The sequence below is a fragment of the Neolamprologus brichardi genome, unplaced genomic scaffold (genome assembly GCF_056152115.1).
Source record: "Neolamprologus brichardi isolate AB-2024 unplaced genomic scaffold, ASM5615211v1 NODE_ptg000031l+_length_7269946_cov_1, whole genome shotgun sequence".
NCBI classification, from domain to species: Eukaryota; Metazoa; Chordata; class Actinopteri; order Cichliformes; family Cichlidae; genus Neolamprologus; species Neolamprologus brichardi.
Window position 1 is genome coordinate 1,656,898 of NW_028270136.1, and position 60,948 is coordinate 1,717,845.

The following is a 60,948-nucleotide window of genomic DNA, read 5'->3' on the forward strand; positions in this document are numbered from 1 at the left end:
TGACCAGTTCTGCTCCCCGATGAACTTGGGAGAATTGCTCAATAGATTTTGGCACCTTAACAGTAAAACCGTTGAACTGCACTTGTATTATAAATGGTGCCAGATAAGTAAAGCGTAGATAGGACTCTCATTAATAAATATGACTGTGTGCTCTCTTACAGCTTGGTTCACAGAGGGCGCCACTTATTGCCATGTTGAAGATCGTTCCGTACTGGTTGGTTAACTTTCTCATTCGGACTGGCCTATTACATTGGATATCTTCAGTGTTTCGTCTTGCAACAACCAGCCATTCAGAATTAATATCCCACCTCACACAGAGCAAGGACTTGCAGGCACTTTCTGCATACCTGTTCTACGGTGCTGGACACACACAAAGGCATATTGCCACTCAGATCAGACGGTACATTCTCTTCATGGTTCTGTTTCATCTTCTTCTCTTGAAGGCGTCCCTCCTAAAGACTCCAGCTTTCTCATTAATGCCCTCCTCCTTCACCACTACAAGCGTGGTGCATACTATCCACGTGGGGGCGCAAGTGAATTTGCCTTTCACATCATCCCAGTCATTCAGCAAGCAGGTGGTGCAGTCCTAGTCAGGGCTCCAGTGCAACGCATCCTCCTCAACGAACAGGGGAAGGCGTATGGTGAGTGGGACAGGGGGAGAGAAAATAACTTCATATTTCATGTTTAATTTATTGACAAATTCTCTGAGGACAGTCTGATGGCTTGTTGTGGGTCTAGCCGAGTGTCCAAACGGACACAGCCTGAATTACTAACTTTTATGACTGCACAATGTACTCAAAGTATACTAAGTTTGCTGAATGTTTTCTGTTGCAAACTACAGCAGATCTTTTGCAATATTAAATGTCAACCTGTCAGTATATGCTTTACACATTAAACCCACAGCAGCTTACCTATGGAAACTCAAGCCATGAAGCTCCTGAAGCACAGTTTCTGAGTTGATTGTAATGCCAGAAGAACTTTGCAGTGACTAATTCAGCAGAGTTTTATGCATTATTATACATCTCAGTGACCATACTCTGCAATTTATATGGTCAATTCATAGCTGAGTTACTGTAGTTCCAAAACTCCTCCACTTTGCAAAAATCCCAAGTACAGTTGATTGTGGAATATCTAGGAGGAAATAAATTTCATGAAATGGCTTGGCATCCCATTACAGTACCATGCTCTAATTCACTGAGCTCGTCAGAACAACACATTCTTAATCCTACTGTACAAAACCGCAACCAGTGAGACAAACTTATTTGTCAGACCAGATTATTAAAAGTAAGGCAGTTATCTCTGTTTACTTAGTAGTTACAGATAGTAAAATGAGGTGGCAATTAGTGGCAAATGTTTTGCTGGTAGAATTTTAGTCACCTTAGGTCATTGGTAGTAAATTTGTAATGTCATGATGGTTTTAGACTGGATAACTTTATTGATAAATTTCTGTCTTGAAATTAATGTCTCAGGTTATCTGAAGTTTGGATTTACTGTTTTTCCAAAGCAACTCTACATTATCTGAGAAACAGGAGCAAGTGTTATCCAATGTCCAAAAACGATATCTCCACCAAGTAATAATATCAGGATAACACTGTGTATCTTTCAGGTGTGGTGGTTCTTAAAGGACAAGAAGAGATAGAGGTTCTTGCCCCTGCTGTAATTTCAAATGCTGGAATCTTCAACACCTTCCAGAAGTTTCTACCTCACAATATACAAGAAAAACCAGGTAACAGTCGATGTGTTGCACTTGTTTTTGATTTTAATTCGATATGAGTGTCATGCATTTCCTGAAGTGTCTTTTGCCCTTTAAAGATTCTATATGTTTTCTGTTGTATAGAGATCCAGTCATTGTTGAGTATGGTACATCATGGCATGGGTTCCTTTTTGGTCTTTGTTGGTCTGGATGGAACCAAAGAGGAGCTAGGCATTGTTTCCAATAACTTCTGGATGTATAAAGACAATGACTTGGACTCACTGTAGGTTTTCCTCTCTTCTTTCATTCCTTCATCTCTTTGTAGTTTATCTTTATTTCTACTTCTAACTTCTATCCGATTTCTTCTAAAATCTAGTCAAAAATTGTATCTCGGTTGATACTTTTTTTGTCATTCTAGTGTTCCATCTAAATATTTCCATGTTTATGTGTTTTATAATAATAATAATTGTAATAATAATAATAATAATAATTCAACCCTATCTTATCGCCATTGCAGTGTAAATTTTCTTTTGTGTCTTTGTACAAAACATTGTGTGAGAAGCATGGAGCAGTATTCATCTCTAAGCAGAGAGCAGGTTTTGGGAAACATTCCCATGATGTTTATCACTTTTCCGTCTGCTAAAGATCCAACAGCCAGCATCAGACATCCAGGTAATGCACATTTGCATGGACAAAATTCACCTGTGCATCTTTGATGCACCACTCTGACTGTTTGACAGTATTACAGTACCCTTTATTCTTCTTCCTATCTCTTCACAGGTAAGTCCTGTATGACTTTGTTAACCATGGCACGCTATGAATGGTTTGAGGAATGGGAGGGGACCAAGCTTGGGAAACGGGGACAGGACTACGTGGATCTGAAGAACAGTATGGCCCAAGAGCTGCTGGAATGGGCACTCACCATCTTCCCTCATCTGCGAGACAAGGTGTGTGTAGATATTTGTGAATGTGTTCATTGTCTGCACAGACAATGTATTCTGATTGATTCATTAATGATCTAAATTTGATTTATCACATTTAGTCAAATTATGCAATTAACTTAATCTGTTTGCAAACTAAGCTAACGTGCATTACTCAACAGTTGATGTTTTCTGTTCAAAAGTTGCTTTTTAGTCAGGGTTAGTTTTTTTTTAACTGTTTAGGATTAAAAATGGATTTGTAGAGGTGCTGAAAATCACTGAAAAGGCTTGAATTTTAACCCTGTGACATCTAACCCCTCATGGGAGAATGCTCATATATGCTTTGAAGAAATTTAAAGAAAAAAAAAGACTTTGTCATTGTTAGCTCCATGTTCTCAGCTCGTTGTCATTCCTTTCAATCTGGAAAGTGCAAAAATGTTCCAGCTTCCATCCCTTGTCATATGTATGCTTTTGTCGTTTTACAACAGAACTGCTGTTTTTTAATGTCCACAATTTAACTGTCAAAAAGCAACACTAACATCTCTGTATATTTCATTATCTGCTCAACTTGTACAACAACTAGTTGGCATTTCACAGTCCCAAACTCTATTGATAAATCCTCTATTAATTTACACATGTATGTTTTTCAGGTAGTAATGGTAGATGCTGCAACCCCTCTAACAAACGTCCACTATTTGGGTGCTCCAAGAGGTGAGATGTATGGAGCTGAACACAACTTGGAGCGCTTCAAACCAGAAGTGATTGCTAAGACACGACCACAGACTCCCATCAGCGGTCTCTATTTAACAGGTGATTCTCATTCCCCCAGCCATATCTACACTTACTAAGATTCTCACTCACACAGTGACAATAATTCATCTTTGTCACAGCCTTTTAAGAAACAAAAGAAAAATACTCCAAGAAAAGGCCATGGGTGGTAACCGGTAGTTTGTTTCTGAATGCACTTCCTTGATTCTTTGAAAAACATATGTTGTTTATTTCTTATATAAATATGAACCAAAAATCAGCCAAATAATTTCTTACAACTTAGATGTAAATGAAAGTTTATTATAATTAACTATATATAATTATTATAATTATTATAATTATAATTAACTTTGAATATATATAATTATTTAATATAATTCCACAAGTTCAAAAAGTGTTTTAAAAAAAGGCCGTTTAAAACCCTCCTGTCGTCTTACTGGACCTTTGATAAACAAAATAGATTTCCACCGCACCCCACCTTGTTCTCTTAAGCTCTTAATTAATGGGAGGGTCCAAAAGTTACCACAGTAATGAAAAATTTTCCAAAATTAAAAATGTAATTACAGATTTAAAAAGCAAACTAGCTTAAGTATATTCTTACTATAACAATAATGGATAAAAAAGTATGATTCCCAAGAATTTAACAAAAATGGCCCCAACAATCTTACTCTACAAACTCAACTACAAACTAGTTCTTTAAGTATATGCAAACTCTGAGTGCAATAATTTCCTGATGTTTCTGTGTGTGTTCAGGTCAGGACGTATTTTGCAATGGCATGGCTGGAGCTCTTCACGGTGGACTGCTTTGTGCGTCAGCTGTCCTCAATCAGATCCTCTACATTGACCTTCTAGCCCTGAAGACCCGCCTCAAACGCAAACAGAGTAGTCACAAATGAACCTGGTAGCTGTGGTGTAGTCTGTGGTCTTCTCCAGTACATAAAATTTCACGTCTCTGAGATAAGATTTAATGCTTTTTATGATATATATCTTTGGATAGTTTCCAGTCATGCTGTAAGGTTAGCTGAATTAAATGTGTAAACAAATGTGTGAGTGATGAATACAAATCTGCACTTCCACCACCATAACTGCTTCTGCTGTAGCTGCTCTTAGATTCTTTAAAAGTGATAAAGACATTTTAAACCTGCTGCCAAATGTCACCTTCATTCACTTTTCATTGAGCTTTAATTTAAAGAAAACCTCACCAGTTGCACGTGAGATGTCTGCAATAAACCATTACAGTGATACCTTTAATAAACAATTAAGATATTCGTTCACAAGTCTTTTTATTGACATTCTGCAGCTTCCCAGGAATCACCAGATTCTTCCGACCGCTCCCTTTAGGGGTCACCAAAGTTGATCTATTCTAACATCCTCTTCTGAAACACTAATCTTCTGCATGTCCTCCTTTACTACAGCCATGAATCTTCTCTGTGGTCTTTACCTGAAAACTTTACATTCAGAATCTGTTGTTCAGACTATCTCAACCTCTCCTCTCCAACTTTATCTCCAAACCACAAAACTAGAGCTGCTCCTTCGATACTCGTTTTTTATCCATCCTGGTCACTCATCATATTATCCTCCTGTGACAAATCTAATCTACAGCACTATAAGTTTATGTACTTGAATTGGAAGGGGTAAAAAACACAATAAGGTTGATGGCAATAAGAACATTATTACCACGGAGCCATTAATCAAGTTATTAGCACCACATGTTATTAGAACCACCTTTTAATGGTGCCACATGCCCCCATGTGGCACCATTAAAATGATATTGAATTAATTATTAGCAATTCAGGTTTGTAATGTACCTCAATTATCAATGTCAGAGTGTAGAAAACCCTAAAACATCCTGGGATCCTGAGGGGATTGCTGTTGGAGCTATATAAAAGTGAATTGATTTAAACTGAAAGAGCTTGCAGTCATATTACATATATCTACTAATATTTGTAAAATACAACAAGCACATTAACCGATAATTTTCTATAATAAGGGCACAGCTGTTAATACATCTACATGACAATGCGTAAAGGATACAAACAAACACAGAGAGAGAGATGCATAAATTGCTTTTTTTTTACCAATTTATTTAACATTTTACAGATCTGTGTTCAGTGCAGGTTTTCCAAGAAGCCAGAGAAGCATCATTCAAAGCAAATATCAGTGATTAACCACATGAAGCTGAACAATCAAACTAGCTTAGACAACTAGCACAAAATCACTCTCTGAAAAAGTAGATTTACCACTGGAAGGTTATTTGCAGTTTTCCTTTACTTGCACCTTAATTGAAGCTGTGATGCCTTTTGACATTGTGGCCATGATGGTAACACTTTCACTTTTGTATGTGAGATAGGGACTAGGGATGGGTATCGTTTAGGTTTTATCCGATACCGGTGCCAAACCGGTACTTTTGAAACGGTGCCGGTGCTTAAACGGTGCTCAAACCAGTGCTCAAACCGGTGCTTAAAGAATGGAGAACACAAAATTGGTCCAAAAGCCTCTTATGTTCAGCTGTTTTTTTGTAAAAAGATAACAATGTTAGCCTTTTCTGCAGCTATGGGGCATATATGGTATCACTCTTGGCTGGAAGCAGTGCTTAAACAATAGAAAAAACACAAACTTTGTCTAAAAACCTCTCATGTTTAACTGTTTTCCACTTTTTCTTTGGTCATTTTAGCCTTTTTGGCCAGGGTGAAGGGAGTATCTGCCATCAAACAAGAAGACAGCCGCATGTAGCTATGATGATGTTTGCTAGTTCACCTTACGTGTGTATAGGAATTTCTTTCACTTAGGTATTAATCACGTTATTGTAATGCCTTGGTGCCACTGGATTTTAACATGTCTGACACTCATACTTAAGACAAATGGTAGGGGGTGTAGTAAGGATGTTGGGGGAAACAGGAACTCCAGAGGACCAGTCTTTTGTCTCTTCGAGGACTCTGGGAAGTAGCAGGGGAGTGTGACCCTTAAGGTGTGAAACAGCTGTGTACTGCCTTTTGTTCCTGAAGAAGGTATTTAACTGAGAGCCATGCTAGGCTCAGAGAGACTCTGCTGACCGTCTGTCCCGCGGTCATGCAGGGACTTCATCAAGCTTGGTTGTCTGTTCTTCGTGTGCGTTGATTAAAGAATGTAAGCTACTGCTCACCGCTCGTCTGCAGGCTTTATTTAAGTGGAAAAACTTCCGCAACACTGTCAAACTCTGAGGGTGAACAGAGAGCAGAAAGTAAGGACGAAGCAGTAGGAATATTTTACCCCAGCAGAGCTAAACTGATCCTGGCCCTGTTTTATTACCTGCATTTTTGGTGGTCACATACATCATCTTCTTCTTCTTTCCTCCAACACCAGTACACAGATTTCCTGTTGCATTGTTGGAGCACAGCATTAGTGTAGGCAGACAACTGAAGTCAAACTTCAAACTAAAGTAATTTATGAGCATCAGTCATGTTTCACAACTAACTTGTACTCATTTGCCCACAAGCTGGCTTGTAATGATCAGCCATGTTCATGCAGGTGTCTCTGCCAGATATTATGTCTCATACACATTAAATTTTTCCTCTTTAAGTTCTAATATTCATGTTTGTGCTTCTAAAAGGGGGAATTAGATCTACTGGATCTACTGATAAGAGCTCCCTTACAGAACAAAACCCTTTCTGTGAACTCTAACTGAATTAGCAGTTGTTCGAATGCTTATGCAAATCTCACAGAAGTGTAAAAAGTGACACATCATTGACTGGTAACGTTTAGCAAAGAAAACCTTTTTTCTTTTAAAAAGGTTGGACATCTGCTGGCTGCTTATCGGGGCCTGGAGCCTGGGGCTTGCTCGGGCCACTTCGGGGGTGGGGTGCCCTCGGCCTCTCGGCCTGGGGCTCGGTGACTCTGGCGCAGCTGGCTGCCGGCGGAGCTCACGGGCACGTCACTGCAACCCCCCCTGGCTTCTGCTCCGCGGCTGCTGAGTGATCCTTCATCTGGGACTCTCCTCAGTTCTTTCTGGGATAGTGGCGCAGCTGCCCCTCTGTTGGTCTTCCTTGGTCTCTTGTGTTCTGAGGGCCTCTGAATGTCTGGAGTCTTGATCTCCTCCATACCTGCTTCATGCCCTGGAGGACGGGGCTGTGGCCCCCTACACCCTCTAGCAGACATGAAGGAACCTTTTAAAAAACAAGCGCGCTCATGCTCACAGGTGTACACACGGGTGCTCACACACACAAACTACACCCTTTTTGGCTCCTACCTCAAAGCACACTGTCCGCTGTCGATCTTACGTGCTGCACAATAATGTTTAATATTTAGTATTTACTGTTATATTCCCATAGATCATCGTGATGTTGTTTATTGTATTGCTTTCGTTTTCTTCTGCTTGTTTTCTTTTTTCTTTCTCAACAGGTGATCCAGGTGATCGATATATGTATTTTTTTTTTGTCTGCTTATTTAGTTGGTTTTTGTTTTTTTGCCCTTTATCCCCGTCCCTCTTCTCCGCTGTTTTTACCCCCTCTTCCTTTCTCCCTTTTCTTTTCCTCATTCAAGTCTGTCCCGTATCTAGCAAGTGAAGATAAAATAAATTAATTAATTAATTAAATAAACAATAATATATAATGCTCAATGTTATATTAAAAATCTTTCTTATAAAAAGTTAAATGGTAAATGGCCTGTATTTGTATAGCGCTTTACTAGTCCCTGAGGACCCCAAAGCGCTTTACACATCCAGTCATCCACCCATTCACACACACATCCACACACTGCTGATTGCAAGCTACATTGTAGCCACAGCCACCCTTGGGCGCACTGACAGAGGCGAGGCTGCCGGACACTGGCGCCACCGGGCCCTCTGACCACCACCAGTAGGCAACAGGTGAAGTGTCTTGCCCAAGGACACAACGACCAAGACTGTCCAAGCCGGGGCTCAAACCGGCAACCTTCTGATCACAAGGCGAAGTTAAGTCTAACGATTCTTAAAACATTGTAGACCAGTGCACTGGCACATTGTGAAATTTAAACATCTGACCAAACTTCATGAACCTGACGTGTTTGTGCAGACCTGAATTTCCACCACCACATGGCAGTGACAAATAATCAATAAACCATGGGCTGCAGCAACACACTCCAGACATGTGAACATAATGCCCTTCCTTAATGAACACCTACTTAATACTTAACACTCTTTCAGAAGTCTTTTTTTTTTGCTGCCATATGTTTACTAACGATTTATATTTCTGTTTACAGTATGATATGCTAATATAGTTCAATACAAATGGGTCATATTCTGTTGTGTTCATGAAACATTTTTGGCTTTTACCCCAAAGCTGTAAAAGGCTGATGGAGCACTGTCGTCACCCTGCAGGGCAGCAGCTTGGACACTCACGTTTGTGAATGCTATAACTCAAAAATGTGCCAATGTGGGATTTTGAAATGTTTTGGATTTTGAAGGTGCAGCTACTAAAAATTTCAGATGAGTTTGAATCTCAGCGACACTGACCTCAAGGTTTCTTCAAGTTTCCTGAAAATCTTGTGATGCAATAATTTACGGAGGAAGTCACCTATGATTATCTAACTGATACCATCCACTAGGAGGCTGCACAGCAACACTGGCAGCCACCAGTATTTTAATAATATTTTACATCCATAGTGAGATGATTTCATTAAGGCCCAAAACACTCACTGCGTCCATGCTTTGATTAGAATCCAGGCCCTCTGTTAAAATAAAGTTACCATCATCACAACCTTATTCGTTCTTTCATATTACCTGCAGGTGCCAGCTCCACATCTCTCTTGACAAAAGCTTTCCTTTTTTCCTCAAGCATCTGACTAGGGATTAACCCAGCACTCCCACCTTCCACATGACGTGCCTGCACAACAAATGAAGAAAAAATTAGCAAAGCAATCCAAAGATATGAAAATGTGCACACAGGAAGCTATAACATTTTCACATAAATACTATTCTGTCACCTGCCACCAGTTGACATCATCCTGATTGACTATTTGCAGGATATCCCCGGTCTCAAACCTTAACCCCGCCTCCTTGCAAGGAATCAGGTTGTCGTTGGCTGGGTCATAATCATAGTGACACTTAAAGAATACCTGGAGAAATACATAGAGAGCTCCCTTGGTGGCGCTGTCACTTGGTGTTCGCTCGCTCGCTCTGTGGTATAGTATCACTTCCTGTTCCTGCTCAAACACAGTGGTGTTTCTGAGTAGCTTATTTGCTTAGCAGTTTAATTAACAACTTTTAAATACATTTTTTTTTCAGAGTATAATCTTCACGTGCTTCATCCGAAGCACACTTTCTGTGTACTCACTACCTAATTTATAGCCAAAGTATTCACTCACTGTCTCTGTACTGTTTCGCTAGCTTAGCTCGTAGCCGACTCGTTAGCACCATGGCTACTTCACCTGTCCCTCCTGCACTTTCTTGCTCATTGTGTCAGATGTTTAGTTACTCCTCGGCCTCCTTTAGCAGTAATGATATCTGTAACAAATGTAGCATATTTGCAGCTCTGGAGGCCAGGATTACTGAATTGGAGACTCGGCTTCGCACCCTGCACTCACCCTTAGCTAGCCAGGCCCCTGTAGCTGGTGCAGCCGAAGATAGCGTAAGCCCCGCTAGCTGTTCCCCGGCAGATCCCAAGCAGCTGTGGAAAGAGGGCTGGGTGACGGTGAGGAGGAAGCATAGTCCTAAACAGAAGCCCCAGGTACACCACCAACCCGTTCATGTGTCTAACCGTTTTTCCCCACTCGGTGACACACCCGCTGGGGGTCAAACTCTGGTAATTGGTGATTCTGTTCTCAGACATGTGAAGCTAGAGACACCGGCAACCATAGTCAATTGTCTTCCAGGGGCCAGAGCAGGCGACATTGAAGGAAATTTAAAACTGCTGGCTAAGGGTAAACGTAAATTCAGTAAAATCATAATTCATGTCTGCAGTAATGACACCCGGTTACGCCAATCGGAGGTCACTAAAATCAATATTGAATCGGTGTGCAACTTTGCCAAAACAATGTCGGACTCTGTAGTTTTCTCTGGTCCCCTCCCCAATCAGACCAGGAGTGACATGTTTAGCCGCATGTTCTCCTTAAATTGCTGGCTGTCTGAGTGGTGTCCCAGAAACGATGTGGGCTTCATAGATAATTGGCAAACCTTCTGGAGGAAACCTGGTCTTGTTAGGAGAGATGGCATCCATCCCACTTTGGATGGAGCAGCTCTCATTTCTAGAAATATGGACAAATTTATTAAACCCCTCAAAATATGACTATCCAGAGTTGCAGTCTTACACGCCTCTCTGCAGCTTCTCTCCTGCTACTACTCCCCCAAAAACCCATCTCCATAGACACTGTGTCAGCTTCCAAAAAGACAAAAAACAAACTAAAAACCAGCAACAAACAACTTAAACATAAACAATTACAAAGAAAGAACAATGCAGTATCCACATCTGAACCAAAGAGTAAAACAGTGAAATGTGGACTATTAAATATTAGGTCTCTCTCCTCCAAGTCTCTGTTAGTACATGACTTAATATTTGATCAACAAATTGATTTACTCTGCCTTACAGAAACCTGGTTGCAGCAGGATGATTATGTTAGTTTAAATGAATCAACACCCCCGAGTCATTCTAACTACCAGAAATCTCGAAGCACAGGTCGAGGGGGCGGTGTGGCAGCAATTTTTCACACCAGTCTATTAATTAATGAAAGACCAAGACAGACTTTTAATTCATTTGAAAGCTTGATGCTTAACATTGTCCACCCCAGCTGTGAAACTCAGAAACCAGTCTTACTTGTTATCATCTATCGTCCACCTGGGCCTTACACAGAGTTTCTGTCTGATTTCTCAGACTTTATATCTAATTTAGTTCTGAGCTCAGATAAAATAATTATTGTGGGTGATTTTAACATCCATGTAGATGCTAAAAATGACAGCCTCAACATGGCATTTAATCTGTTATTAGACTCAATTGGTTTCTCTCAAAATGTAAAAGAACCCACCCACCACTTTAATCACACTCTAGATCTTGTTTTAACATATGGCATAGAAACTGAACATTTAACAGTTTCTCCTGAAAACCCTCTCCTGTCTGATAATTTCTTGATAACATTTACATTTACAATAATTGATTATGCAGCAGTGGAGAGTGGACTTTATCAAAGTAGATGTCTTTCTGAAAGCGCTGTAACTAAGTTTAAGAATATAATCCAGCCACTGTTATCATCGTCAATGCCCTGTACCAACACAGAGCAGAGCAGCTATCTGAACGCTACCCCAACAGAGGTCGATTATCTTGTTAATAATTTCACCTCCTCACTACGTACGACTCTGGATACTGTAGCTCCAGTGAAAACTAAGGTCTCTAATCAGAAGTACCTGACTCCGTGGTATAATTCTCAAACACGTACCCTAAAGCAGATGACTCGTAATCTGGAGAGGAAATGGCGTGTCACAAATTTAGAGGATCATCATTTAGCCTGGAGAAATAGCTTGTTGCTTTATAAGAAAGCCCTCCGCAAAGCCAGAACAGCTTACTACTCATCACTGATTGAAGAAAATAAGAACAACCCCAGGTTTCTCTTCAGCACTGTAGCCAGGCTGACAAAAAGTCAGAGCTCTTTTGAGCCAACCATCCCTTTAACGTTAACTAGTAATGACTTCATGAACTTCTTCACAAATAAAATTTTTATCATTAGAGAAAAAATTACCAATAATCATCCCACAGATGTAATATTATTCAATTCAATTCAATTCAATTTTATTTATATAGCGCCAAATCACAACAAATGTCGCCTCAAGGCGCTTCATAGATACAGAGAAAAGCCCAACAATCATATGACCCCCTATGAGCAAGCACTTTGGCGACAATGGGAAGGAAAAACTCCCTTTTAACAGGAAGAAACCTCCGGCAGAACCAGGCTCAGGGAGGGGCGGCCATCTGCTGCGACCGGTTGGGGTGAGAGAAGGAAGACAGGATAAAAGACATGCTGTGGAAGAGAGACAGAGATTAATAACAGATATGATTCAATACAGAGAGGTCTATTAACACATAGTGAGTGAGAAAGGTGACTGGAAAGGAAAAACTCAATGCATCATGGGAATCCCCCGGCAGCCTACATCTATTGCAGCATAACTAAGGGAGGATTCAGGGTCACCTGGTCCAGCCCTAACTATATGCTTTAGCAAAAAGGAAAGTTTTAAGCCTAATCTTAAAAGTAGAGATAGTGTCTGTCTCCCGAATCCAAACTGGAAGCTGGTTCCACAGAAGAGGGGCCTGAAAACTGAAGGCTCTCCCTCCCATTCTACTTTTAAATACTCTAGGAACAACAAGTAGGCCTGCAGACTGGGAGCGAAGTGCTCTAATATGGTAATATGGTACTACAAGGTCATTAAGATAAGATGGGGCCTGATTATTTAAGACCTTGTATGTGAGGAGCAGGATTTTGAATTCAATTCTGGATTTAACAGGAAGCCAATGAAGGGAAGCCAAAACAGGAGAAATATGCTCTCTCTTTCTAGTCCCTGTCAGTACTCTTGCTGCAGCATTTTGGATTAACTGAAGGCTTTTCAGTGAGTTTTTTGGACATCCTGATAATAATGAATTGCAGTAGTCCAGCCTGGAAGTAATAAATGCATGAACTAGTTTTTCAGCGTCACTCTGAGACAAGGATATTTCTAATTTTAGAGATGTTGCGCAAATGGAAGAACGCAGTCTTACATATTTGTTTAATATGTGCGTTGAAGGACATATCCTGGTCAAAAATGACTCCAAGGTTCCTCACAGTGTTACTGGAGGCCAATGTAATGCCATCCAGAGTAAGACTCTGGTTAGATACCATATTTCTAAGCTTTTCAGCGCCGAGTACAATGACCTCAGTTTTATCTGAGTTAAGAAGCAGAAAGTTGGTGGCCATCCAAGTCTTTATCTCTTTAAGACATTCCTGCAGTTTAACTAATTGGTGTGTGTTATCTGGCTTTATGGACAGATAGAGCTGGGTGTCATCTGCATAGCAGTGAAAATGTATGCTATGTCTTCTAATGATGCTGCCTAGGGGAAGCATGTATAATGTAAACAGAATTGGTCCTAGCACTGAACCCTGTGGAACTCCATAATTAACCTCAGTGTGTGAAGAGGACTCTCCATTTACATGCACAAATTGGAGTCTATTAGATAGATATGATACAAACCACTGCAGTGCAATACCTGTAATACCTACAGCATGTTCTAATCGCTCTAACAGGATATTATGGTCAACAGTATCGAATGCTGCACTAAGGTCAAGAAGGACAAGCACAGAGATGAGTCCACTGTCAGAGGCCATAAGAAGATCTTTTGTAACCTTCACTAAAGCTGTTTCTGTGCTGTGATGAACTCTGAAACCTGACTGAAACTCTTCAAATAAACCATTCCTCTGCAGATGATCTGTTAGCTGTTTGACAACTACTCTTTCAAGGATTTTTGATATGAAAGGAAGGTTGGAGATTGGCCTATAATTAGCTAAGACTGCTGGGTCTAGAGATGGCTTTTTGAGTAAAGGTTTAACTGCAGCCACCTTGAAGGCCTGTGGTACATAGCCGATTATTAGAGATAGGTTGATCATATATAAGATCGAAGAATTAATCAATGGCAGGACTTCTTTGAGCAGTTTTGTAGGAATGGGGTCTAAAAGACACGTTGATGGTTTGGAGGAAGTAATTATTGAAGTTAACTCAGAAAGATCGATTGGAGAAAAAGAGTCTAACTTAACATCAATGGAACTAAGAGTAGCTGTAGATAATATTACATCTGTGGGATGATTATTGGTAATTTTTTCTCTAATGATAAAAATTTTATTTGTAAAGAAGTTCATGAAGTCATCACTAGTTAACGTTAAAGGGATGGTTGGCTCAAAAGAGCTCTGACTTTTTGTCAGCCTGGCTACAGTGCTGAAGAGAAACTTGGGGTTGTTCTTATTTTCTTCAATCAGTGATGAGTAGTAAGCTGTTCTGGCTTTGCGGAGGGCTTTCTTATAAAACAACAAACTATTTCTCCAGGCTAAATGATGATCCTCTAAATTTGTGACACGCCATTTCCTCTCCAGATTACGAGTCATCTGCTTTAGGGTACGTGTTTGAGAATTATACCACGGGGTCAGGTACTTCTGATTAGAGACCTTAGTTTTCACTGGAGCTACAGTATCCAGAGTCATACGTAGTGAGGAGGTGAAATTATTAACAAGATAATCGACCTCTTTTGGGGTAGCGTTCAGATAGCTGCTCTGCTCTGTGTTGGTACAGGGCATTGACGATGATAACAGTGGCTGGATTATATTCTTAAACTTAGTTACAGCGCTTTCAGAAAGACACCTACTTTGATAAAGTCCACTCTCCACTGCTGCGTAATCAATTATTGTAAATGTAAATGTTATCAAGAAATGATCAGACAGGAGAGGGTTTTCAGGAAACACTGTTAAATGTTCAGTTTCTATGCCATATGTTAAAACAAGATCTAGAGTGTGATTAAAGTGGTGGGTGGGTTCTTTTACATTTTGAGAGAAACCAATTGAGTCTAACAACAGATTAAATGCCATGTTGAGGCTGTCATTTTTAGCATCAACATGGATGTTAAAATCACCCACAATAATTATTTTATCTGAGCTCAGAACTAAATTAGATATAAAGTCTGAGAAATCAGACAGAAACTCTGTGTAAGGCCCAGGTGGACGATAGATGATAACAAGTAAGACTGGTTTCTGAGTTTCACAGCTGGGGTGGACAATGTTAAGCATCAGGCTTTCAAATGAATTAAAAGTCTGTCTTGGTCTTTCATTAATTAATAGACTGGTGTGAAAAATTGTTGCCACACCGCCCCCTCGACCTGTGCTTCGCGATTTCTGGTAATTAGAATGACTCGGGGGTGTTGATTCATTTAAACTAACATAATCATCCTGCTGCAACCAGGTTTCTGTAAGGCAGAGTAAATCAATTTGTTGATCAAATATTAAGTCATGTACTAACAGAGACTTGGAGGAGAGAGACCTAATATTTAATAATCCACATTTCACTGTTTTACTCTTTGGTTCAGATGTGGATACTGTATTGTTCTTTCTTTGTAAATGTTTAAGTTGTTTGTTGCTGGTTTTTAGTTTGTTTTTTGTCTTTTTGGAAGCAGACACAGTCTCTATGGAGATGGGTTTTTGGGGGGGTAGCAGGAGGAGAGAAGCTGCAGAGAGGCGTGTAAGACTGCAACTCTGCTTCCTGGTCCCAACTCTGGATAGTCATGTTTTGAGGGGTTTAATAAATTTGTCGATATTTCTAGAAATGAGAGCTGCTCCATCCAAAGTGGGATGGATGCCATCTCTCCTAACAAGACCAGGTTTCCTCCAGAAGGTTTGCCAATTATCTATGAAGCCCACATCATTTCTGGGACACCACTCAGACAGCCAGCAATTTAAGGAGAACATGCGGCTAAACATGTCACTCCTGGTCTGATTGGGGAGGGGACCAGAGAAAACTACAGAGTCCGACATTGTTTTGGCAAAGTTACACACCGATTCAATATTGATTTTAGTGACCTCCGATTGGCGTAACCGGGTGTCATTACTGCCGACGTGAATTATGATTTTACTGAATTTACGTTTACCCTTAGCCAGCAGTTTTAAATTTCCTTCAATGTCGCCTGCTCTGGCCCCTGGAAGACAATTGACTATGGTTGCCGGTGTCTCTAGCTTCACATATCTGAGAACAGAATCACCAATTACCAGAGTTCATTATTATCAGGATGTCCAAAAAACTCACTGAAAAGCCTTCAGCTAATCCAAAATGCTGCAGCAAGAGTACTGACAGGGACTAGAAAGAGAGAGCATATTTCTCCTGTTTTGGCTTCCCTTCATTGGCTTCCTGTTAAATCCAGAATTGAATTCAAAATCCTGCTCCTCACATACAAGGTCTTAAATAATCAGGCCCCATCTTATCTTAATGACCTTGTAGTACCATATCACCCTATTAGAGCACTTCGCTCCCGCTCTGCAGGCCTACTTGTTGTTCCTAGAGTATTTAAAAGTAGAATGGGAGGGAGAGCCTTCAGTTTTCAGGCCCCTCTTCTGTGGAACCAGCTTCCAGTTTGGATTCGGGAGACAGACACTATCTCTACTTTTAAGATTAGGCTTAAAACTTTCCTTTTTGCTAAAGCATATAGTTAGGGCTGGACCAGGTGACCCTGAATCCTCCCTTAGTTATGCTGCAATAGATGTAGGCTGCCGGGGGATCCCCATGATGCATTGAGTTTTTCCTTTCCAGTCACCTTTCTCGCTCACTATGTATTAACAGACCTCTCTGTATTGAATCATATCTGTTATTAACCTCTGTCTCTCTTCCACAGCATGTCTTTTATCCTGTCTTCCTTCTTTCACCCCAACCGGTCGCAGCAGATGGCCGCCCCTCCCTGAGCCTGGTTCTGCCGGAGGTTTCTTCCTGTTAAAAGGGAGTTTTTCCTTCCCACTGTCGCCAAAGTGCTTGCTCATATGGGGTCATATGATTGTTGGGTTTTTCTCTGTATCTATGAAGCGCCTTGAGGCGACTTTTGTTGTGATTTGGCGCTATATAAATAAAATTGAATTGAATTGAATTGAATTGAATTGAATTGAATTGAATTGAATTGAATTGATTTGAATTGAATTGAATTGAATTGAATTGAATTGAATTGAATTGAATTGAGGTACACATCTTTATTTCAGTGGTGCAACCCAAGTTAAAATCCCTTTAAGACTAGAACTGCCAGGAGGGGTTCATGTTACCACAGGTGCCATTACTGAGGTGCTGCTTGCAGTAATGGCAAAGATGCCATTTTTTAAGTTCACTTAAGTTGTTTATTTCATCAGATTTTTCTAATTCAGATTCAGCCAGTCAGATTTGGCAAAACAAGGATTTAAAAGCTGGCTTACAAAATTTAACTTTGCTTTTACAACCCTCTACCAGCCAGTTTTGCATGTTGATGTATCCATATAGTCAAATACATCCATGCCTCAGTGACAGGCAAAACATGTGCTACATCATGTCATTCAGGATCAGTGACCTTTGATGAAAAATATTTTCATTTGAGTTTGTTTGTGAGATAATTACATAAATAAATAAGATTTATTTAATAAATAATTAAGCTAATAAATAAGAAGGTTATTCCGCCAAGTAAAAACTGGAAATTTAGTACATCATTTTAGATTTTATTAAATATTTTTTTAAAGAGTGGGCTTTATATTTAGACTGTAATGACCATCCTGGAACGTCAGCACCTGTTCTCAGGGAAGGAGGAAAAGCTGTGATGAGAGGTAAAATAACTATATTCTCACCAAAAAAGCCAGAACAAATGTATTCAGAAATTAGAAGGAACCATCAAAACCCTAGAAGCAGCCAACCAGCTAGCTGGAAATACTATTCCGAATTTCTGCTTCTACCCCACTGTAATATGGAAATATTAAATATTTAGGCATTAATGTTTGTCCTAGGCTTCCAGATCTAATTTAATTAAACCACATCCCACTTTTAAAGAAAGTAGAAGATGATCTGGCTAGATGGAAGTCTCCATCCATATCACTCATGTCGCTTCAGTAAAATTGATGGTTTTACCAAGAATCAATTATTTATTCTCAATGATCCCGAGTAAAATATCACCGGACTGGTTTACGCTCCTAGGACCTGGTGTCCACATATGTGGACATCACATTTTGGGTTATGTCTTTCCAGAATTCCTTTACCAAACCTATCTCCAATTTCTTAGCAAGGGAGTCTGCCCTCATTGTATCTTTATTCATTTTAATAAAACATAGCACATACTTAAATTTAGCATTTTTGCATTTCTTGTGGTTAAATTTGAGGGCCAGAACATTGCCACCCTGACTCCATCCAAACTTTAGAGGACCTTACCTCAGCATGAAGCTCCTCACATCATAACTTGTATTATAATAATTTTTAGTGATTTTATCACTGAACTGTTTTCAGTTTGTCATTTATGGCATATTTGGTTTTGTTACTGAAATATAAGGAAAACAAATAGTAGTGATGACAGCTTAAACAAAAAGGTTTATCAGGTTAGGAAAGCAGAATCAGTAGGAGCTTTTACCTTTTAAAAGCTGGCTTACAAAATTTAACTTTGCATTTACAACCCTCTACCAGCCAGTTTTGCATGTTGATGTATCCATATAGTCAAATACATCCATGCCTCAGTGACAGGCAAAACATGTGCTACATCATGTCATTCAGGATCAGTGACCTTTGATGAAAATATTTTCATTTGAGTTTTTTTGTGAGATAATTACATAAATAAATAAGATTTATTTAATAAATAATTAAGCTAATAAATAAGAAGGTTATTCCACCAAGTAAAAACTGGAAATTTAGTACATCATTTTAGATTTTATTAAATATTTTTTTAAAGAGTGGGCTTTATATTTAGACTGTAATGACCATCCTGGAACGTCAGCACCTGTTCTCAGGAAAGGAGGAAAAGCTGTGATGAGAGGTAAAATAACTATATTCTCACCAAAAAAGCCAGAACAAATGTATTCAGAAATTAGAAGGAACCATCAAAACCCTAGAAGCAGCCGACCAGCTAGCTGGAAATACTATTCCGAATTTCTGCTTCTACCCCAGTGTAATATGGAAATATTAAATATTTAGGCATTAATGTTTGTCCTAGGCTTCTAGATTTAATTTAATTAAACCACATCCCACTTTTAAAGAAAGTAGAAGATGATCTGGCTAGATGGAAGTCTCCATCCATATCACTCATGTCGCTTCAGTAAAATTGATGGTTTTACCAAGACTCAATTATTTATTCTCAATGATCCCGAGTAAAATATCACCTTGACTGGTTTATGCTCCTAGGACCTGGTGTCCACATATGTGGACATCACATTTTGGGTTATCTAGACCAAAATACTAAATTTTGTTCTACAAGGGCCTGATACCCACTTACGAGGACATTATACTGCCACTGTTCTATCAAAATTTAAAGCGAATGTCCTAAACAGAATCGAAAATGGAATCAGAATCGTGAAAATCTTATCAATTCCCATCGCTATGCATGCCATAAAAGAGTTTGGTTCTTAAGAGGTTAAATCTCTGGAGTCCACCATTTCTAAAGAAAACCGAACGCATATTAGCTTAAAAATGTTGCAAAGGACCAAAGATGGAGGAGGACTAGATCTGCCTTTCAACTTTCAACACTACTTCTTAGCCAACAAACTACAATACATCTCAGGATGGTTAAAACATACCCTCTAAGATGAGCCCTGGCTAGACGCAGAACAGACACTATGTAATAATACTTTGGACCTACCATTCATTAGTATAAGCATCAAATAACATGTATGCTTTAAAAAGCAGTATGGATTTAGTGTGGATTTTACGTCATCCAACACCTCACAATGTGAAGGCAATAGAGATTGAAAATGTGACGTCATTCAAGGGTAAAACCGCAAAGAATTCTGGGAACTCGTGGCAAGAGGTACTAGCGCACGCAGGCTTTCAATTGAAATCAGTTACACAGCGATAAAAAGAAACACAAAAAAATGGCAAGAAGCTGTTGTATTATTAACTGCATTAACCTAGACAGCCACGGGAAGCCGACGGGTAAAGAGATCGCTTGTTATCGGATTACGTCGTTGAAGAGAAATTGTTCGAGCCATGTTTCCGAAGTAACAAACAGGCGACGGATGGCCTGGATTGCAGCCATTCAAAGACCAAATATAACGTCCCAGAACACTCTAGCTCACATGTTAGTCTGCTTCAAGCATTTCCACAAAGGTCAGTCTTCTGTTGTAGTTAATAAGTCATTTTTCATAACATAATTGGTGATATAGGTTACAAGTCTGGTGCTGAACAGAAATTGTCGCGCTATGCTCCTTTGTTTATTGTGCATAAATAGTGAATTGTCCTGACACAACATTACGTTTCGCTTCTGTTATTACCATGGTACATTGACAAAAACATATACTTTTATTCACAGGATGAAACAGGTTTTTTGTATCACTAATTGCCCAGTACATTACAGCATACAATATTATTGTCACTGCTACATTTCTGTAATGCAAACCAGAAATTATTTCCACTACTAATTAATTACCGTTGAGCTTAAATGTCCTATTAATAAACGGTTAACGAATGTGTATTTATGAAGACGATTTGTGAGACTAGTAAACTTATGATACGTACGATGGTCTTTCGTTCTACACGGTGCATTTCAAGGTCCTGTACCCATCCGTCGGTAAACTGTACCTGGGCTTGTTGCAGTGACCTGAAGTTACTAAACTTCATGAGTGTATGCACTCACTCCAAGAACTGTATAATTATAAATATGAGCGTGGCGAAAGTTGGGCAGCACGCTAACGTCTTTTGTCCACTCTGTGTGCTCGTAAGGGTCTAACCCTTTCACTCCTTTGATTTTTTTCCTCCTTTTCTTTGACTTTTCATCAAGTCTGTCTTTGTACGGACCGGCATTGTTCTCCTTCGTTTTGTACATAACTTTTTTGGGCGACAAATAAAAAGCAAGAAGGTATTGGAACCGGAGAATGAATGTTTTGCGGTGCTGCAAATGCTTGCATTTGATGCGGTACTTGGATTGTTTTGCCACGAGTTCCCGGCATGCAATGCGCGAAAGTCACGTGGTCTGTCAATCTCTATACACCAGCCAATTACAACCACACTCTTTGGTCCACCTGCTCCGAGGTTTTGGTGTTGCATATGGGAAGTCTTATCAAAGTGTCTGGAATGTAACAGCCAGCTTTCCCTTTAGTTTGCTTCTTGAGTGACCTAGACGAGGTCACTAAAGAGATGAGATTGCTAAGACGACTCTCCTTATGATCTGGAAAAATAAAAAGAACCTTAATATTAACCAATATAGAGACCATTTGTTGGACCACATAAGCCTTGATACAGCCTCTGCTGCCACAACAGATCAATCTCTCTGGGCTCCTTTGATCAGCTCCATCACCTAGTTGGGGTGGGGGTTGTCGCGGTTTTCTTCTGCTTGTTCATTGTTGTTGATGAGTGTTTTTTTTTTTTCTGTTGGTTGTTGCTGTGGTTACTCTGCTGTGTTATTGTTTTTTTCAGCAGTGTTTGAAGCAGATTTTCAGTGGGTTTTTTTTTCTCTCCCTTTCTGTATCCATCTCCTTCTGTTAACTTTCTCCCCAACTTCTGTTTCTTTCTTCTTTTTCTTTTCCGTCCCCCGGTCTCGTCCACTGTGATTGTAATGACTCAGAATAAAAGAAATTCTTATAAAGTTCTAAATATGACTATCAAGTGGGGAAAGTAAATTTGTTGGGGATTAAATCTATGACAATTACCAGGAAATCACATACCAGCAATAACAACTTTTCAATATATTGTATTATTTAATTGTGTTTAGCTGCTGCAGGTGGAGAAAACCAATGAAAGAGCGAAGAGAGTATAATAAGATTTGACAGGTTGGTTGGAACTTAGCAGAAAAGAGTGTTCTATAAACATAAATGTTTTTATAAATCCTTACATTATAGAGATGCAAAACGATTATTTCTCAAAGGATTGAGAGCAAAAAGAGAAGTAGAAAGGACGAAGATCCCCAACACAAAACCACATTTGAATGCTGCTTAGCATCTTTATAGAAATTCAGAAAGATTTAAATTAAATTGAGGATAGAAAGCCAGAGCTATTCAAATGCTTCGAACAAAGGCGGAATCTATGCTAAAGAAAAGCTTTGACAAGTATCACAGTCCATGAGTATCTCACAGATTTAAAAAAAAGCATCATCAGGAGACCCTGAGCTTCAAAGGTTCCCCATTATCTGCTGCCAAGGTGAGTACTGCTGTAGAAACTGATACACAGTGTAATGAATGGTTTAACCTGCTGAGAGTATATCACCTATGTATGCCCCCACTTCACTAGAAAAGACTGTTCAAGTTGTTAACCAATTTCTTTTTTTTTTCTTTAAGTTAAACGTTTACAAGATTTACAAAGTTTACTGTTTTAGTTATTTGTACCATACATGATTAAGGCATGTGAAAGTCTCGTAGGATGACATCAAACAAGTACATTAGGTAAAATATTGAGTTGATTAAGTAATATTACTGAGACTAAATGTCAGTTACATTTATACAGTTCTTGTTTAATCCAAGACTCATCCACATTTCCTAACATCATCATCTGTCCTACATTGTCATTGCTCAGAGAGACTTGACTACTTCATCAGTGAAACATGGCTGCGCAAAAAAACTGCAATCTTCTTCTCTGTGACCCTTTTCCTTTTCATTACAGTGTCAATGCATCCTAAGGAAGATGTGCCTTCTCATCCCTCTGCTGCTTTTTATTTCTCCTGTCTGTGGGAATCTGTTAAACTTTAAACTTTACTCTGGGTCTCACATGACAACTTGGACAAATGCCCAGACCTTCTGCAGGAAGCACCACACTGACCTGATCACAATCAGAAATGAACAAGAGAACACATTTTTCAAATCTGGAGGCTGGATCGGGTTATATCGAGCTAATGCAAGTACATGGAAATGGTCCCGAGGAGACGAGATAGCTAGCTTCATCAAGTGGGGTCATTCTCGTAAGTAACATGTTTTAAAGCTCGAGTATTAATCTTAGAATAACACCTGTTTAGGTGTGAGAGCAAATTATTGATTCTTATTAGATTGTGCAAGATCACATTTGTTGATATTAACATTAGTGTGTTATTTGCAGTTGGGAACAGTAAATAACAGTGTTTCTTTGCTCCTTCTTTCAGATGCAGATCGATATGGAGACTGTGTATATAAGCTTAATGGTGTATGGTGGACTCGTGGTTGTCATTACAGTCATTCTTTCATGTGTTATGATGAGAAACTGGTTTTGGTGAAAGAGAATAAGACGTGGGAGGAGGCATTAAACCACTGCAGGTCTCTGGGTGCAGTGGACACAAATGATCCCAACTCTCCCTACAGGAACCATCGCTATGACCTGGTCACACTGATCACTACTGATGACCACACCTATGCACAGGAGAGAGCACAACAAGCTACCACTGATGAGGTTGGACAGTTTTCTACAGCTTATTTCTGTTGCTGAGAAACTCATACACCATGTTTACAATTGTCTCTCTGTTTATTGTTGGCAGGTGTGGACGGGCCTGTGTAACCTGGCTTCTGTGGCGTCCTCGAGAAGAGTGGTACTGCATCCTATGGCATAAGAAACTGTCAGCAGAGAAGGAACTTCTTCTGTTACATAAAGCCATAAAGCCACTTACTCAAGTTCTGTATGTTTGTATATAAGGATTTTCTTTGCAATGGCTCTTACTTAAGTTTGACTACTTGTTTAAAGATATTTCTAAATTACTTCAAACTTTTGATCACTATTATATGCACTATTTTACTGGGAATGTTATACTAGTTACTGCAAGATGTGTGTTTATTATGTCATTACAATTTATTAAAAAGTTTAGCCAACCAGCATTTCATCTGTAAACCTAATACATGTTGTGTAAACAATAAATTGTGTAAAAGTCTTGTGATTCTAATTAACTGTATTGAGCTTATGACAGGTGATGGATAAATGGTGGACTACAAAAAATATATATCAGTTGTTTAGCGTGTCTGTACTTAGGAAGGTAAAGCTAGTGATCTTTTAATTGGAAGGTTGGTAGTACAGTGGACTGGTTCTAGACAGGCATATGTGAGGTGGCAGACAGAAATGTAATGTGGCAGATGGACAAAGGATTTTCTACTCACTGCCAAATACAGGTGATACTTTCACCTCTGCTGTTACTGCCCTAGTATGGGCTCAAATTGTGGTCATAAATATTTTGTACTTGTAAATCAGGATATGTATGTGTAAAAAAGATTTGTGTGTGGACTTAGCCAAAAAATAGGTGTGAAACTCAAGTTTTAAGTTACAAGTACAAATTCTGACCCTATTTTTCTTCCTTTCATCTGATTGGCCAATGTCATGTCAATCACATATTTAACTATCCAATCAGAGAACAGACTATGGTTATACATAGTTCTGCTATACGTCACACACACAGTTTACTTAGTTCCGCTTTTTTTGTTTGGTTTCCTGTGTTTTATTAATATGCCTATGCAGCTCTGCACTAACTTCCTGTTCTCTGCACAAGACATGCAGTCTCCTACTACTCTGTGACGTTTGGCACACATTCTAACTCACAAGGGCGATTTTCTACACTGGCCTCTATAAAACAATATAACCAGAAAATAAGGATTAATTAATTATATATATATTTATCTTGTAACAATCCTTTAACCAAATGCCCTACTCTAAACTTTTTCACTGGGCCGACAGCACACAATTACATTAAACACAGCACATCAACTTTAAAATTCCCCCAACCCTAACAGGAATAAACTTTTATCAAATATTCCCCAGACTTTACTTTTTATTTGTCACAAATTACCCAAAATCACCATGGACATGTCACCAGAAATCTACTTAACAGATTTTCACCACTACTGAGCCAATTTAACGGTCAAGATCATTAACTCGACGAACAGATAATTTAGAATTCATCCAATCTGCACAATTTGCTTTTTTGAACAGGCTGTGTCTACCTTTAAATCTTTTTAGACTGGTCTCCTGTCCACCTCATTTCAGATCCGACCTTCGGCCACATTTGTCCTCTCAGCCGCAAAAGAATCGGGGTTCATGGCACCAATTATCAAAAAATAAATAAATAACATATATCTATCTATCTATCTACCTATATATACATATATATATATATATATATATATATATATATATATATATATATTTATATTTGAGGGGAAAAACTATGAATAGGATTAGGGACCTATGGATTCTTCGATACTCAACATCCACAATGACGGCGAAACAACTAGTAGCTCAGTGTTCCAACATTCGAAAGAAGGGACTGCTTTCACAGCTAGAGATTGACGAGGTACAACATAAATGCTACGGCAAGGAGGAGTCAGGACACCAGGTCAGGGGGGAGATATCATCACCCCCACCCGAGATTGGGTACATAGCCCCAAGTGCGACAGGAGAAGGATCGTTGAGTGTGAGAGGAACTGACCTGAAATATAGGATCATGGCCAAGCTTGAAACCTGGATCCCCCGAAGCCGGTTACCAAGACTACGTGAAGTACCCTCAGAAGGTCTGCTAGAGAATGTTAATGCAGCACTACGGACAATACCTACAACCACGATTACCGAGACTAACAAGCTGATCTACAATACGGCAGCAGTGATCAGTGAGATGCTTGGCTACAAGTTGAACAGCCACAAGGGGCAGTACCCTCCATGGAGAAGGAGGCTAGAGGGTAAGATCAAAGTAGCACGGAGGGAGGTTAGCCAACTAACGGAGTTGCAGAAAGGTACGACAAAGAAGGTGCATAAGAAATACAGCAAGCTGTCCATACCTGAGGCCTTGAAAACTGCCAAGCAAAGACTCACAGCCTTGGCCAGCCGCTTGAGGAGGTACACCAGAGAAATAGAAGGCAGGAGAATAAACCAGCTGTTCTCCACAGAACCAGCAAAGGTGTACTCTCAGTGGCAAGGGAACAATAATAAGAGAACAGCACCACCAAGGCTGGAGACGGAGCAATACTGGAAGAGCATATGGGAGAAGGACGCAACCCATAACGGCAATGCTCAGTGGCTAGTGGATCTGAGGGCAGACCATAGCGACCTCCCTGAACAGGGTCCAGTAACCATCACAGTGGCAGATATCCAAGAAAGAGTCTCCAGTATGAAGAGCCCTGATATGGTTCACGCCTACTGGCTGAAGAAGCTGACTGCACTCCACGAGCGTCTGGCAGCACAAATGAACCAGCTGCTAGTTAACGAGGGACACCCGAAATGGCTAACCGAAGGTCGGACGGTCCTGATCCCCAAGGACCCCAAGAAGGGACCAGTCCCCTCCAACTACCGACCAATAACCTGCCTCAGTACTACATGGAAGCTCCTGTCAGGCATCATATCGGCTAAGATGAACAGGCACATGGGTCAATACATGAGCGGGACACAGAAAGGAATTGGCAAGAATACCAGAGGTGCGAAACACCAGCTACTGGTAGACAGAACAGTCAGCCGAGACTGCAAGACCAGACTGACCAACCTGTGCACTGCCTGGATTGATTACATGACCTATGACTCAATGCCCCACAGCTGGATACTGGAATGCCTAGAATTGTACAAGATCAATGGGACCCTAAGAGCCTTCATCGGGAACTCAATGGGGATGTGGCGTACAACACTAGAGGCCAACTCCAAGCCCATAGCACAAGTCACCATCAAGTGCGGGATCTACCAAGGAGATGCTCTGTCCCCACTGCTGTTCTGCATAGGCCTGAACCCCCTCAGTGAGATCATTAACAAGACTGGCTACGGATACCGACTACGGAACGGAGCAGTTGTCAGCCACCTCCTGTACATGGATGACATCAAGCTGTATGCCAAGAGTGAACGAGACATCGATTCACTGATCCACACTACCAGGCTATACAGCAATGACATTGGAATGTCGTTCGGGCTGGAGAAGTGTAGTCAGATGGTAACAAAGAGAGGGAAGGTAGTCAGAACTGAGGGGACTGAACTACCAGAAGGCAACATTGCAGACATAGAGGACAGTTACAAGTACCTGGGGATCCCGCAGACGAATGGGAACCATGAAGAGGCCGCTAGGAAAGCTGCAACCACCAAGTACCTGCAGAGGGTCAGGCAAGTCCTGAGGAGTCAGTTGAACGGTAAGAACAAGATCCGGGCCATCAACACGTACGCCCTGCCCGTGATCAGGTACCCTGCTGGGGTAATAGGCTGGCCAAAGGAGGAGATAGAAGCCACTGACATAAAGACAAGAAAGCTCCTTACCATGCATGGAGGGTTTCACCCCAAGTCCAGCACCCTGAGGCTGTACGCTAAGCGGAAGGAAGGGGGCCGGGGACTGGTGAGTGTCAGCACCACAGTCCAGGATGAGACAACGAACATCCAAGAATACATCACGAAGATGGCCCCAACTGACAGCGTGCTCAGTGAATACCTCAGGCAGCAGAAACCCAAGAAAGAGGAGGGAGACGAGGAACCATCATGGAAGGACAGGCCCCTGCACGGTATGTACCACCGGCAGATAGAGGAGGTGGCTGATATCCAGAAATCCTACCAGTGGCTGGACAAAGCTGGACTGAAAGATAGCACAGAGGCACTAATCATGGCAGCACAAGAACAAGCTCTGAGTACAAGATCCATAGAGGCTGGGGTCTATCACACCAGGCAAGACCCCAGGTGCAGGCTGTGTAAAGATGCCCCAGAGACAATCCAGCACATAACAGCAGGGTGCAAGATGCTAGCAGGCAAGGCATACATGGAACGCCATAACCAAGTGGCCGGCATAGTGTACAGGAACATCTGTGCTGAGTATAACCTGGAAGTCCCGAGGTCAAAATGGGAAATGCCCCCAAGGGTGGTGGAGAATGACCGAGCTAAGATCCCGTGGGACTTCCAGATACAGACGGACAAAATGGTGGTGGCTAACCAACCGGACATAGTGGTGGTAGACAAACAGAAGAAGACGGCCGTAGTGATCGATGTAGCGGTTCCGAATGACAGCAATATCAGGAAGAAGGAACACGAGAAGCTGGAGAAATACCAAAGTTCTTCTCTACACCTCTGGAAGTAAATGGTAAATGGACTGGTTCTTATATAGCACTTTTCTACTCTTCTAAGCACTCAAAGTGCTTTACACAACTTGTGCATTCACCCATTCACACCCATTTGCACAAGCACATTTTTCTAGGTGCTTTCTAAGTAATATTCACACACACTCATCTTATGGATGCATTGGAGAGCAATTTGGGGTTAGTATCTTGCCCACGGATATTTGGCATGCAGCCTAGGGGAAACCAGAAATCGAACCACCAACCTTCCGATCAGTAGATGACCTGCTCTACCGCCTGAGCGGTAACTCAGGCGGAAGTCCAATATCATCTCTTTTGTCTTTGTGACATTGAGGGTGAGATGGTTCTCTTGGCCCCAGTGTGAATGGGCGCTGACCTCCTCCCTGTAAGCCATCTCATCACCTTTGGAGATAAGACCCACCTCTGTTGTGTCATCCGTCCATTTTGGAAAAGTTTTGACTTCTGTTTTGATCATATTTGTTATCCCAGCATCATTAAGGAGGTTATGTCTTTGGTCATGTCATTCTCCCTCTAAACACGATAGCTTGAAAAGTTGTTAATGAATTTTGATAGAAGATTGTTGGGGTGTAAAGTGGGTTCATGCTAATGAGCCATTACACTCTGGCTTACATCCAGCAAGGTATTCAAGGTAAAATAGTGATTTATTTGAAAATTGACAAAAAGCTATATAACATAGAAACTATGATTCTTGGTGTGGTGAGCAATGTTCCCTCTAATTTTTCATGTGTCTGAGCGAACACACAAACACCCTGAGCGGTATCTTGGACCACTGTGAGCAACAGCAGACGTGTGCACTGTGGTCACGCCAGCATCGAATCCATCCAAGTTACATGGTTTATTAAAATAATCAAATTACAGCATTTATGTTAGACTACTTTTAATTAACTGCTTTAGCCCACTTACAATAAAAATTAATAAATAAATCTTGTTCATGACCTGTGTAGTATGTTGACACCATTGGAAGTAAAAATAACTTGAACTCCAATTTTGAAAACACAACTTTCTCTTTTTTATTTTTATTTTTTATAAAGCTCTGACTTGTATTATGAGTCTGTGGTCTGGGAGAGAGTCCTGTAACTCTCTGTCTGCAAAATACAGTATATAATGACCAATGTTGGGCAATTAATTATATAGTTACTTCTTCAAAAAAAGAGTTATGCAAAAAAAGTTTTTTGCAGCTGTTTACCTAAAAATGCGGCCAAGGCGGGTTTTTTTTTTTTTTTTTTTTTTAAATAAACATTTCAAACTATTTACAGAACAATCAGCTGTTCTGCATCAAATTTGATGCCACACAAATTACTTGTGCCACTCCAAAAAATAATTTCTGTCCACTATGAGATAAAGGAGAACAACAGCCTGATACCTGCAGGCCTGACAACAGGAGATGTATCACTGCTGTAACACCTGTAACATTCAGCAGTCGCCTCATTGTTCCGACACACACAACAACACTATTGACTACACTACACACTAACTACACAAGATTTGCGCTAAATGTTGCAAATGTCTCACATCTCAAAACACCGCCGTCACTCCAAAACTTCCCCTTTCCTAAACCACTAAATGCCATGTTGCCATATCTTTTTTTGATTGGTCGACATGGTACATTTTTCCACCAATAGGAAAGGGTGGGGGTTTTTTGGTTTTGTTTTTGCTCACAGGCGGAGAGCGTTTTCCTTATAAAATGCCGTTTTTACCGTTTCTTCCCGCAGTAAATATAAACAACGATAGTATTCAGGAAGAAAACCAAACATTGCAGATATTTTTATCATAACTCTGGTTTTACGTGGCCGATCAACACAATTTAAAAACTGGTATAAAGTCCAAACTTTTTCCGTCAGTTGTTCCGTCTGTCCTGCTCACATCTCCAATGGTTGTACACGTTGTCATTAACATGGCTTCACTCCACATCAGCCACGCCGCTTTGCTAGCTAAAACATCTGTCACAGAGTGTCGACGTTGATTAGCTGCGTATATACGCATGTGAATCGCATTATTGGCTGGAATATGGGATAAGGTGGCATCGTTCTAATTCCATACGGGAGCAGCCAGTCACTTACTGACTAACACTGCAAAAGAGAATTGTCGGAGTATTAATTTTAATTTCAATTCAGGTTAGATTTTTTTTGTGCGCAATGCAGATTTTCTGTGCGCAGAGACCGTGCCAGCAGTGCGCAATTGCGCACACACGCAGCTTAGAGGGAACATTGGTGGTGGGTATTGTATTGAAAGAACCATATAAAGATTTAAAATATGTCACATTTGACCTTTGACCTCTCCTTCAAGCCAACATCAAACTGCAGGTTAAAGTGACATTAACATTATATTAAGGTATCGAAAACCACCTTTCTTTTCTTCTTTTGGAACACAAAATAAACTTGTTTATTAATTATTAATAAACGTTTTTCACTTGATATTTATTAGTAAACATTTAAACACATTTGTACAAAAGATTGAAATGATCTCCAGTAATCTGGTTTGTGTTTCAGGAAAGGTTAATTCAACTCTTTCTACATGTACACAGCAATTTTGGGAAAGCATAGGTTCACTGTGCAATTTGGTTTTCCAGAAGTTTTAGATCACCAAATTGAGTTTTTGAAAAATGCTTTTCCTGGTTGAATGTTTTCAGAATGTCTGTGGAAAATAAAAATAAACACTGGCTTGCAGTGTCAAAGGTCGGTGCCATTATCCCCTTTATGATGTCAGACTGTGCAATAAATTGCTGGTAGGCTTCTAGTTGGCCAACATTTCTACATGGTTAGGGTTGACTTGGCGTGCTCTTGACAGTGCTGGACATTGTTTTTATGTTTTCATCTCTATGTGGAGGAAATGAGGAGCCAGAGAGACAAAAAAAAAAGTAATGGTTTACACAAGTTACATTAATTACAATACCATTGGCTGGTTCCTGTTTAACTGTTTGCATTCAGCGTTTGTTATTTTTGAGGGAAAAATGCCTTGCATCCATCATGCCACTCCAAAGTGTCTTTTATAATACTTAACTTATAAAATATAAAATTATTAAATATAAAAGTGCACATGAATAATTGAGGCTTTAAGCACCTAAAAACATGCAGAAAGAAGAAAAATAATCACAAATAATTATAATTGAATCATTTATTCTGTAGAGGCAGAAGCATCGCTAATAGCAGCCTTACAAAATAATTCCAAGGTTCAACACTGATTCACCGTCTATTTCACCGCATGACTGCAAAGATTTTGTTGTTTTGCCTTCAGGAAAGTCTATTATCGCAAGATCATCAAATCTTTCTGTGATTTGATGATCGTTACAGTGACAAAAATCGAATATTGCATTCGTGACATTTCATTGAAAAAAAGGACACAGTGAGGTTTTGGAATGTCCTCAAGAGTAATGATGGTTTTATTCCAGCATATTCAGACGTCACATGTATAGCTGCCAGGCAAGAATCTGCTTTTCTGAAGCCATCTTTAAAAACTAGAGCATAAATATAAATGTTATTTACAAAGACTGACTAAAAACTGCTCCCCTAACACAGCCTAAAGAACCAGACTCTGTTCACTGTTAAACACCAAATTTTCTTATATCGCTGAGCGATTGTGCATCAAAATACTGAGTAGCTGCCACAAAAAATACATGAAATTAAAAAATTAAATACAAAGATTTGTTTTACTTCAGTTGGCACTGTGGAAACTGTGACAAGTACGGTGGCCTGAGAGTGACACTACAACTGAAGGGCAAAAACAAAGACAGACAAAAGACAACACACTGTGTTGACATTCAAATGGTGAAAATACTGTTTTACATTTATTTTGATGTAGGTCAGCTGCTGTGGTCTTCACTCTCAGGCTACCACTGACATGTCTCATACTGTAAATACGAGGGGGGAGCATCATTCCTTCTATATGATTGTGTATCTACATTCTATCTACAAACTTTTTACAGCTCACGCAAGAAATACAAAAAAAATAAATAAAAATCACAGACACATCAAAATTAAAAGTGCTAACTGAGAATGACAGGATGAGTGAAACAGAATAACTCATTCTGGTGAAAGAAAGCTTTGTACAATGACTTCAATGTACTGTTTCACAGCTTGTGTTTGTTTGATTTCTTCCTGATGTGTGCACTTTTATTCCATATTCTTGACACTCTGTATGTTTAGTTGGTCCAAACTGAACTCTAGGTCTAGATCCACCTATAACAGCCTGCAGAGGCTGTGTGCTGCTGTGCAGCCACACACCTTTGCAAACATATTTGGTCGTAGACGTTATCAGCATAAATGATGCACAGTTAAATATCAGTCATTCAGGACACAAGCATATCACTACATGTTCACTATATGTTGTACTGTGTATGTGACAAATAAAATTTGTATTTGTTTATCTCATTGACCAATAATTTCTATCATAGTTTTCCTAAAACATGATGAGAACTAAATAAAAAAGAATGCTCGAGGAGAAAAACTATGACAAAGTGTATTGACACTGTTGTCATCGAATATATATTGGGCAGAAAGGAGGCGATTCAATCAGAAATAATCTCTCTCTTTTTCGGTCAGGTTAGTTGTGCGTATTTCATCTGCCGCTGACTAACAGGGTAAGTTGGAGGGAAACTCCCTGTTTGTCATGAAAACAAAACAAAATGTCAACACTTGAGTAGAAGAGAAGATAAGACAAAGACATAAAGTGGATATTGAGGAAAATAAGATGCTCTGTAACCGTTTGGAGCAACTCTTACTGGTAAAATACAACATACTTATATTTAAGTGAAGTCACTCAACTTCAGGATTAGCCTACTGTACTCTTATGATACTTAGTCGACTAAAACTACACTAAAATTAAAAGAGGGTAGAAGCTTAAAATACATCTACAACTACATGGTGTTGTAGTTAAAAGACTGAAACTCAAAATTAGCTGTCAAAATGTTACTGGGTGGGTTGACTGAATTCTTACAGGAATTTTAAGTGTCTGAATTTTAATTATTAAATTTGGAATATGATGAGAAACCTTTACAGAAATCAAATAGAAAATCATCAAGTAAATGGTTATGTTTTAAATCAGGCCTGTAGGGGTTTAGATAACACCCTGGGTCAACACACCTGAATCAAATGATTAGTTCATTATCAGGCCTCTGGAGAACTTCAAGACATGTTGATTTAAAGAATTAAATTGAATTAAAGAGGGTTCAGGTTTCGTAACAGAACCATGAGAAGCATTATGAGTAAATCATGATTTAAGAAAAACAGTTAACAGTTCACTGAATGCAGAGCTCCAGATTTCTCATTTATTTCTTTGTCCTATTTTTTTCAGCACCTGCTCCATAGGATGAAGAGGATATTTGTTGATTCTTTTTTGTTCTCTAAATCATAGTTTAATCCATGTGACCCACCCAGTATGCTACTTATTGAAAAACTGTTAAAGAAGCGACTGTGCGGCACACTGAAACAAAGTTAAAATAAGATTATAGTGAAATGTGACGAGCTGGTTTTTTATGATAGGTGAATCTAGAAAAAATGTTTCTTTCTGTTTAAACCTGACTGAGAGGTTTCATGCTAGGTTTTGATCGAGATCAGGTCTCAAACTCTAGTCCTTGAGGACTGAGGTGGCTATTCAGCCATTTGATTCACGTTACAGCAGCTCATGAGTGAATGAACATGGTGCAATAAAAGTACTTTTAGAAGTACATTTTTCCAAACACTTACATTACTCAAATTTAGTAGGGTTAGGGGTTGCATGCAGTTAAGTTCTATACTCGAGTGCTGTACTCTTGCTAATGACCTACTAATTGTATTCAGTTGTGTTGCAACAGGTATACATGGAAAAGTTTCAGGACACCGGCCCTCGAGGACTGGAGTTTGAGACCTCTGGTCTGGATGTGATGTTAACTTTGACTTTTCAAACAAATTTAATCAATTATTGCCACTGATGGTCATGTACCATTTAGATGCTATTGCTCAGTGATTAGTGTCTCTAACCAATAAAAGTTTAAATCAAATCTTTTTAAAAGCCTGAAAGAGATGTCCTTTCACTTTTCAACCAACTCCAGAACAAGAGACATATTTTAAAGATTAGGACGGCCTCACCAGACTTAACCTAAAAAAAGCTTTGCCCATGGGTGTGAGGGGATTGATAGGAAACCTTATACAACTTAACCTTTATGCAAAACATCCACATTTACTGTAGAAGGCAGTGGGATACTATTTTTGATTTCATGATGAGAAACTGTACACTTACAAAAGTGAAAGATGGAGCTTGCTTGTTCCTAATGGCACCGAGTTGCACTGAGATGGCACTGATTAAATGCAAAAAATGTAAACAATGACAATGTCTGATGATAATCATCAGTAATGGCACAAGTCTTTGCTCTGAAGTCTCTATGTAAACAGGAACACACATGCATATGCACACTTTTTGAAATGAAGGGTTTTTTTCCACCTCCTCGTTCATCTCTTTCCTTCTTCAATTCCACGCTTTCTTTGCAGCATTGAAAATATATCCTGTTTAAATTATGGAAATGTGAGAAGTTATCCTGTAAAGTTATTACCCATCATTTATACTCAGTGGAATATTTTCAGTGCCTGCTTCCTTTCTTGTTCCCTCCCTCCTCAGTCCAGCACATGTCTCTTTCTAGAACACCCAGGTGACCGGGACCCACTGGGGGTTTTTGGAAACTGTTTCCAGCGCTGCTTTGACGGTGCGGTATGTCTCGTCGAGGTTGTCGTTGACAATGCTGAGGTCAAAGTAGTGACCATAAGCTGTCTGGATTTTAGCACTCTCATCGCACGTCCTCTGCAGCTCTTCATCCTGTGAAGGAAAACAGATAGCAGGGCTGTTAATCACAGGACTTCTGCTTTGACTGATTTCTCATTATTTGCTGCTTCCTGAGTTATTCATCTTCTTTATGTGCATATGGTTGTACTGTGAGCAATTCCTACCATCAGCGTCTTGGTGACGACCCCTGCCTCTGCAGCTGACTGATTTATGGCCTTGAGCACCTCGAACTCTGGAGCTTGAAGGAACACGATGTAGGGCAAGAACTCAGAGGTCCGCAGAACTTTGAGAGACTAAAATTAAGACACGCAAGCAAAATCAACACAAGTACATTATGAAGCGCCTTGAGGCGACTTTTGTTGTGATTTGGCGCTATATAAATAAAATTGAATTGAATTGAATAGACTGAAAGAGTCTCTTGCAGGCTCTAAACTTTTTGACCCACTGGGCTAATCCACCACAAGTTACCGACTGACGACAGTGAAAGACTTTTTCTCTATCAGTGCTTTTAATAAGATGCCCTTGAGTGAGGCACATGACTCTATGCTGACTGAATGGGACTGACTGTGTCAAACAGATTTAAGATAAAGTAGAGAAGTTGTCATGGGATGTGAGGAATGTGGAGGGTTTTATTTTGTGGACCCAAATGGATGCAGGAGATCAAAGTCTCTCTCCCACCCCATGCAGGAGACTCTGACAGCACTGAGCAGCTCCTTCAGTGGCTGCAGCACCCACGATGTGGGACAGAGAGATTTCACAGGTCTTTCCTTCCAACTGCTGTCAGATTCTACAACATGGTCTCTTCAGATGACACACACACACACACACACACACACACACACACACACACACACATCCAATACACTGTGTTAACCTTCGCCCAGTCTCCCTTGTATGCAATATTATGCACAATACTTATGTGCAATATCAAGTCCAAATTTTTCTACTTTAAGGCCATGTACTGGTTAGTGATCACCATGTTTTATGTGGACGGAGCGGTCTTGACTTGATGGTCGGATCAGAAAAGCAGAGAAGATGAAGAAGAAGCGAAAAGCAAAGTCACAGAAAAAGATGAAAACTATCTAAAGTTTGGGACCATTTCAAACAAAGGAAAAACAAAAATGCTGTACAGTGTGTTCATGGTAAAAACTGAATCAGCTTACCACAATAGCACAACGACATTGATTCAGCATCTCAACAGAAAGCACCCAGTCTATGACTCCACTAGCACAACGTAAGTTAGAGCATTTCACTTTAATAAACTGGCAATAGAAACTATTAGAAGCATGTGTGTAATGTATACAGGATTCTGTCAAAGTAGCCCTTAATTTTCACACAACAACAGTAAAGATGCTGCTGCTTATGATTACTGCTAAAACAGAAAAGTCTTGAGCAAGAGTATGTATGTGCACACCTGAGGGTTGGCGTCCAGTATGCAGACCCGCCCTGCCTCCACCACCTCATGTATGGAGTCGATCTTCAAGCCGTACAGGTTGCCCTCATACTCTCCATGTTCTAGATAGCGCCCGTTCTTGATGTCTGTTTCCATTTTGCTGCGGGTAGTGAAAGCAAACATCCGACTCTCTCGCTCTCCCTTTTTGGGTTTTCTGGAGGTGTCTGCGCAAATACAAGGAAGTTACTATGATCAGTTTATTAGCTCAAGCCAGCTAACACAGCTCTCCAACCCAAAATGTAAAAATGTTTAGATGGATGGTGGACATTTTAGTCAGTTTGTCTGCCACATTTGGTAGCAGACCCCACTCTGAAAAGTTGGTTTAATAAAATCTTCTGCTATTAAAGTCTAAACTGTGGCCATTCCTTTTTCAACCCTTTGAGAAACATTAAAGGTGAGTGTTAATCTATATTAGCTCTAATAGGTTGCTCTAGCCTTTCCCAGTAATATCTTCCCTTGGGGCCTATTGTACAGGCCTCTGAAACCATCCCAGGATAACAAGTGCCACAACAGGTGTAATCAAAAAGGTTTGACCTGCAAAGCTAGTCAGCTTTTTTCCTATCAGGGGAAGCAGGGAAGACATCTGGACATGAAGGCAGTCAGGTTGAGCGAGTCCCCTCTGCACCATCTACTGGCTGAGACTCAGATGATGCAGAGGGGACTGATCAGAGGATCAGGGATCAAGATTTCTTTTAATCAGAGAGCCGAAATCAACTTCCTGCATAGGAGTTTGTGGGCCTACCACACTCAATATAACAAAAAACAATTCTAGCTACTTTAGCAATAAGAAGCAATAAGGCAATGGAATATATCAGACTTCATACATGGAATTATGGTCCCAAAGAGCTGTGGATCCCTCAGTAGAAGCTTATTCTTTAGTCTCCGCCTCCCCACACCTTGAGCACCTATCAGAATCAGAGTTTTCCTCTTGAAAGGTGGGACCTTGGCCACCTCCTCATAGAGCAGTATCTCATGTCTGTCAAACTCTGAGGGTGAACAGAGAGCAGAAAGTAAGGATGAAGCAGTAGGAATATTTTACCCCAGCAGAGCTAAACTGATCCTGGCCCTGTTTTATTACCTGCATTTTTGGTGGTCACATACATCATCTTCTTCTTCTTCTTTCCTCCAACACCAGTACACAGATTTCCTGTTGCATTGTTGGAGCACAGCATTAGTGTAGGCAGACAACTGAAGTCAAACTTCAAACTAAAGTAATTTATGAGCATCAGTCATGTTTCACAACTAACTTGTACTCATTTGCCCACAAGCTGGCTTGTAATGATCAGCCATGTTCATGCAGGTGTCTCTGCCAGATATTATGTCTCATACACATTAAATTTTTCCTCTTTAAGTTCTAATATTCATGTTTGTGCTTCTAAAAGGGGGAATTAGATCTACTGGATCTACTGATAAGAGCTCCCTTACAGAACAAAACCCTTTCTGTGAACTCTAACTGAATTAGCAGTTGTTCGAATGCTTATGCAAATCTCACAGAAGTGTAAAAAATGACACATCATTGACTGGTAACGTTTAGCAAAGAAAACCTTTTTTCTTTTACAAAGGTTGACATCAGAGAGAGATGGTTCTTATATGCCATAATAACTGGGGTAACTCCCACATATGAAAGTGGGAGTATGTTCAAACTTTTTTTCTTGTAATCTAATACAGGTTCATGCTATAATGCTCAATGTTATATTAAAAATCTTTCTTATAAAAAGTTAAATGGTAAATGGCCTGTATTTGTATAGCACTTTACACATCCAGTCATCCACCCATTCACACACACATCCACACACTGGTGATGGCAAGCTACATTGTAGCCACAGCCACCCTGGGGCGCACTGACAGAGGCGAGGCTGCCGGACACTGGCGCCACCGGGCCCTCTGACCACCACCAGTAGGCAACAGGTGAAGTGTCTTGCCCAAGGACACAACGACCAAGACTGTCCAAGCCGGGGCTCAAACCGGCAACCTTCTGATCACAAGGCGAAGTTAAGTCTAACAATTCTTAAAACATTGTAGACCAGTGCACTGGCACATTGTGAAATTTAAACATCTGAGCAAACTTCATGAACCTGACGTGTTTGTGCAGACCTGAATTTCCACCACCACACGGCAGTGACAAATAATCAATAAACCATGGGCTGCAGCAACACACTCCAGACATGTGAACATAATGCCCTTCCTTAATGAACACCTACTTAATACTTAACACTCTTTCAGAAGTCTTTTTTTTTACTGCCATATGTTTACTAACGATATTTCTGTTTACAGTATAATATGCTAATATAGTTCAATACAAATGGGTCATATTCTGTTGTGTTCATGAAACATTTTTGGCTTTCACCCCAAAGCTGTAAAAGGCTGATGGAGTACTGTCGTCACCCTGCAGGGCAGCAGCTTGGACACTCAAGTTTGTGAATGCTTTAACTCCAAAATGTGCCAATGTGGGATTTTGAAATGTTTTGGATTTTGAAGATGCAGCTACTAAAAATTTCAGATGAGTTTGAATCTCAGCGACACTGACCTCAAGGTTTCTTCAAGTTTCCTGAAAATCTTGTGATGCAATAATTCAAGGAGGAAGTCACCTATGATTATCTAACTGATACCATCCACTAGGAGGCTGCACAGCAACACTGGCAGCCACCAGTATTTTAATAATATTTTACATCCATAGTGAGATGATATCATTAAGGCCCAAAACACTCACTGCGTCCATGCTTTGATTAGAATCCAGGCCCTCTGTTAAAATAAAGTTACCATCATCACAACCTTATTCGTTCTTTCATATTACCTGCAGGTGCCAGCTCCACATCTCTCTTGACAAAAGCTTTCCTTTTTTCCTCAAGCATCTGACTAGGGATTAACCCAGCACTCCCACCTTCCACATGACGTGCCTGCACAACAAATGAAGAAAAAATTAGCAAAGCAATCCAAAGATATGAAAATGTGCACACAGGAAGCTATAACATGTTCACATAAATACTATTCTGTCACCTGCCACCAGTTGACATCATCCTGATTGACTATTTGCAGGATATCCCCGGTCTCAAACCTTAACCCCGCCTCCTTGCAAGGAATCAGGTTGTCGTTGGCTGGGTCATAATCATAGTGACACTTAAAGAATACCTGGAGAAATACATAGAGGTACACATCTTTATTTCAGTGGTGCATTCCAAGTTAAAATCCCTTTAAGACTAGAACTGCCAGGAGGGGTTCATGTTACCACAGGTGCCATTACTGAGGTGCTGCTTGCAGTAATGGCAAAGATGCCATTTTTTAAGTTCACTTAAGTTGTTTATTTTATCAAATTTTTCTAATTTTAAGTCAGATTTGGCAAAACAAGGATTTAAGGTAAATTTTGAGGGATTTGAATGGTTTCATCAATGAGTTTTAAAATTTAATTGCAGGTTGTAAAGTTAAAACACACATTAGAATAAATAAACAAAGACTGGACACAACTAGCACAACAGCTTACACAGCACACTACCCTGCCTCAGTCCGCAGCTTCACCTGCTGAGGTGCTGCTCAGGCCTGAAACTGAGCAGAGTGCTGTTCTCTTGATTTCACTCTTTAGTTATTTGGATTAGTTCCCCACACTCTGGAGTCTCTGTTCATTTCAGTTCCCTACGCTGCCCTACACAGCAAGTTACATACCTGGTTCTCCATGCCTTCGGTCCCACAGTCAGCCCAGCTCAATATCCCACCCTGAGCCCAGCAGCAATTACTCATGTTTCATCTAACTACATTCCCCTACATATTTATTTATCAATCACATATAGCTAGCTCTGACTCATGTAGCAGCAGCATTTAAGTCAAAATGTGTGTAAACAATCGTATTGCTAGGCAGCCCAATGTGCCACAACAGTGATTTTACATTTGTTTCTATGCGGTCGACATAACATCCTTGGCGGTTCTATGTAAAAATGGTTATACTTTCTTTTCTCTTTTGATCCCAAACACCCCAAAATTCAGTATTTGCTGAAGAAATCCATTTTTAAAACGGCATGAAATATGAGATCACGTGGTTTTAATTTAACAGAGATCAAAACAAGGTTCTAGTGTTAATGAAAATAAGTTTCTAACAATGAAATTCAATTAATAACAAAAAAAATAGAAACCCTGACAAATAAGGAGAATAGATTTAGCCCCATGTGTCTATTCTGTGTGTGATGTGTTTATGTGTCACCTGTACAGGTGGTATGGATTCATGATAACTTGGCAGTATCTTCAGAACCACAATTCCACTAGCTGCTTGCAGCTCTTCCTGTAAAACCCTGGGGTCCCTGCCCACTTCTCGTCCGTTCGCCTGTCAGTAAAGTAGACAACAAGAGTAATGACAAAACAGATTCCTTACATGTATTAAAGGTTAAGCTAAAGGGTTTTAAACAGCTGACTAGAGTTTTACATTTAAATTTGCAAATTCGATCAGTTGGCTTAAATATTTACAGAACTTTGAAGCATGTAAAAATTAAAAGCCTCTTGTGGACTATGCAGATGACAAATTGAACAACTGAAAATGTACTCTTAAGGTGTTAGCCCATAACAGTGCACCAGAACAGGTCCCAATAGCCCTGTCAGGAGGGATAGACCTGCCCAGTGCAAGCGAGCTTCACAGAGTATTTAAACACAGGTATGTGACATACTGTTTTGACTGGAAGAAGCTCAGGTAGTAACCTAGCACAATTATGCCTACCTGAATGAAACACAACTCAAACACCAAGTAACTGACTGAGCTTCTGATATCTTACATTCATAGTATCTGCTCAAACATCCACTCAAGTGAATAAAGTTCCACAGATTCCAGGCGTGAAACTCCAATAACCGCAGCACCAAAAACCCCTGAATAAAATGTCAAAAAAAAAACTTACACTAGCAAATGATCCTTACTTTTGCTATTTTTTCCTGATCTATTCATTTGCACAGTATTGGGATTGAACTGCTGTGGGTTTCTGCCCCATGCTTTCATAAGAACACATAGTTTACCTCGCCATCTAGTGGTTAAACAATAGTATGGACACAGATTTATGCATTTAGACTTTAGACGTTCAGAACGCTGTGATCAATAAACAGCGGGGCGACAATGACCACTTTAGACAATGACATCATGTTAGGATGATATGAAAGACATTTTATATTGTTTCACAAACAATTATGAGAAAATAAAAAAGGTCCAGAGAAATTTCAGTGACACCTTAATGTGCCAAAATATGTGTAACCGCTCTTCTCATTTTAGGTTTTTGCCTATGGTAGTTGTGGAGGTACGCAAATAATCCAGAGCATTTCACGCTTGAGCCTGACCTTGAGTCATAGCGTTTAACAAGTTGACACTCAAGAAGAAATAAACACAAGAGAACAAGAGTCGATAAGTAAATGCTTAACGAGACGATTGATACGGTAATATCAGTAAGCTTCATATGTAAATCAGGCGGGAACTCAGAACAGCATAAAAAAAACTGGACACATGTGAAACAGCTACTGCTGTAAAAATAGCTTCCCTCCCAAGAATCACAGTGACAGTGGGCCAGGTGCACTGATTCCCTGGAGTCTCAGCTGGTCTCTTGTTAACCTCACAGTGAGACACATTTTAATGTAGATGAAAGAATGGAAATATAATGTTTTACAAAGTGAGCTTTGGAGACGTCTGAACAGTCTGCAGTAGCTGTCTACATGTTTCTCTCGGCTCTTGCATTCATAGGACGGATAGTCTTAGCAGGAAACCAAAAAGTATATTCTTCATCAAATACTAACTTACTGAAAAACTATCCTATAGGATTAAAAATGCAAGGTTCCACCATAAACCAATAAATTAGAGGATAATTGAAAATGAAACTAAGGAAAACAAAAAACAAACAAAAAAGAAAAAAACAACACACCTCTTTGATGATATCGCCGACGTGCAGCAGTCCTTGTTGGTCTATCATCCCACCATGAAGAATACGAGCTATCACCAGCTCCCCACCCTCCACCTTGAATGTCACACCCTGGAATACAGTTATTACTGGCTATTATCTCCATCATTAACACTAATAAAAATCTGCATCCAAAACCCAAATGGCACCAGTATACAACCCACACAAGCATTTATTATTTCACAAACTGAATGTTTTTACACGGGAAACACAAAAGGTGCAAACAGTCCAAACTCTAATAACCTACCAGATGCTCCCCGGCTATTTTGCGTATGCCCACCATGCGGATGGCATCAGGTGGAAGGTGGTTGTGTGCTTGGCTGTCTTCTGGTTCATGATCCACAAAGTCACATGGGCTGGGAGGTGGACTTTCACATGCTTGAGCTGCCACTGAATCATGTGTCTCCAGCAGAGACTGAGGCACAAAATATCATGCATGAAATATTCGTTTTCCTTCAATTAACCACCTCTGTGACTGGAATACAGTGAAAACACAAAGTGGGAGACACTGTGTGTGTGTCTTTGTGTGTTCCACACCTGGAAGTGAGGCTGTGTGAGAATGCGAGCAAGCTCTGCTGCGGTGTCAGAACGATTGGTGAATGGGTCCAGGTCTCTCAGGATCTCCTGCAGGAGCTCCACATTATTCTCCCTCACGGGTGACAACCGTGGCTCCTTCAGGCTCTCCTCTTGCTCCTTACACACAAATACAAACACGGTTACAAAGACGAGAGCATGCTGCAAGTGCCTTTACAAGTATGAATGACAGAAGCGCAGCAAAATTTATTGAATTTAAAATATGTGTGTGCACGAGTGCATCTGTGTGAAGCGTACCAGAGGGCTCTCCATGATGCCTTTGAGGTAAATGAGGTCCAGGTCATTGGCTGTGGTGGAGCTGGCCGTGCTGTCGCTCATTGCGTCCAACACTTGGGGCACTGTGACACACACACACACACACACACACACACACACACACACACACACACACACACACACACACACACACACACACACACACACACAGTGAAGGGAAGAACAACATTAAGTAAGGGAAACATGGTAAATAAGACAGTAACAAATGACACAGAGCTTGTGTCTATAGTTGTAACTCTGCTTTAAACAAGCACCTGGCTTCCTGCTTTTAACAAAGCTGTGATGTAACTGTCTCAATTCTGCTCATTATAGGGAAATTCCTCATTGGAATTCAACATCCTTTTAGTTTCAAAAATACATACTTACGCGAGTATGAGTTTATAACTCCATATTAATCTAATGGCATGGGTTAAAAAAGCTGCAGACTGTGTGTTGTGTCAGGTAGGGGATACTGTAGGGCTGACAAATCATTCAAAACCGACATTCAGGACCTCAAATTGACATTTTTTGTCTTTAAATTCGGTTAATACTCCCCCCAGTGTGTACTGTCTCCTTTAAAACATACTACCGAGTGTGGTGGCACACGGTCTGTTGTTTGGATGCATTTTTGGCTTTAGGAACGACAACACTGAACAAAGAGAAGAAAACAGAAAGCTGCAGGAAAATTGGCTAAAATCATGTGCTAGAGAAATGAACTGTACATGTATTGCTTTGCTTTGGAAGTTTGAGAAAATTTCAACTTGCCAGCACAGCTTGTTAGCCGGAATGCTGCCTTAAGGTTAAAGTTTAAAGTTGAAATTTAAAATGAAAGAAAACTAGATTATGACTCATAAATACAGCCTACAGCAGTGCTGTTATGTACAAAACTGCAGTGAATTTAAGAATGTCTATATTTAGTCATATTCAAGGGAAGTATGCTACAATGTAACAAGCTGCAATTATGTAATTTTTTCATTTTTAGTTATTTTAGTATTTTCATATTATTGAATTTGATATTACCAGATGTAATCAAAGGCCACAGGTGTAAGCACACCAGCATCATATAAACTATATATACTACAGTGCTATCATAATTATTGGTATTTGGGGGCATCAGTCGTTTCCTGGAGGATATTCTACAGTGTAGCTGTAACTCTAAAACATCTGTTATCATTAATTAGCTTACAAAGAGCAAATACCACCATTTTTCAGATTAGTAACACATTCTCATATTCCTGTTTTTTAATCTTTTGTGAAGCTGGATTTTAGGAGAGAGCTGTGAATAAAGAAAACAGAAAAAAACAATCATGTGGCGATGCTAAGCTGATGTGGAGTATAGTGTTTGGTCTCACCAGGCTCTGTCCTGGTGGAGGCCACGGGCATGGTAGAGCTGCAGTAAATCTGAGAAGGACAGAAAGAAAAAGAGGAAAGAATGAGCAACAAAATAAATGTAAGTGCAGGTCTGAAAATAAGACACTGACAATAATGATAAAGACGTTCAATGAACACCAACATTTTAAAAAAGCTTGTTTCCTTTGCTGCTACATTCAGATGGGGATGATTTAGTACAAATGAATGATGTCCTCTATTCATGCCGTGCAAACCACCTGCTTTTAAACTCACTGGGCAACTTGCAATACAAAGATAAACACTTTCACATGAATTAAAGCCTCAAGATTGGAACCAATTGGACAAGTTAACACTCTTAATATATACCCACTGCAACACTTTTACACGCAGTGCAGTACACCACTACAGCCTCAGTAATACACATTTTTTAAAAACAGCTTTTGAGCTTATATGATTTTACCAGGCTTTTTTACTCCTATAAATTGCTGCAGGAAGAAGAAAAAGGGGAGAGCACAATTGCAAGTAATGTACTGGCATAGAAACATAAACACTACAGCCAGGGTAGCTATTTAGGCCTGAAGCTAAATAGCTGAGCTGATATATCACACATGCACTACAGCTCTGAGTTTTTTAGTGATCATCTGACAGGAGTGGATATGAGACCAAAAAATTGGAGAGTTGTCAGTTATCACAGATATAAGAAGAACCAAATCTGGGCTTTAACATGTTTTTCTGTTCAGTTCTGACATTTTAGTAATTATTTTTATAGCATGATTTAAAAAAGCAGATTCAGCAGTCTAAAATATTCACGTTAAACATTTTAATCATCCTTTTCTGTCGAGACTTATGCTGCCATCCTGCTGACTGAGAGTAACAACCGCGTGATAATAACTGATGACTGGGTTCAGTGTGTGCTATAAATTAGCATGAGATAAAACTGCACTGCTCAGTTGCTGCACGTGGGAATGTTTGCGGGTGTTTTTGAACCCCCTCCCCGCACGACAAACACAGTGTGCAGTGATGTCAGCGACTGAGGGTGGAGCTCCACTGATTGTTCTGGAAATGAACATGCATGGCAAAAGGGGAGGGGGGGCATGTGGGTGTGACTAATCTATACACTGCCACGACAGCACACACAATACAATGGCAATACGGAGAAAGTGAGAAGGGAACAAAGAGGCACACATCCCCTTTAATGCTTTCTATCTATCTATGCATTTATCTATGCTTGTTGCTATGACAAGCTGCTGTTGCAGTTTGTGGCTGCCATGGAAACCCATCTTCCCTCAGTTTTGCCTTCACACACACACCCTGCTGTTTATACTAGAGTAGGCATTACACAACACCTCAGGCAAAAGTGGATGACGTAAAAGGAGAAGCTGTAAGAGTGAGACGTGTGGAACGGGATGGACTGGATGTAAAGTGTAATGTCTGAAAGATGAGATTCACACCATCATCCAGCTTTGATGCACATTTTATCCAAGCTGATGACAACAAATGTGAAAGAAAACATTACAAGATTTTAATCTTGGATACTACCCTGACCTGTTTGGGTCAAGACTTGTGACAGCAAGACTGAATAATAATAAACACCATAAAAGAGAGAAACTGACTGAGCATAAGATGCTTCGGTGCTTAGCACTGTTGTCTCACAGTGAAACTTCTTAAAGTTCAAACCCGCGCCTTCTTTTTTCAATCTGTTCTTCCAGTTTTCTCCAGAAGCTCCAGTTTCTTCCCAAACTGAAAACATGTCAGGTTAATTCCCCAGACCGAGGGACCAGCCTACTGGCTGCCCACTGCTCTTAAAAAGGGCACCCCCAAATCATATTTACATTTTACTCCAGTCTGTAGTACCATTTATCCAGCTAAATTATTTTGGTTATGAGTCACCTAGTTTACTCCGTTTTAGAGCAGAATGTGTGTGTGTGTGTGTGTGTGTGTGTGTGTGTGTGTGTGTGTGTGTGTGTGTGTGTGTGTATATATATATATCCTCAGTGTGAAAAAAACAAAAAACAGATGTTGCAAATCTAAGTAGAACCACTGACGGTGCAGCTGAACTGAACTCACACTGTGTATGTATGACTCATCAAATAAATGCACATCGTGAGTAGCAGCGTAACTTCACTGAGCTGTATGACAATGAGTATGAGAGTACAATACTTTTGTTGATATTACTGATGAGGACGTGGACTCATTCTATGTGGATGAAGTTCAGCTCAGCTACTGTACATGTCAACTACAATAACAGCCCAACACAGACACATTAATGACTGTGTTTAAAATGCTGTGAAGTCCATTTGCTTTCTGCTTCCTCACACGTTCCAACAAACACCCCTCCTCCTCCTCCTGCTTCATCGTCACTTTTTTTTAACACTTCTTTCCCTCACAGCTTCCTCAGCTCTGCACACTGTCCTGCTGTCTCACTCCCCTCTGCTTTTTTAATCCTTTTTTCTTGCTTGCAGATCCCCTTAATGATGTTCCCCTCCTTCTTACCTTCCTCCCATCCTCTCCTCTCTATTACTCCCTTATTTATGCAACATCCCTGCCCCTCCTCCATCCACCCCCCACCATCATCCATCTGCTTAACTGCACCAGGACAGGCCTGCTGTATGTAAAGAAACAATTGTAGAAAGCACATGCCGGCAAAAGCTGTTTGGCTGTGTGCTGTACTACATGCCAACATGGTTTAAACTGTGTCGTTATCCTGTATTTAGTAAAGCTGGCTATTTCAAACGATTTATTCCTTAGACTTGAGCTAAAGTGCTGTTTTATCCTCATTTTCTTTTGTACTGTTTTACTATTTCAAAAGGAAAATCCCAACCAAGCAAATATAATAGCTGGACTACAACTTAACTGATGACAAATGTAGTGTGATTATTGTTTCTAATCATTATTATTATTTTGAGTCTCTGAGATCATAACAAACACACAAATCATGTCAGTTACTAAACTTAAACAGCAAGAGAATTATTCAGAATTGTTATTGAATTGTTAGAATACATAATAGAAAAGAAAAAACTTTAAGAGGTTTATGATATTTAATATTATGACAAAGGCTTTACTAAACAATTTTAAAAAGCTATATTTGGCAAGTATTAGGACAGATGAGTCTAGCTTGACAAATTGTCATAAAATTTTCAGGGTGAGTGTGACTCTAAGTCTTAAAACAGTTTAACTGGTAGCCTAACTACACTATCATTAACATAACCAATGAATCCCTCAGCAAACACACAATAAACGACACAGGTGCAAATACACCAGTGCAAGCAGAGAAGTCTACTAATTAATCTCAGGAGTCATACATAACAAAGCACCACACACACAAACACAAAAGGAGAGGGGGACAGAAAGACATGCAGATAGCCTGTCTGACAAAGGAAGATGCTAACCAAACATCACAAATGAAATGTAGCGCTAGTGGCGCGCGGTTATTTAAATACACTGAGAGAACCGCGCGCACACGCGCGCACCTTTGTCAACCTAGCTTTAGTGTATCTGCTCGCTAAAATAAACAACCCTTTCATTAGGATACTTTAATGATAAGACGTTGTCTGTTAATAAAATGATATTTGCGACACATAAAAACAAACTCACCCACCTTTAAACACAACAAGAGACGCTTCCTGCCGTCTGTGATGTCTCGTGCGCTTTTTGTTGTCGTCTGGTTTCTCGGTTCCCTCTGTGACTGGAAGAGGCAGAAAAATACACAACTTCCGAGAAAACTTCAGAATAAAGGGCATTTAGCAACTAAAGCGACAATAAAATTGAATTATTAAAGCATTATATTTTTATATTTATATAAAAGTAAGAGTTGCCACTGAAATAAAAATTATAAAGCATGCAGGTAAACAAGAAGCGGGATGGGAATGAAATACTTTAACGCTTAGAATCAAGAGACTTCCGGTTGAATTGACCATATTCCCGGTGCTTTACGTAGAGTTGCATTAAAGGGCCAGTGCTTGTTTTGCTTTCACATTTTTTTCTATTGTTATAATTAATACACGAGCTATGAGAAGAATGTGTAAATGTGAGAGCTTTTGTTTTTTCCATCACAGTTTGTCCTAGAAATACTCAAATAAAATACATAAAAAGAAACATAATGATACCAGTGAGAATGATACCTTTGACAATGTGATGTTGGTTTTCTCCCTGGTATTATTAGGCCATCTTTGCCTTCAGCATGACTGTGCTCTGGGATTAATTCTTCCTTCCTTTTGCTTCAAATTCAACAATAAAATAAGATCTGGTCTCTGAGGAAATTACCATTACTGCAGCTGTTTTTGTTTGTGTGTTTTAGCTCAATACTCCTAAATCTTCTGTCCCCACAGTAAACCCTCTATCTTTTGTGCACTGCATATTAACCCTGTATGTTTCCCTAAGCATATAACCTGATAACTTTCATTTAAGCTTGATATTTTGTTACTGTCAGCATATCCTGTGACACATTGATGCATCTTATTCATCCACACCATAATGATCTTTTGTTGTCCAAGAACAATTAAACCCACACACACATTGCAGTTTGACTCAGTTCCACCAGGACTATTCAATTGCCAGAAACATTTCAGTATTACAGATTACAAAACATGACAGTATAAACCAGCTATAAATGTCTCAGAAAGCACCTCGGTCTTTATTTAAATATAACACTATATAGTTGCATTTTCAGTGCATTATCTCTTCTCACCCAGAGCAAGTGACACAGTAAGAGTAAGAGATAGAGATTGTGTTCAATAACTATATTATAAAGCTAAACCTAATTTTCTGAGCTGTGTTTGCTGTTGCTGCGAATTATTTATATTTATACTGTATTATTTATATCATTATTTTATATTAACTATTGTTTCAAATTTTCTGAGTTCAGAGTAATGTGCAAATCACACTTTCAAGATTAAAGCTATGTGTTTAACAATTTTCCTGATTTTGCTACTCTATCCTTGCCATTTTTTAGAAATGTCAGAAGAAAACTGACTGAAAGGTATTTTTTGTATTCACATATTGCAAAACGCAACCCGACGTTTCACCACCAGGAGGCAGTGTTTTACCAGAAAGTGTTAGTGTAGTTGCCAACTCCTTTAAAAAACAAATAATACAATATCTGTCCTGAGAGCTGGGTGATGCCGTGGCTAATGTTGTCATCTTACCTTTTCTGGAGTTAAACAGTCTTTGGGCTTTTCTGCGCTGTTAGCAGCTTCTTTTCACTACACAGCGAACGTTAAAAGCTTTGATCTTACCGATGTAGAAGAAACAATGTCAGTTTACCGCCAGAATCATCCTTTACTCTCCAAGAGCTGTCTGCGCATGTGGAGTCGGACTTCAGTGCACATTCTCAATTTGCTCCTATTGTATAAATCTAAACGTGGTTTCTTTCCCAAAGTTGGCGCTGGTGCTTCTTTGCTGTTTCATTCAGCAGAGCACCTATTCCTCCATATCTAAGCATTCAGCAGCATTTCCCTTGCCATGAATTGGAGCCTGTGCAGAATGGACACTATACTGATTACTACTATCTTTTAAATATATCTCTTCAACACAATACATTGATTTTTTGGACAAAGCCATTATTTTTGGCAGTCTCTTAGTTAGTTAAGTTTAGAAATGTTTTTGGGGAGGAAGTTAAAATACCTTATTGGAGACAAAGGATCAGTTGAGAGGCAAGTCCCACTATAAGATCAATGAGAAGTCTGTTGAGCTCTGAATCAGGCAAAGCTACTCTAGTAGAGGGTAGAGTTAAAATACGGAGTTATAAATGAACATAAAAGGCCACAAAAGAAAAGATCATGAGTCCTTGGGAACTTTTAATCTCACAGAAAACATTTGATTCACATATTATGATGTTACTTTTCACAATACAAACAGCAAAACAAGAATCTCCTCCAGTCTGATGGACAGTCGAAGGACACCAAAGCTCACACACACACAGACAGACACAGTTCCACCTTCTGTGATTTCATATACATATATATTTTATTTTAATAATAAATTATGTACAGTTTTGTTGGAGTGACAGAGATGTGAAACAACAACAGGAGAAACAGAGGGAGGTTGTGATCCGTCAGAGATGCTCTTTTGTTGGGTTTAGAGTACAGGGAAGAAGAGGCACATGTCAGCCCCTCCAGGTGCATTCTGGGATGTACCCAGAGGGAATGTCCGATGAGGAGGGAGGAGAATCACCACATGTAAGAGTCATCATATCTGTTGAAAGACAGAGACAGAGGAAATAATGTGCCAATGAGAGAAGAGTGTAAATTCTTTAAGTTCATGTGACATCTTCAGTTTTTACATGTGAGGATCTTTACCTTGATCTCTGGTCTCTGTTGTTATCGCCACCAAACAGCAGCTCTGCGACCACGTCCTCCTGAGCTGAACGCTTTCCATACCTGAGAGTGAAGAAGACATTTTTTTTATTGTAAATTGCAATTGTGATCATTTTCATGAAGTTAAAGCTCAGTCTTTATGCTTTAATGTTGGCATTATTTTGGAAAAAATAGATATTCGTGACAGTTTGCCTCTGTAAATGTTTCTGTTGTTTAATAATCATTGTTAGTGGAAAGGTTCACCATTCTCCCCCTCGACTCAGACCACCACAGTGCATTTTCTGTTCTCGAAATGACTGCTGATCCAAACACTTCCTAATGCTGCTGTGTGACTCTCCTTTACAAAAACAGATTTGCTTTTATTGTAAATCAGTCACACAAAGTGCAGCTCATTGGTATAGAGTCAAAATAGAAGCAGCAGGTATCCCTTATACACTGACCTTTAATCCTTCTATAAGACTGGATCCTAAATTACCCATGATACAACCATGGTTGCTACAGAGGTCTCTATATAATCCATAATAATCCATGTTTTTTAACAGATTTTCAAGAACTTAGTTACAAATATGAAAACACATGCCCCTCAAAGCTTGATATGAAATGAGATCTACAGATAAGGTGTTTAGACTTTTCTCCTGCCTTTTGTGGCACATGATTGCATTCTACAGCATACATCTTTCATGACTGCACACATCCTCTATATTATTGTAGGGATTATTTATCTGACATAAGCTAGAATTCAATCTCTAGAGCCACAGGAAAAAATATACAGCTGTTCGTACACACTCAAAAAATTGAAATTGGGTGGTTGTTAAATTTACAAAATTCAAACTTGTAATGTGAACAGAATAATTTCATGTTTCTGTGGTGAACATAATGAAAACATGTAGGATCTGCATGAAATCCAGCAACTTAATTTATTCTTGTTGATGATACAATCTAGTAAGAGTGGTTAGTTGCCTGGATTCACAAAATTCACAAGATCACACTAGAGTTCAAACCACAGGAAAATCACTGGGGTTAGAAGAGACAGACAGCCATACATACACTACGTATATGCCTCAGCTATTTATTGTGGTTTTTAAAATTCTATATAAAGCCTTGTAATCATAGTTTCCCTATTTTTTTGAAGTCTAGATTGACAGCTCGGTGGCACAGTGGTTAGCACTGTTGCCTTGCAGCAAGAAGGTCTTCGGTTCAAATCTGCAATCTGGCCAAGTTTGCAGTGGGTTCTCTCTGGGTGCTCTGGTTTCCTGCCACAGTTAAGTCATGCAGTAATTAGGGTGAAGTTAATTGGTGTTTCTAAAATATCTGTGAACATGAGGGCAAATGGTTGTCTGTCTCTCTGTGATAAACTGGTGACCTGTCCAGTATTCTGACTCCCACCCTATCACATCTGGGATAGGTCCCAGCCTCACTGCAACCCTGGTAAAGATAAGAGGATGGATGGAGTGCAAGTTATTATAAATCCATTAACATTTTATGTTAACCAGACTCTAGACCTTGTTGAACACTCCAAAAAAATAACTCTTTAAATGAACTTAACATAAATGGATTTCTATTACGAATAAGCATGTTTTGTTGCACTAACGTAATTTGCATGGGTTGGATCAAATCAATTAAAATAAGTTGGACACAACTGTAGTAAAACAGTTGATTCATCATTAATTAATCAAGTTAGTCCAACTCAAGCACATTAACTTGGAATAACAGAATTGCATAATGCTAAAAAAAAACCCCAGCAATTTAATTACGTGGAAATTCTTTCCATGATTTTTTTATGTTCATTCAAAGAGTTATTTTTTTGAGTGCAGGCTGAAAACACTGAGGTGGCTGTGGCTCAGGTGGTTGAGCAGATCAATTACTGACTGGAAGGTTGGTGGTTTGATCTTTGGCTTCCCCAGCCTGCATGCCAATTATCCTCAGGCAAGATACTAACCCCAAGTTGCCTTCTGATGCGTTCATCGGAGTGTGAATGTTGGTTAGTTTGCTCATGAGTTTAGAAGTGTTTGTATGAGTGGGTGTGAATGAGGTATGTTGTATATAGTCCTTTGAGTACTCTGGGAGAGTAGAAAAGAGCTATATAAGAATCAGTCCATTTACTCATGACTTAGAAACCATAATAAGTTTAAACTATCTGTATATACACTAATACATTGTGCCGCACTGTGGTTTTAGTCCCCTTGCCACTGGTTTATAAAATCAAGCCTGTAGCCATGCAGTTTGCCTTTACAAACAACTAATAAGTCGTTCTGCTGTTACTGTGATAGGATGTCACCATTGCAACAAGTCAGTTCATGACGTTTCTTCCCTCCTAGATATTCCACAGTCAACTGTAAGTGGTATCATTGCAAAGTGTATGCATTTAGAAATCACAGCACCCATAAGTTAGATTGGAGCTGTCAAATCCTGAGGCGCATAATGTGTAAAAGTACACTAAAGTACCAACAATCATGAGTCACCCCACATTTCTATATATGTGGTCATGAATAAGAGTTCTCCAGGCTTTCTGAAATATTTCTGAAGTTTTCCTTTGGTCATTGACTGCTTTTCATTCATTTATGTGTAAGTGAATGTTTACAGAGGAGTTTTTTGTTTCTTTCTTTCTTGTCTTGTGAAGACAACCAACACCCATCAATGATTCAAGGATGATTCAAGTCACATAATTCAAGGGTTGGATTAGTTTTATCAAAACAGTTTGAATAGTATCTTTAGGTACTTTGTTACTAGCATTCTGTTGCATAAACATATATGTTTCCATTTCTTTAGTTGGATCTATGAATAATGCCAAAGATAACATCGTTTCAACAATAGCTGCACCAAAAAAAGTGATTCCGAAAGAGTTATTAACGGAAAACTGGATATAATGTGCCCCACGTGCTTAAAAAGTCTTTGGAAACTGGATAAGTGAAGAAAATAACAAAGCAGTGACAGGCCAAAAAATATACAGACAGCTAAACATGAAAGTGTGCTTTCATGATCTTAAGAAATAGAAAAACATCCAATGAAGACCTGCGAGATGCATGATCCATCTACTGTTTGCTGAAGCATTAGAAATGGTATCAATGAAACGGTGGCTGTCAGGAAACCATGCTTAAGGAAGGGAAATGGGGACAAAGGTAGCCCAAATGATCAACCAGTGCCAGTGGGTCTTCTAGAGTGATAAACCTAATTTGAAAGTTCTGTATGAGTATGCACAGAGGAGCACACGAGAGGTAAAACTGTGAATGTCTACAGCAATCTGTGTTATAGAGTAAAGTTGGCCATACCAAATTTTGACTTTCAAGCTTATTAAAATGGAGCTTTATACAATGGATTCCCATGTATGTATGTACACATTTTAATAAAACGCTGCACCTATTTTCCATTTGTGTAGAAAAATACTTTTTAAAAATGAGAAGTCAAGACTTTTTCACATCTCCACGACATTGTCTTCATGACAACACAGTTTCAATTGTCTGTCTCTAAATTTTCTCTTCCACTGCACCGCTCAGAGTTTAGAGTTCATTCTTGGTCAACCTTACAATTTCCTGTTTTATTTTGAAAGTTATTTCCTTTTTTCCTCACCCTTGTTAGTGTTTGATTCAGTTTGCCTGGGGTTTGTTATCCTGTTCCCTGGTGTGTGTTACGTGTCTGTTCCCTAAGACTTTGTTAGGTTGTTTGTATCTTGTTTGCTTTTGTTGGTACTATATTTGATTTTTTGAGATGTGCTTGTCATGCCGTCACTTTGAACACTTTGTGTTAATCAGTTTTTTGTTGGTTTTTTTTTTTATTGTTGGCAGGTTTCTGTCTGTGATTGTGTCCTTCCTTTCAAAATCATCAGCAGTGTGTAGCATCCTGATTCAAACCATCCATCCATCCATCCATTCACTTCCGCTTCTCCTTTTCAGGGTCGCGGGGGGCGCTGGAGCCTATCCCAGCTGTCATAGGGCGAGAGGCGGGGTACACCCTGGACAGGTCGCCAGTCTGTCGCAGGGCCAACACACAAGGACAGACAACCATTCGCACTCACATTCACTCGCACATTCACACCTAGTGGCAATTTAGATTATCCAATTAACCTATCCCCACATGCTGCATGTCTTTGGACGGTGGGAGGAAGCTGGAGTACCCGGAGGGAACCCACACAAACACGGGGAGAACATGCAAACTCCACACAGAAAGACCCCGGCCTGATGGTGGAATTGAACTCAGGACCTTCTTGCTGTGCGGCAACAGTGCTAACCACCGTGCCACCGTGCTGATTCAAACCAGTGACCACATTTATTCCTCTCACAACAAACACATCACTTTTGGGCTTTTGGTTCTGGTGCGTCACACTTGTCTGTCAGTCAGCTGTTCCCTTTTGTTTGCTGCTAATGCTTTAATGTCACAGTCAGATTCAAATTCAAGAGTGTGTGTTTGTTTTAATGTGTGTACGAGGCTGTCATTTCCATGTCTGGCTGGGTTTTTATCATTCCCTTGATGGGAAACCAGGGTTCCAAAAGAGCCTGCAAATGTAAAATCACAGAGCCGTTTAACTGAGAATTTACTTGGTAATGTGTGTGTGTGTGTGTTTATGTGTGTGAAACAATCATCTCAGGTCCCGCAGAGCGGCCTGCAGTTCTTCTGTTTTCCCATCAAACATCTGTTCCACCTCCCCTATGACCTCAGCACCCAATCTTATGCTCCGTTACTTCCTCAGTGTGTGCTTCCCTGCAGGTAAGCAATCAAGAAGCGCACATGTACTGTTTCAGCTGTCACACAGCTGGCGACATATCAGGATATAAAGTGTTTTCCCCGCTGATAATGGTGTGCCTGTGCGTATATCTCTCACAGTCGCCCTGGTTGATACCTCAATCTTCCTACCAATCTACCAATATTTTTTTCTTTAGCCTTAATGTGTCCTTTTGTGTCTTCTTCTCCCCAGTGGTGAAAGAAATGCTCGGATTTCTTACTTAAGGAAATGTAATAATATTATACTTTCAACATTTTCTGTTAGTGCTGCACTGAAATGATTAAGCAGGTTCACAGGATCACGCCTGCGATTCCTACAATTGTGAGACCTTAATTTAAATCTAAAGCTCGATCTAAGGATTGAGTGTTCTTTTGAATTAATTTTTAATTGAGTAGTTGTATGGATATTTGTAAAAAAGAAAAAAAGACAACAGGGAGAAATCAAAAGTCATCAGAATTAAAATCCATCTTCACAGTCCTTCGTGTGTTAAAACAGCTTTCTGTGAAATGTTTGAGCCAGTTGGGGATGAACGTGTCTTTGTTAGTTTTGGTATTTTTGATGTATTTGTGTATAATTTTCCATATAATTTGGAGTAGTAAGAAATGCTATTTACACTGAAAAGCGTGGTGATGGTAACTGATAAATGCAATATTTAAATATTAACATTGTCACAATATAGCACATATGATATAATAACTATGCAAATTTTACTTTTGTTTTCTTTTGTTCATTTGTGGTTACACCTCATAGATCTATCAGTTGTATCTAGTGTGTCTAAACCTAACAAACACCCACACCCACTGTGAAAACCATAATGTGCACCTCTCTAGTGAAATGCAAAAACTTTCTATAGCACTGGATGTATTTAAATACCAATGGCCTATTTGACTTTCATGAATGAGAACAGATAGCTTGCGAGTGTGACTGTTTCCAATGATGAAACACCCTCTGACAATTCCACACTGGTGATCTTTATATACCTGAGAGCAGCAGGCTTTAGCTTGGGCCCTGCTAACTGAATTTGGGCTTCTTTCTTGGGTCGGTCAGCGCCGATTTTATTGCTCTGGTCCCGCTCATTTCGAGGCCTGGAGGTTTCGGAGAGTGGACAGTAATCTAATCTATAATCTCATTGTGTGAAGTGTTGGGGAGGAGGAGGGTGTACATCACACATTGACAGAGCTCCAGGCTTATGTATGAACCAGCTTGCTTTAATGACTCAAGGAAGATAAAATGAAGTCTGGACTAAAGTAAGATCGGCAGGAAAGAAGCAAGAAAAGGCTCAAGTTCCCCACTAACACGTTTAGCTTAACACCTACAGTTGGCTCAGGGTCATTAATTTTGAGGGGATTTTTCAAGGGCTGTTTATGAGTGATTTAACTCACATACTTTCTTCATGCCCAGCTTCATGTGGATCATCCACAACAGTAAAAACAATACTTAAAGACTTAGGAAAGGTTATTAGTGTGGGACCATTAAATATTCATATTGGCGCCCTGCTTTGCAGGATTTTTTGGTGGAAGAAAACTGAACAAAAAATTAATTCAAGCTTTTTTGTTTTTTCGTTCCACATTTTCAAATATGGCACATGTCATTTCATTGGTGATGAAGCAGATTGTGCTGTATCTTTTTTTCTTGTTTTTTACCTTGTTAAATTTACCTTGATATCCTTATTGAAATTTAATGCAGGAGATGAAAAATGGTTTCTTTATTTGTTTGGAAATCACCATTTTCCTTCAAGTTCAGTCATTTTCTCATGGTCCCAAATCTAAATGTCATTTGAGGACCACATTCATTTCAAGGCTGTCCTGAACAGCGGTGCCTGTTGGGCACACACTCGTGTATGTGTGTGTGGTCATACCTCTGCCTGGTGATCAGATTGATGTAGTGTCTCAGGGCAGTGTAGTATTTGGCCAGCTCTTCAGGAGGAGCGTCCTCTCCTGGGTTCTCGGGTTTGGGGGGGTAGGCATCAGCCAGTGTTCCCAGACAGACCAGCACACACAGCACTAAGGCCACCAGCACTGTCCAAGGTTTCAGTATCACGACCATCTGTAACAAGGCACATAAATGCTATGGAAATCTAACCACTGTTGAAGTCTAATTTCCCATTGATTCATAATGAAAAATGACAAAAAAGAAGGAAATAATAAATAAATCCTAAATGAAATCTTACAAATAAATAAATACATTAACAAAGATGCTTTGAGTCTAATAAAGGCCATTGCCCTTTCCTGTCTAATGACAAAACCTTCGACCTGTACCATACCTCTCCTGAGGGGTGCATTAGGAAGAAAATGTCATCTGTTTTCATCTGTAATATCTGCTCAGGCTGATGAGTAAACGGAGGTGTTTAAAGCGGTTAAACAAGTCAATATATACCTTTAGTTTTTTTTTAGGGCTTTGGGCTGTGATTGATTTTTTGTCAGCTCTTCCCTGAAAGTTGTCTTCTGAAAGAAGATGAAGAAAATGGATTTGTCTCTAGAGGAGGAAACGGATTTCACGCATCTTCACGGAGGCTGTGGGTTTAATGGAGTTTACAGAAAGGTTTAATTTGCATTAATAATAATAATAACTAGCATGCTGTGTGAGGAACTGGATTTCCACTGAAGTGTATCAGCTTTATGACGATTATTTCATTATCACATCAAATCTGCTCCTGCTGTTACAATTATTAATTAGAATCCTGGATTAAAGCCTTTCAACAAGGAGAGAAATCTTGCTGTAACTTCTTGTTAATAACTAAACAAGTATTTTTTTTTACAACAAACTATAAATCTGTGTATGTCTGGATTAACAGTCAGATAAAGTAACTGCATGTCCATTTTCCCCAGAAGTCACCGGTTTGCTCCATATCAGGTCTGCACAGATTTAAAAACTGCAAACTCGTAAATTTGCACAACTAACATAAAGCATAAAAAAAACCCTCTGTCCTCTGTCTGACCATGGAGTCTGTGGTGGAAATGTCTAGAGGCTGTTAAAAATGGCAGTAAGGAGCTTAATTATCACTTTTGTGTAATTATCACAGTTTGGCCATTTCACAGTTTAATTTGTTTCACAATTAATTGATTTTTTTTTTTTTTTTTTTTTTTTAAAGATCGAAATTGAATTTCTTTTTTTTTTTTTTAGTTTTTCCATTCAGACTTACAGAAAACCATGAAACTAACAGACGCTCACATCTGACAAGCTGCACCAGCTGCTTCAGGATTTACCTTCTGGGTGTTTTGGTTTATATGCTGTGTCACATTTAGCGGGGATCGCACACCCACACTATTTAATCAGGCCAGAACCAGCAGTCTACAATCTAATTGTCTTTTAAAACTCTGTATGTAAATCTTGTCTAACCAACAACTAAAAAACAAAAAAAGAACCGCAATATTTTGTGAAATCCTTAAAATAAAATATTATTGTAGCATTTCATTTATTTGTTTATTTATTTATTTATTTGCGTTTTGCGACTTTTTCCGCATTTTCCATTTGCAGCAGTAAATCTCCACCAAGACTCTTGGTAGAAAAACTGTATTATGTGAATGTGGCCTTCACCTACCATGAGTAGTATGTTGCTGGAGTGTGAACCTCTCCAGAACGTCTTCTATTCTCCGTGTATGTGTGGGAGCAGATGAAGGAGTGCCAGAAACCTCTGCTCTCTACTCGCACCCTGCAGCCCGGCTATTTATTTATTTGCTTATTTGCTGTGTTTTCCAGTCCTTTTCTAAATAATTGCATGGGGTGAATTATAGATTAAAGTCGGAGTTGCTTCAATAAATAAATAGAAAAACGTATATCCTCCTTTTATGTATTTATTCATTTGAAAAATATAAAATATTATTTCTCAAAAAATAGCAACTGAGGCCACTAGATTTTGTTCTAAGTCCTTTTCCTTCCTTCAGCAGGTCTTATAAAGCTGATCTTCAGAATTTAGAGCAGATCTGATCAAGTTCAGCTACAGTGACCTTTGCGCACCTTTCTGCCGTAATCGGTTATATTGAAGTTCTGCTTTTAAAAAAAAAATACTTTTTAAACGAAACAGATGTGGATCCTGAGGCAAAACGATGGCAAGTGTTGTGCGGTAAAACTGGGCTGAGCTGTCCGAGGTACTGAACGCGCTCCAGATGTCACCTCAGCCAAGCTACTGGACACCAATTAACGCTTAAAGGCAAGCGAGCAGAAGAAACCTTTTATTTTAAAAGGGGGCGGCCATGGCTCGGGGGGTTGGGGGGCGCGTCTGTGGCCAGAGGGTCGCCGGTTCGATCCCCGGGCTCTCTGTCCTGGTCGTTGTGTCCTTGGGCAAGACACTTTACCCTACCGCCTACTGGTGTTGGCCAGAGGGGCCGATGGCGCGATATGGCAGCCTCGCTTCTGTTCTGCCCCAGGACAGCTGTGGCTACAACTGTAGCTGCCTCCACCAGTGAGTGAATGAATAGTGGTATTGTAAAGCGCTTTGGGTGCCTTGAAAAGCGCTATATAAATCCAATCCATTATTAAGTACGTTTGCTCAGCAAAGTTGCGATTATTATTATTATTTTATTATTATTTAGCGGTATATAAACAAATCAACAAATTCCTATTGGCGTCAAAGAAAGTTAAAGCACGGGTTGTGTGAGAAGTGTGGAGACTTACTTTGAGAAGACTTTGGAGGTTACAGGTAGACGTGGCAGCCACAGGTGGTCTCTCGCAGCAGCAGAGGGTTTACTCTCTCTCCTCCTCGGTGTCTTGTTTTCACTCTGCAGGTCGCTGTACCTTGGTTCCAAACTCCGACAGAGGTTATTTATACAGTTTAGCAGCAGCGGAGAAGGGAGGGGTTACACCGCGTGAGTGTGTGAGGGAGACGGGTGGGAGTAGAGGCCGAATGAGTCAGATAGCGATGATGATGATGAGACATTACTAAGGAGCCGGTCACGCAGTCAGTCTTGTGTTTCTGATGACATTTTGGGCCATGACACTCAAAAGCTGCATCAGTGCAAAAAAGAAAAAAAAAACAAAAGAATGTTTAGTGAGTTTCCATCTGTTTACTCAAAGCTCTGCATAACCCAGACTGGGCTTATCTGGCCACCAGAAGTCCTGGCTCAACTATCCTGTAAAGCAAGCCTGTTACATTCGATATGTATCTCACGACAAATCAGTCAAATATGATCCAACATGTCCAAATGGAAACCAGTAGTTGTCCAAAAAAAGTGATTCATTCTTGTTGGCTGAGGTTTCCGTGTGTTCGGGGCAGCAGTGAATCAACTCTGGGTTATAGATTACATATTTACAGTCAAACTGAAATCTTTGTGTTTTGGCTGATGTGTGGAGATTAACCACGTGCACACCACTGATCTGAAGTTTAGCTAAAAGCGTTTATTGTGTTTCGTTGCATGTCAGTCTGCTCGGAATGCTTTCACTCTGTGAGTCAAACTGTTGCGATTTCTGCCACCAGGCGGAGCCACGTGAGCAACTGTGAGGCTGACGGACAGACAGACGGACAAAAAGCCATTTCACCGTAAAGTAGTTGTGCCAGCGTCAATAAAGAAGCGTGATGACGCAGGTTCCCAGTAGTCCAAAGCTGTGACGTATGAGCACAATGCATGAGCCTTCAGTTTGTGTTGTTACCTGTGGCTA

The 60,948-nt window shown here is 39.8% G+C and overlaps 3 protein-coding genes and 1 long non-coding RNA gene across 5 annotated transcripts in view; 1 reads left to right on the plus strand and 3 right to left on the minus strand.

Moving 5' to 3' along the window:
- Nucleotides 1–4,610, plus strand: part of LOC102791299 (all-trans-retinol 13,14-reductase-like) — a 24,025-nt gene extending 19,415 nt beyond the window's left edge. The window contains exons 5-12 of the mRNA XM_087837356.1: nucleotides 162–357; nucleotides 444–641; nucleotides 1,607–1,726; nucleotides 1,838–1,976; nucleotides 2,256–2,365; nucleotides 2,474–2,640; nucleotides 3,264–3,423; nucleotides 4,135–4,610. Coding sequence (XP_087693482.1) covers nucleotides 162–357; nucleotides 444–641; nucleotides 1,607–1,726; nucleotides 1,838–1,976; nucleotides 2,256–2,365; nucleotides 2,474–2,640; nucleotides 3,264–3,423; nucleotides 4,135–4,277 — 1,233 coding nt within the window. The 3' untranslated portion in view covers nucleotides 4,278–4,610. The remainder of the gene's footprint in view (nucleotides 1–161; nucleotides 358–443; nucleotides 642–1,606; nucleotides 1,727–1,837; nucleotides 1,977–2,255; nucleotides 2,366–2,473; nucleotides 2,641–3,263; nucleotides 3,424–4,134) is intronic.
- Nucleotides 4,611–6,669: 2,059 nt separating this feature from the next.
- On the minus strand, nucleotides 6,670–9,453 carry LOC148094671 (uncharacterized). Its single transcript, XR_015718425.1, has 3 exons — nucleotides 9,319–9,453; nucleotides 9,116–9,218; nucleotides 6,670–6,735 (listed from the first exon to the last, which is right to left on the minus strand). It is a non-coding gene; the product is annotated as an uncharacterized LOC148094671 (long non-coding RNA).
- Nucleotides 9,454–33,436: 23,983 nt separating this feature from the next.
- Nucleotides 33,437–48,006, minus strand: LOC102791020 (MAGUK p55 subfamily member 2-like). Of its 2 annotated transcripts, none has more exons than XM_087837218.1 (14): nucleotides 47,921–48,006; nucleotides 44,325–44,373; nucleotides 42,955–43,055; nucleotides 42,661–42,816; nucleotides 42,371–42,538; nucleotides 42,088–42,180; nucleotides 40,401–40,520; nucleotides 39,209–39,340; nucleotides 39,006–39,108; nucleotides 37,290–37,358; nucleotides 37,036–37,197; nucleotides 36,173–36,375; nucleotides 34,923–35,051; nucleotides 33,437–34,791 (listed from the first exon to the last, which is right to left on the minus strand). In XM_087837218.1, the coding sequence occupies exons 2-14, from the start codon at nucleotides 44,353–44,355 to the stop codon at nucleotides 34,615–34,617; spliced, it is 1,644 nt and encodes a 547-aa protein (XP_087693344.1). In that variant the 5' UTR covers nucleotides 44,356–44,373; nucleotides 47,921–48,006; the 3' UTR covers nucleotides 33,437–34,614. The 2 variants fall into 2 exon arrangements, with proteins under 2 accessions (XP_087693344.1, XP_087693343.1); XM_087837217.1 differs by having other exon boundaries at nucleotides 42,088–42,195.
- Nucleotides 48,007–50,110: 2,104 nt separating this feature from the next.
- pyya (peptide YYa) lies at nucleotides 50,111–60,085 on the minus strand. The gene is made up of 4 exons (XM_006809200.2): nucleotides 59,968–60,085; nucleotides 57,212–57,399; nucleotides 50,619–50,699; nucleotides 50,111–50,514 (listed from the first exon to the last, which is right to left on the minus strand). The coding sequence occupies exons 2-4, from the start codon at nucleotides 57,397–57,399 to the stop codon at nucleotides 50,490–50,492; spliced, it is 294 nt and encodes a 97-aa protein (XP_006809263.1). The 5' UTR covers nucleotides 59,968–60,085; the 3' UTR covers nucleotides 50,111–50,489.
- Between the last annotated feature and the right edge of the window lie 863 nt (nucleotides 60,086–60,948).

What these genes read in the sequence shown, in the direction of transcription:
- pyya (XM_006809200.2), bottom strand. Translation starts at nt 57,399, where the DNA reads ATGGTCGTGATACTGAAACCTTGGACAGTGCTGGTGGCCTTAGTGCTG. An exon ending in AATCTGATCACCAGGCAGAG is followed by an intron (nt 50,700 to 57,211) that starts GTATGACCACAC and finishes CTTCACTCTCAG; the next exon opens with GTATGGAAAGCGTTCAGCTC. An exon ending in AACAGAGACCAGAGATCAAG is followed by an intron (nt 50,515 to 50,618) that starts GTAAAGATCCTC and finishes GTCTTTCAACAG; the next exon opens with ATATGATGACTCTTACATGT.
- LOC102791020 (XM_087837217.1), bottom strand. Translation starts at nt 44,355, where the DNA reads ATGCCCGTGGCCTCCACCAGGACAGAGCCTG. An exon ending in TCGGCGATATCATCAAAGAG is followed by an intron (nt 40,521 to 42,087) that starts GTGTGTTGTTTT and finishes CTTTACTGACAG; the next exon opens with GCGAACGGACGAGAAGTGGG. An exon ending in AATCCATACCACCTGTACAG is followed by an intron (nt 39,341 to 40,400) that starts GTGACACATAAA and finishes GTATTTCTCCAG; the next exon opens with GTATTCTTTAAGTGTCACTA.